This window comes from Haemaphysalis longicornis, unplaced genomic scaffold (assembly GCF_048455015.1).
Source record: "Haemaphysalis longicornis isolate Haplotype H1 unplaced genomic scaffold, Haemaphysalis longicornis Haplotype H1 scaffold_3, whole genome shotgun sequence".
NCBI lineage: Eukaryota > Metazoa > Arthropoda > Arachnida > Ixodida > Ixodidae > Haemaphysalis > Haemaphysalis longicornis.
In genome coordinates this window covers 233287151-233358862 of record NW_027526335.1, presented here as the reverse complement: position 1 = coordinate 233358862, position 71712 = coordinate 233287151, and the positions used below count along the sequence as shown (strand labels likewise).

The window sequence follows — 71712 nt, the reverse complement described above, 5'->3', positions numbered from 1 at the left end:
AGGGGAATGGGAACTCCATGCCTGTCGGCTGAGATATATTCCTAGTAGTTTCAAATTTCGTTGAGCAACCACAAGGCCACAGTGACTACCATTACCGAATGATGAGAAAAATGAATGTTTCAATCCCTAACCATGCAATGCATGTTTTATGCAGCTTCGCTGTCCATCGACCTTCATAGAGTGGACTAGCTCGTCAGTGTATTTGGGCAGTTCTTTAATTTGCTGCCGACCGTGTCAATTCCTAGGGTTCCGGTATGAAGTCGTCACTTAACAGCCATACTGCTAAAATCAGTAGTGAATAAAAATCGGCATCGGCATTTGAGAGTAGGGATATTTTCATAAAGCCTATATTTCCACCTCCGCAGGGAGCACAACCGGATAAGCTCGGTTCTCCAAGTTTGAGGTTCTTGTCACGACACGCGAGCTCTTCTCAAGTTCTAACCGTCGAAGGAAGGCGTTTAAGAGCAAGAAGCGTCCAAGGTCACCGCAGCGCCTTCCAAGGCACGCCTCCTCCGACTCCCGACAGCTGCGCCGCCGCAGGCGTTTCTCCGAGGTAACGAGGTTCCTCCCGGGCTGCCGGAAATGCAGCGCGGCGCACCCGGGCGAGAAGGAGCGCGCCCGGGTGTCACTGAGCCCCGGGCTTTCCGAGAAGGAGGCGCTGCGTGTTTTTGCACGCCGCCCCGTATTGCCACTTACAGCATGAACGAGCTGCGGGAGTAAGGAGGTGCGGGGGCTGTAGGTTATGGCAGCGGCCTTGCCCAGCTGTGATCGATTGAGAGCGGCGCGATTTTGTCGTGTGCGAGGAATGAACACCGGAAAGTAAGCGTCTGTTCGGAGAAACAGGGCTCAGGCCTCGCGTTCTTGGAAAAGTGCGGGAGATGCCTATAAAGTGTAATACAACGAGTTGATCGCGATATGCGAGTATAACGGCTTTTAAGATGCATGAAAGTGAATATTGGTCCGGTATGCACTTGCTTTGTTGCAAATGTCGAGAGACTTCTGCCGCGCCTGCCACATTTCACTCTCTACCCATGCCACGCTCATGGTTTGCTCCTTCCCTTTCGCTCTTTCCGTGATGAATGCAAAGGTGGTTCGCTCCATTCATTGTTCCCGCCTCCGCACTGCTGGCGCCTCATGTGTTCTGACAGTTTGTGTCTGTTGCGCTGGGAGGAGCTCGAGGCTTCGTCGTTGGTTTTAGTGCTTGCATTTATCTCGGCGCGTTTTTTAACGCGTTGATTAATTATTTATGTATTTAGTGCGATCGAATACACCAATACAACGTTATCCCTAATTAAAACAACGCTGGTTGGAGAGGCCTTCAAACTGCAGTGGTCACGAATGGGCTAATGACGATGATGTTGCTGCTAACTCTACTTTTATTTTGCCTGAAGTGTGCCCGAGGTTCCTTTTGCGGACACGTATGAGCCATGGCAGCACCTGGAACGGTATTGCCTACATATGCTTGGTGTGCACGCATTCAAGAGTAGTGTTTACGGTGCTACCCCATTGCCTGAGATGTTGCCTGAGATGAGGCGTACGATGCCACAATTCTCTTAGGTGTGAGACCTTCTGCCTCTGAGTTACAACCGTCTTGGATACTCTGCAAATTACGACTGGAGTTGCCGGTATTACCCGCAAACAGGATATCGCCACCCCTGCCATAAAGTTCTTGGCCTTGAAACTGATCTCTCAAGAGTACAGGGCACACACTCATCCATACACGGATGGATCTGTGTTAGCTACCTCGTCGGCTGCAGGAATCTGATTTCCGTCCTCCTGTACCGCATTCAGCGCCACGCTTAGCCACATGACAACATCCATGGTTACCGAATTTTGCGCTCCGCGCACTGCTTTCGCCTTCGTCACCGAGCAACCAGCTCGTCGGTGGGCAATTTTCACGGATTCTCGGGCGGCCCCTCAGAGCTTAAAATCGTACCCGAAAGATCAGCCTGTTTTCGACATCAATTGTTTTCCCACTTACAATCTCTAAAGCCACACCACCATGTAGAGCTTCAGTGGATGCCTGCCCGCTGCGGTATAACTGCGAACATCAAGGTGGACACTGCGGCACTGATCACGCGTGATCTGCACGGGCCAGTGATACCGGTACCGTTCTCCAGACGAGATGCTTCTCCTTTTGCGTCCAAGGCTTCCTGAAGTTTTCAGCGGTCTATGCGGGTTGTTGCGCCGCAAAATTACGCGTCGCTTCACTACATAGACCCGCACGGGATCTTTAGGATGTCTGACGGACTGCCCAAGCAGGACGAAGCGGATCTTCACCGCGTGCGGCTAAATGTCGCTTACACAAGTTACTTTCGCTTCAAGATGAAACAGGCCGCCTCCCCCTTTTGCACTTTTTGTGACGTGCGCAAGGACTTGAACCACGTATTATGGGCCCTCCGCTTTCTAGAGGACGGACTCCAAGTGACGTATTAGGCCCTTTGTCTAACTCTAAAAGAGCATATCGAGCGACAAAAGCTCTATTGTCTTTCCTGCGAAGCACAGGGCTTGATGAGACGCTTCATTGCAAGGGAGCGGCCTGCAATACAACGTATCTACGACAGCCTTATTCTACCCGGGAGTACTAATCACCGCCATAACTACAACAACCACACCTTCGTTTGTCGCTGCAACGAGGAGGCTTGTTCTTTCAACAACGTTCTGCGTGATTTCTGCCGACAATGCACGAAAGTATTCTTCGTTGATCATGGATTTGAATGGCTGCCATTCTATTGCCGTTCAATAAACCTACGGGACATGCGAACCTCTTCCATGATCGCATCGCCACCTTCGCATGGATGTTCTCCTTGCCAAAAACCCCCTTGCAAAGTGTGCGCTCATATCACCACGTCACTAACAGTAAACAGCACAGCTTCTGTCTTTTCCTCAAAAACTAAAGGCAATTTAAATTGCGATACGCCGAATGTAGTATACCTCCTAGAATGCTCATCCTGCGCACTCCAGTATATCGGCCAAAGAGCGACATCTTTCAGGCTCCGCTTTAGCAACCACCGGGCGCACCCACGTTCCTCTCCTGGGCTTCCTTTGTCTAAGCATGTAAATATTCAGGGTCGCTCTTTCGAAAAAATTAGGGCTACTATACTGGAATGAGGTTTCCGTTCGCATCACGAAAGGGAAGTACGTGAGTCTTTTTTTTAATTCACGAATTTAATACAGTTAAACGCGGCATCAATGAAAGTGTAGGAAAGTTAAAGGGGCCCTGAAAGGCATTTTGAGCACACTAAATGAAGTAGCGCAATCGTTAGATTGGGTTGTCAAGGTCATCTGGGCCAAGTATTACTCTTTTACGCGCAGCGGAAAGCTCACACTTTTGTTGCAAAGTTTGTCGCTTTTTTCTCACCCTTTCCTTCGTGTTTTTGGACGCCGCCATCTTAACATGTCTACATCATCGATTCCCAGATGTTCGTCATGAGCTAGACATCCTGCTATTGGGCGGCTTTTTCACGCACTTCCGGCAAAGAGATGAGTCGTCTGCTCAGCGTCGACTCGCCGGCTGATCTGCCAGCGGAGTGCCGGAGTGCTTGGGCATTTTACGACAAACGAAACAAGCGTAAACAAACGCTTAACCGCTTGTATTGAATGCAACACGGCCATAACACGGCATGGATATTCTCTTACTTGAGTACGTTCCATAAAGAAAGCGTTGAAGCCCCGTGGCACTTCTTTCGTGCAATCGCAGAGAACGCCCTGAGCCGAATGCCCGGGTTTGACGGATACATTTTTTTTTCCACTTCAAAACAATCCAGAGATGCGTTTCGAACGAACACAACGTCACAACATGCGTTGCAAGTCTGAACCGCGATTGACAGACGATGGGTTGCCTCCTCCTGCCCGTCGTAAATTCGGCACTCACCTCGCGCGCGGTTTGCGGGGATGAACAGCAAGTCACTCAACTCTGGCGCGCAAGCCGAGATGGCTTTTAGCCACGCACACTGCACATACCCCATGCGAGGTTGAGTCGTACGTCGCTCGAGAAAGATAATCCAGACCATGGGAAGCACTATCCACCCGCAGAAGCACAACGTCGCATTTCATCGCGAAACAAAGGCGTCCACAACACACACACCATCGCCTCCTGTAATGCCAAACGCATCTCACACTTCCTAATGAGAGTGAGTGGTACGCCTGCAGTGCCCACATATTGCGAGGTGGGGCCCCGAGCTGAACCGGGATCACGCAACCGTAACTGACTTCTGGGGCGGTTTGTGCCTTGTTGCCAAGGCAACCGATGTTTGAGATCGTCAAAGAAAGGCGCTCGCTCCAGCGCTAGAAAGCTCAGAGCCGCGCCGGAGCATGTTTTGCCAGCGTCGCCGCTCTCCACCACGCGTCGCCCCAAGCTGAACTGGTCACATGATTGAAGCGTTTTGTGCGCGGGTTCTGTATCGGTTTAAAATGTCCTTTTCACATGGCGCCGGCAGGAATTACCACCACCCGGCACCAGCGGGGCCACATCTGATACGGCGCTTTTTGGATAAACAGTGCGCGGTGCATGAAAGGGACCGAGCGCAAGATCCTCCCCAGCGGCTGCGAGTTCGCCGCCGATTAAAAGTCACGTGCTGCACTGCAGCAACGCACACCGCGAAAGGGCAAGGCCAGGCCACCGCACACATGCGGCCAGATTTTTCGTTCGCTTATCCATCCTTGAGCGGAGTGCGGAATTCATGGTGTCAACAAAACTTGCCCGTAGCAGACGGCAGTCGGAGGAGCGTAATGCGGAAGTACGTCACCGCTGACTAGCGCAGCATCATGGGAGGGAGTGCTCGCGCGCCGTCAACAGTTGAAAAGAGGAGGAAACGCGGCGCGACGATAATGCGCGGTTTTTGATTTACGATTTCTCAGCTAATACTCATCGCTTTAACAAAATTCTTGCGGGAGGAGATTGCTAATACATTGTCTCTTTTGGTTACATGTACATCCATGCGTCGGCGGAAGGTATTTCAGGACCCCTTTAACGTGCCTCTTGCCCTGATATGGCGGCGTCATTGCAGTATCCCTACTGAAACCGTAGAAGCAGCGCCACAAATCTTAATGCGGCTTTACCGATTCCTTTGATTGCGCTTACGGAAACGATATGAAGTGTTTTCAGTAACGGTAACATATTTGCTTTTAAATGCATAGCATTTTAGTAACTCACAATGTCACGCGGCGTTGGCGTGCCCTGTCGTAGTCCGCAGGCGCGCCTTGTCGTAGTCCGCAGCCAGGCCACTACACTATAAAAGAACAGTTTCCGGCGCCCCGGTTTCGAACCCATGACGCCGCGGGCGGAACGCAAGGTGCCCGGCGCACTGCCGACTGAGCCACGAACCCGACACAGATTTCGTTGCACCGAACGCGCCTTATATCCTTCAGTCATTTCTGGTTTGTTTCGAAAGCGCCACAAGTTGTCCCGCGCCTCCGAAAGATGGCGACACGGGTCCCGCGATCGAGAGATATGACTTGCCGGCGCACCCCCTCGGAAATGCTGTGCATTTGATCGTGCCCCTCGCGAGGGGGATGTCTTTTTAAGTGCAATGCACTTCTTAAGCGACCCTGAACCTGCGTCCACCGGCGATGTCCGCATCACATACCCACGTGGGGGATTGGCCAGGAATCTCCTCGTCTTCCTTGGCAACGGGGGGAGATGGGCGCGCGCTGCCTGGCCGCTGACATGGCACATACCCACGTGGGGGATTGGCCAGGAATCGGGCGTGAGAAGGGCTAATGCACCCGCTTAAAGGAGTACTGACACGAAATTTCAAAGCTGAGATCCGCTCTAGCAATCAAGTACAACGACAACACAAATACGTGTCTGTGAATAAATGCATCTTTCTTTCTTTGTAGTTGTGTGTGTGTGTGTGTGTGATCTCTCTTTCGCGAACATTACCGAACCGCGCAAATTCAACTCGTGCATTCGCACTTTCACATTCTTCCCCTCGGGGAAATGCGGGGAATTTTTCTCGAATGACTTTAAAATAAAGAATGTGAAAATCCGAAACCTTCGCAAAACTGAACTGTATAAAATTCCAAAAGTGTACACCAACTATGGCAAAAGGACTAGAGCATTTTATTTGCCATTTTACTTTAATAAATTGCCGAATGACGCTCAAGTAGTCTCTATGAAAGACGCTCGAACGTTAATCCATGCCTGGATTTCCGAGAATTTTATAATATTTTTCTTATTTGGTGTATGTTATGTCAGGTGTCGTATCTTCCACAGACGCTGTTTCCCTGAGGTGTGGGAAACAAGGGGTCGGTATGTAATGTAAGGTGTTCATTTTGTGCAGCTTCCCACAGCCGGTGTCCTTTAGGTGTGGCCCTTGGGTAACCCCAAGCGGAATGCTGCGCGTTAAAATCCCCCAGGATGGCTATGGGTTGCTTACCAGCTGTACGCAGAGCTCCATGGATTACAGAAATAAGAAGGCCAGAGTCATTTTCCCTAGGACTGCTGTATATATTTAGAACAAATAGGCTGGTTCGCCGATTTACGTCTGTGACAATTTCGATTAATGTGTGATCCACCTCGCTGTCTCTGTCGTGTTCTTGCGCTATCACATTACGGCGAGTAAGAATGAAGGTTGGGGGTGCATTTCGGGACTTAGGCATGAAAATTTTGTGGCTGGCTAATTTGGCTATTTCTATATCTCTATACCGCTCCTGATGTGTTTGCGTATAAATTGCTAAGCTGCAATCCCCGAACGTTATCATTTTGTTCAAAAGGCCAGGTGTTGATCCCCCTTGACCCGATCCCATATTCCGTACAAGTTCTGTATTTGAAAACTTCATGTTAATTCACACGTGTACAAACACCACGTGTGCTCTTCTTCTCTTTCTTGTCCTCTTTTTGTGTGTGCGTTTGTGTGTGTGTGTGTTGATTTGTATCTGCATAGTGGCAAGACTATTCGTCAGCCTTTATCATTTCGTGCCTATATATTCCGCCCGCTCAATTACCGAAGTTTACTCTGACGAAGACCGGACCCCGGTCGAAACGTTAGTTCTATCATCGTTTTCATACGTGTGTCTACTCTCTCGTCGTATATATATATATATATATATATATATATATATATATATATATAGAGAGAGAGAGAGAGAGAGAGAGAGAGAGAGAGAGAGAGCGAATCAGAAATGGGAAATGAGGGGCTCGGTGAAATGTGACAGAAAGTAAGGGTTGGTAGTCAAGAAAACCTCGGAAAGCAAAGGGGAGGTTGTGGGGGGTCATGGAAACATATGAAGAATTTTTCGAGTCAGAAAGAAAGTGGTGAAAAAATGCCCGCCAGGTGGGATCCGAACCCACGACCTCCAGATTACCGGTCTGGTGCGATAACCACTACGCTACCGGCGGGGCTGTTCCCCCACCACTTTCTTGGGTATTTATGTTAAGTATTTTTTGTTTCCTGTACTTGGTGGTGGTAGCCAGCGCCACTCGGACTACTCGGGATGAAGGAGACCTTTTTTTACCCCCGGGCCGTGACTCGAGTGTCTACGACATGTCGAGAGTGGTCGACCAGCGTTGAACCCTCTTAAGCTACCTTTGGCACCAAGACTGCCAGAACAGAGGCCCTCGCTATGCATGTAGCGAATCAGAAATGGGAAATGAATGAGGGGCTCGGTGAAATATGACAGAAAGTAAGGGTTGGCAGTCAAGAAAACCTCGGAAAGCAAAGGGGAGGTTGTGGTGGGTCATAGAAACAGATAAAGAGTTTTTTGAGTGAGAAAGATTCGTCATTTAAAAAAATTTGACTCAAAAATTTCTTCATCTGTTTCTATGCAGGCTTTATTACAGGGCATGCAGTGAGTAGTTTCCGGTCGGTGGATACGAGATTTAGTAAGAAAGTCGCCTAAATTTTTATTACGCCGGTAGACAACGCGCCGTGGTTCGGGGAATATGCGGGGAATAAGCCGACCTCCCAAGGTCGGCTTCAAACTAAACTGTATAGAAAACCGGCAGACACGCGGCAGTATTTGCACTTCCGAAGTAGCCATGTCAGACACTGCAAGACAGCAATACCTTACAGACAAGCCCACCGATTTAGGAGAATTTGCTCAAACCAAGCCGACTTTGAATTAAACTGTCGAGAACTCAAGACCGCCCTCCTGAATAAAATTGCGCGCATCTTCCCGCGAGGGAACCCTGGTGTGATGCGACGCACCGGGGGGTTCAATTGGCGTTTCCATTGGGTTGATTCTCTAAATCGGGTGAAACGTGTTGTGCACGCGTATGATGCATTCCATCACATGCGGGTGTTCTCATACGCGGGAAGATGGGCGTACTTTTACTTTTCATGAAGGGACCGTCGCTTCCATCACGTCTTCATCCGAAAAATCAAGTGAAGCACGCAGTCGTCAAGCACAGTGACGCGGAGTCGAACGAGAGCGAGCGCTGACTGAACCACCGCAGCGCGATACCCGCTTATATTCACAGCGCCTCAAGGAGATGAAACCACGGAGGAGAGTCGCACATGCGCACACTTGCGCGACGGGAGCGGAGTGAAGCGAGCGAAGCGATCGAAGCGCGCGCCCCGGCTGTTGTTTATGATAACGAGGCGGAGTGAGAGCGTTCCGCGCACAGCTGTCGGAGAGAAGGCGGGAGGAGAGTCGCGCATGCGCAGCTGGCGTGCGGACGCCGGACTACGCCGACGCAGGAGAGACATGCCTCAGAGCAAGAGATGCGTCGCATCTAAAAAATACCCGGAAAAAGTTATCGACGACGCTATTGTGCGAACCAACCAATTAGACCGTAACGAAATCTGTAAGAAAAAAGCCCCTAACGGTAACCCGCAAACTAACTTAGTTTTAACCCACTCATCCTCCGCTCCAACCGTACTGAAAAAATCATCAAATATCCTAATGCAAAGTGACCGCTTAAAAAGCATATTCCCCGAACCACCACGCGTTGTTTACCGGCGTAATAAGAATTTAGGCGACTTTCTTACTAACTCTCGTATCAACCGACCGGAAACTACTGGCTGCATGTCCTGTAATAAACCCCGATGTAAAGTATGCCCACACATGACCACTACACAACGCGCCACCAGCACGGCTTCAGACTACAACGTAAATATAATAGGTAACTTTAACTGTGACTCCGCTAATGTCGCTAAATGAAACGCCCTTCCAAATACGGTTCAATAATCACCGCTCTCATGCAAAAAGCTGCCCTTATTTGCCCCTGTCAAGACATGTGAACAATCCTGGGCATGCATTCGAACATCTTAAAGCAACGATTTTAGAATCCGCCTTCAAAACGCACCACGACCGCGAGGTTCGGGAATCTTATCTCATTTATAAGTTTGGATCAGCCACACTTGGGATTAATTAAAGTTGCGGAAAACTAACGTGCTTATCCCTCGATTAAAATTGGCGGCCTCATAATTTTATAACTATGTTCATTAATCCTACCCTTGAGTTTCCCATCGTAATTCGCAGAAACTCTCCAAATACAGCAGCTTTATTAGCCTAATAAGGCCCAACAATGCCATTTGTCCTGGGGAAGGAGGCCCCGTTCCCACCACCACCTAAGAATGTTTAACCCTTTGTGATCTATAGACCCTACCTATTTCCTGCTCATATGCTAGCTTCTGTGAAATGCTCTTTTGTGCCCCGTATCTACTCTCTTCATCCGCGGGGGGGGGGGGGGGGGGGGGGCACAGCCATCTTCGCGTCCTCCCCAACCAGTCTCCCCAGCCACTGAATACCTTACTGTATACTCTTCCCTTTCTTTTGAAACCGCGATTGTCCAGTTTCCCGCATTGTCTGAACTTGCAGCCCACGCCGCATACGTTGCCCCGTCATTGTGCAACCTTGAACGCTGCTTTGTTAACACGACCCCTTTCTCTCGCTCGCTCCCCCCCCCCCCTTTTTTTTTTGGTTGTGGTTGTTGTAACATAGGCGTAGCCCGACTGCATGCATACTCTCCGTTTCCGAAACATCTTCCGCTCCTTCTCACAGTTTTCTGCAAAGCTATATAAGAAATGTGTTCCAAATGTTTGTGACAGCAAAATCATGTAAGTGCACTCAGATGAAGGCAAGTCCCGTGTCCGCTACGTAATTAAACCTTGTTTGTTATTGTTCTTGCTGTGTATCCGACTCTTTACTTACACTATATATATATATATATATATATATATATATATATATATATATATATATATATATATATATATATATATATATATATATATATATATATATAGGGTTTGGAAATGGGGGGCTCGTTAGGAAATACAGAAAGAAATGCCGGCAGTCTACAACGCCAAAGAAGGCATAGGGGAATGGTTAAACTATTTTTTTTTACTCATAGTGACATTACATTATTTTTTTATTTTATTAATTACGTGAGAAAGAAAGAAAGAAAAAAAATTCACAGCATATCCACGGGGTGAATGATGATGAGTGGGCGAAGCTCCTGAGGGCAAATCATCGGTAAAACCGTGACTCTTCAGTGAAAGTTCGCCCACTACATCTGTGTCCGAACGTAACGTCTAGAAAGTCTCGCTTAAACCGTGCGTCGGCACCTTGGGGCTGAGCTCGCCTGATGCGTTTTGCAGACGCCTCACGAGCTCTCACTGCATCGGGGTCTGCCTGCCGATACGCGCGCTTTCTCGCCGCTTCCCGTTCTCTGACGTTTTGGAGATCCTCTTCGCGCCGCAGCCGTGCCGCTTCGCGTACGGCAGGGTCCTCGCGCCGTTGCCGTGACGCTTGGGCCTCTCGTTCTCGAACGCTGGGATCTTGGCGGCGTCGTCGCGCAGCCAGACGACACGCTTCGGCCTCCCGCTCTCGTACGGCAGGATCTGGGCGGCGGCGTCGCGCAGCTTCACGGAGCGCTTCTGCCTCGCGGGCTCGCACATCTGCAGCCTTATCCATCGGGCGACTCCGAGCGCGCGCCAACAGCGAACGGATTTTATTACAACGCTCCCCGCCATCTAGTAAACAATCCAAGCGCATCTTTTCATCATATACAAGTACCGCCATCTAGTAAACAATCCAAGAACTAAACTAGAGGTAGCCACGCCATCTAGTAAACAATCCAAGAACTAAACTAGAGGTGGCTACATACATACGTCGAGGATGGACAGACCCACGCCCTAAGGAGCTTCGCCCCTAAAACACGTGCCCATAGTGGGGACCGAACCCACGCCTTTCGGTCCCCACTCTGGGCGCGTGTTTTTCTTCCTTTCTTTCTCACGTAATTAATAAAATAAAAAAAATAATGTAACGTCCCTATGAGTAAAAAAAAATAGTCTAACCATTCCCCATGCCTTCTTTGGCGTTGTAGACTGCCGGCATTGCTTTCTGTATATATAAGACAGAAAATAAGGGTTGGCAGTCAAGAAAACCTCCGAGGTTTTCTTGACTGCCAACCCTTATTTTCTATATATATATACAGGGTGTTGCAACGATAACTGGAACACTTTAAAAAATTTTCCTGAGCGATCCGCCGCTCTGTTCACGCTCAAACTTCACACAAAGGTCGCATTTTGTGGTCTATTTTGTTTGACACCGGAACAACAACGGTACTTACCTGTTTATTCTGAAAATAAATGAAAACGATTTTCGCCTATGGGAAAATGGCGGCGATTTGGACGTGCGAGCCCGAAAACCGGGTTTTCTGATCGTCTGTTAGCTCATTTCTAGGTGCATTTTCTGATCGTCTGCTGCACCATTTGGCTCCGTACGTGAATCCCAAACGTGCGTTTCACTCTGCAGGTGGTTCCGTCGTTCCAACATCAACTTGCGCTGGCTCGCACGTCCAAATCAGCGGCCATTTTCCCATAGGCGAAAATCGTTTTAATTTATTTTCCGAATAAACAGGTAAGTACCGTTGTTGTTCCCGTGTCAAACAAAATAGACCACAAAATGCGACCTTTGTGTGAAGTTTGAGCGCGAACAGAGCGGCGGATCGCTCAGGAAAATTTTTTAAAGTGTTCCAGTTATCGTTGCAACACCCTGTATATATATATATATATATATATATATATATATATATATATATATATATATATATATATATATATATATTGCAGGAAAATATTTCTTGGACACCGGCAAGTCGTAGCAAAAAAAGAAAGACACACGTCGAAAAAAGAAAAGGTTTAACGTTTCGGCCGAGGGACCGGCCTTCGTCAGAATAACAGCAGTGGCTGTAGTCACACAGCATATTAAGGTGATCGTTGCAAGGTCACGTGAAGGGATGGCAAAGTAAACAATTCAAATGCAATATACCGAGGCCCCATGCGACAATCTTTTCGGATGAATACAACATAATAATAAGTCCGGCACGTGCAGTATAGGAAATAAGCAATGTCAAGCACACACGCGCACAAAAATTAGTGGGAGAAGTGTATAGCGATATTGATTATGGTCACTGATGCAAGCAACTAAGTTTTCCTGCGCTTTTATTTAAACCACGTGCTTTTGTATCGAATTTAAATATAAGAAAGGATTCGCGGACTTCCCTGTCATGATGCGTACGGAAGCCAGACTCAAGTATCGCTGCTTTGATATGGTCAAATGTGTGGCCCGCGACATTGGCATGGTTTGATATCGGAAGGTGAGGTAGTGTAGAGATATGAGCCTTGTGGCTGGCGATTACTATGCACTAATGCGAAATTCGTGCGCAGCGCGAACTGCAGACTCCCGGTCGCCGCGCATAGCTGCTGCGTCTCAGGAAGTGACCGCGTGACCAGCGCACGCACGGCAGCGCGCACTAGGCTGCCGTTATCTCGCAGCGTGTCGCCGCCGCCGAGCATGTTGTAAATCGGGTGTGAACCTACCGGGCAAATGTCATGTGGTTCGGATGAGCCGTGCAAAGGGGAGGAGAGAGAGAGTTGCTTTATTGAAGGAGAAATGAACAACGTGGACGACGCAGAAGGACCACTGTATGTTCAGCACGCAGTGCGTGCTGGGCGCCGGTGGCGCTGCCTTATCATACCGCCACCTCCTCACACTTTCGCCACATTTTGTAGCGTAAGCTACACTCGCCGAAATTGAGCAGTTTCGCGTGGACCTTGAAGGGGTGTAGTGCGCAAGCGCGAGGAGCGTTGGATTGGATCGAATCGGATTGTATTAAATTGACGTGGCTTGGCTTGGCTTGGATTTGTATTGAATTGAATTGGATTGGATTGGATTAAATTTGATTGTATTGGATGGAAATCCAGTACAAATGGAGTACGGTGAGGACGAAATGCGGTCACTGACCAAGTCAAGGTGAAAACACAGAGACGTTTCGGAAAGGGTTCCTTGATCACACTAAGCAGGCAAGAGCCGTAAGTGGCTTCTTATTCTAAAATGTGACGTAATGAACGGGTGTAGCTTGCCGACAGATTGCCATCTGTCCTATTGATAGTGTCCTTGGTATTTTGAATGAACACGAATTCCAAAAGTAATCTAGTGGCTGGGTTCTTTTTCTTGGCTATTAAGCGGCGTTATCCCAGTCGATGGAATGACCGTGGTCATCGGCATGCTCGGCCAGGGAATTCGACGCTTTCTTGTTGCTGCCCACGTCCCTTTGGTGTTCCTTTAATCTCCTTCTGAAGTTGCCAGTTTCGCCGATGTAACTGCAGCTACAGTCTGCGCATGGTATCTTGTAGACAACACCGGGGTATCTCTTGCTGTCCAAGCGATCTTTCACGTTCACGAGCTGATTCCTCAGCTTGTTGGACGGCTTAAAGATACGGCTTAAAGCTTCGCTCACCCCAGGAACGTATGGGATGCCGGCGCGTCTTCGATATGACTTGCCCTGGGATGACCTGGGATTGAGAACACGGTCTTCGGCATTCTTAATAAATTTCTCCGGGTAGCCGTTCGTCAGTAATTCTTGATGTATGGTTTCAAGTTCTTTCCTCCTTTCGTCGTCACTTGAGCAAATACGTGTTGCCCGCGTCACAAGAGAAGAAACGACGGATTGCTTGTGACAGGCTGGGTGGCACAAATTAAAATTCAGGTAATGCCCGGTATGCGTCGCCTTCCTGTGCACAGCAAACGAAAGACTAGTTCCGGTACGCCTCAGCTGGACATCGAGGAAAGGAAGGCTGCTGTCCCACTCATATTCTGCAGTGAACTGTATGGAGGCTTCTATTGAGTTAAGAAGAAGCAGGAGCCGTGGGGCATCGTTCCTACTGGTGATGCAGAATCAGTCGTCCACGTAGCGGACGAATATCTTGGGCTTGGGATCAAAACCAGCGAGGGCCTTCTGTTCAATGACTTCCATGACCAAATTTGCCGTAGTAACGGATATGGAAGCTCCCATGGCAGTTCCGTGGATCTGCTGGTAAAACTGCTCGCGGTAGGTGAAGTATGTGTTGCTTAAACAAACTTCCAGCAACTCACACACGGGTTCAACCTCCAAAGGTGTGCATTCCGCGAGCGTTTCGTCCCGCCAGCAGGACATCCTTGCATGTTGCTACGGCCAAGTCGACAGGAACCGCAGTGAAGAGCGACTTCACGTCGAAGGACACCAATACGTCGTTTTCATCCAGGGAACTGTCGCGAACTTTCTCCACGAAAGCTGAAGAATTGGCAATGTGAGTTTCTGTGTTTCCGGCGAGCGGGGCCAACACTTGGTGTAGGTAACCCGAAAGTCGGTGCAGCGGCGACCTTGTGAAGTCGACGATGGGCCGTAGCGGAACGCCTGGTTTATGTACCTTCGGTAAACCGGAAATTGCAGGTGCAGACCCATTGGTACACAGGAGGCGATAGTAAAGGTGCTTCTGCTGCGGCGGTACGAACTGAAAAAACTGACTTACGGCTCTTGCCTGCTTAGTGGATCAAGGAACCCGTACGGGTCCCGAAACGTCTCTGTTTTCACCTTGACTTTGTCAGTGACCGCATTTTGTCCTCATCATGATACCTGACCAGACGAACTTTCGTCAAACTCTTGACTATAAATGGAGTACGGGTGTGTACAGAATTGGGTTTGCACATTCGCCGGTTTGCGCATTCCAGAGGAGTGACGTCATAGCCGCGGCAGACGCACTGGTGCCAGCGCGTGCCCAGCTGTGCGCCTCCGTTGCGGAGAAGCCAAGTGGGACGCTGCGTTGGAGCCGTTGGAGCCCTTTCGCGTGGTTCCTGGAGAGCCGAAGTGCGCATGCGCGAGGAGCAGTGACTGGACTGGACTGGACTGGACCGGGCTGGACTGTATTGGACTGGACTGGACTGGACTGGATTGCAGTGGATTTGATTGAATTAGATTGGAAATCGTTTTAGCAGCAGTAAGCATGATAATCAGCTAATCCTAGAAAACCAGGAAAGCTAAGAATAAGCAGCTGAACCTTAGGTCACGCTACGTATATCCCGGCATAGCCGGGATATACGTAGCGTGAGCTGTGTTGTCTTTCCTGTGTTGTATTTCTGTCTTAGGAGTTTCTTTCGTTCGCTTGGTTACGAGGCCGACCAAGCCGCCAAACCACAGTACCGGACGCTCAAGTGCTGTGCACTAAAACACTCTCCCGCAGTGGGTACCGAACTTGCAACCTCCGGATAACCGTCGGATGCCTCGTCAACTAGGCTACCGGGGTGTTCTGCGCCCTTCCAGCTTCTGTGAGATTTATGCGTACTAAGCCTAACCTGGGCTACACAGCACTCCTCGGACGAGACGGGCTAATGGGGATCTTCTTTTCTAACTCCCGCGCAGCACCTCTGGCGATTCTTAAAAATTGCACTCCTATTGGAGGAAAAGGATGAAATAGTATTATCGGAAATTCGTGATTATCTCGGTCACCCTTTCACACATCCACGTACGTTTTGCTGATATGTGTGTAGCCCTTAAGAATCTATAAAGCAGTTTTGGTATTTCGCCCTAAACAACACTACCGGAATAATTCAGCATCTGGGAGCAAAAAGGGTGTTCCTAAAGATTCTCCAATAAATGTTTCACTCATTCATTTATCCGGTTGGTTTTTTCTGACAAGTGTTACTCATGCAAATGCAGAAACCCTGACCCGTACCTCACACCACGAATAACACGTCAGCCCCGGAATTCAAACGCACTTTCTTTAACACCATATTTTGCTCGTACTAATTAACTTGTTGAAATTTTCTTTTTTTCCTCGTACCATTGAAGAGAGGAACGGTTTGCCTGCAAGCGGTTTACACGATCCTGAGCTTATTTACGCGGAAATTTAAAATTGTTTTTCTAACTTATTGCAACTGTTCCGCGTTTCCCTCCCCACTCTTACCTTTCATTGATTTTGTATAAAAAAGTTATGCTTTCCGCTCTCTATTTTCTTCATTCTTTCGTTGATGTATTGAAATGTTGTGTATAATAACTGTATTATAATAACTGTATTAACTGTATTATAATAACTGTAATAACTGTAATATAATAACTATAATAATCATAATAACTGTACAAATTATCTCGACCCTCCTGCTTTGGCCAGAGGCCAAAGCAGGAGGGTCGAGATAATTTGTAAATTAATTAATTTGTAAATTAATTAAAAGGAATAAACCCAATTTTGAAGATTTCGCCTTGCGACGCCTGTAAAAGGGCAAAAAGAATTTTTTTGAAATGAGACGCATGACGAGACGAAAAGGCCTAACAGGTGTCATCAACGCCTAGCCGAACTGCTCGTTCAAACGGCTTCATATTTCGTGAGCACATTGTGATTACGGTGCTGGAGCTCAATATTGCTGAAACTTTTAAAAATTACACCGCGGAAAGAGTGAAAAGCGGTGAAATATTTTTTCAGATAATTTTTATCGCGGGCCATTTCCGATAGTGCACTGATTTTTAACAGCGAAGCTCTTTAGCACATTGTAATTTTTTGTGTCCGCTGTTAAAAATTCCCCCACATTTTCCCGAAGGGGAGCATGAGGAAGTGCGAATGCACGGGTGATGCTATGAGGGGGAGTTTGTTGAAATTTGGTGGCATTTGCCCGTTATAGTTACATTAACACCCCCGCGTGATCACGTTCGGGCCGCGACAGCCTCGCCTTTAAAGGTGTTGTGCCACCAAATTTGTTGCTTGTGCATTCTTTGTTGCAAACGTTTTATAATTCGTTAGAAAGCATGATACATGCTCTCACACGCACATATTCTGAGTGAAAAATTTATTATCGCACGATTCATGTGAACAGGATTCGGTTTCGGTTTCTGGGCGCCGATTCAAGCAGTGACGTCACAGTGTTGCGCCATAGCCTCCTTTAGTAGGTTATATAGGAGGCTATGGTTGCGCGGACGCTCTGCCACGCGTGTCTACCATGCGGCGCTGCGGTACGTTGCGACTTTACTGCGGCGTCTGCTCCTCCACATACGTGCTTCACCACGGAAGTAAACACGCCGACTCGTCACGTCAAGCCGCGACAGCTCCGACCTGGATTCTTTGTCTGCATCCTCGGATGCAGACAAATGAAAACCATGGATTTGCAAACCATAAAAATGCTAAAAAAAACGCTAAAAAAAAAAAAAGCTGCCCCCGCCGCGAATCGAACCGGCAACGTTGACCGGTTGGGCGGAACGCGCGAGACCACTGAGCCAGCGAACAAACGATTTCCGCTTCGCGATATAGCCGGTGTACTAGATGGAGGCCCATCCTTGGAGTCGTACGTCGGTGTTTACTAGCTAGTTTACAGAATTCCTGGCTTGTAAACTCACATTTTTTAAATAGCGCTTGCGCAGCAAGGTTCCGCGAAGCCCCCGCGACAGCTTATCGCCATCAACTCTGCTCTTCTGCGAAAGCGCTCGCAAAAATAAGTGTGCCCGGCTGCGACTGCGATTTTGCACTGAAGGGATAGTGCTTGCCGTACTTTGGTTTTACGTTTTACGTTAAAAACCTTTGCCGATACTGATCCCTTATTACCCAAATTACCCTACGTAACTGTTCTTCTGCACGAAACTGACCTTATATTTTCTACAGGCGAGCCGATCGCACACGCATTCCGGGGTAGCGGCGTCGCCGAAGAGCACGGCCGAAGCGTTGAACGCCAAAATACGGATCGCATTAGCGCTAGTGTTGAGTTGTATGGGCTTCATGGAACTTACTGAGTTTATTACCCTCCAGAAACTAACAAAATAGAGCCGCGTTCATTGCGGCACGAATGTTGTCGGGGCGCAGTTCTCGCTTCTCGGTCGATTGACGACGCGTCGTGCGACCAGTCAGGCGACCGGTTTTGTTGGCGTCTTCGGTCGGCGAGTCAGTCACACTATGGCGACTTTCCATCGGCCGACGTGTTTGTGTCGCCGTCGGCGTGGTGTGACAACGCGGTCTGGCAATTCGGCAGTTGGCCGATGTTTTAACGACTCGTCGGCGTCGCGTCGTCGTCGCCGTCGTATCGGTATAGTGTGTCGATACGACCAAGCGACCAAACAAACTGTGGTAACTGGAGTTCACGTTCACGTCGCTCGAGTCGCTAGCGTTGTATGACGTCACAAACTTTGCTGCGCTGGCAATTCACTGACGTCATGGTTAGTGGCGCTAGCGATGGGTCCCGATTTCCAGAAGAGCATTTAGGTAATTTTTAGAAGCGAATTAAAATATATATTAAGCGCTTGCTGTACCCAGCACTTCGTGTTGAGGGTCGTTGCATGCAGAGGAAGCCTACAGCAGGCTTTTTACAGACTTAAAATTTGGTGGCACAACACCTTTAAACCCTCGCGCAGCGCGACGGCAGGCGAACCAAGCGGGAGAGAAGGCGAGAGCGCGCAATGGCAGGCGAGTGAAAGGGGAGAGGAGGCGAGAACGCGCAACGGCAGGCGAGCGAAGGGGGAGAGGGAGGCGAGAACGCGCAAACGGCAGGCGAGCGAAGGGGAGAGGGAGGCGAGAGCGCGCAAACGGCAGGCGAGCGAAGGGGAGAGGAGGCGAGAGCGCGTGACGTCAAGGCGAGCGGAAGGAGAGGAGGCGAGAGCGCGCGACGTCACGTGGCGTATTACGTCATGGCGCCGTTGCTACGCACGCTCTCCCCTCCGCTCCGCGCCGTTGCTAAGGGCGAGGAGGCGCGCGCGCGCGATAACACCTGCGGCTGAAGACGGATGGCGGCAGAAGCGTGACTCAGGGTAGCGTAAGAAGTGCATTCGCACTTAAAAAATACCAAGAATTTGGCGAGCGGGCGCACGTGAGCGCGGGCGCCGCGGCGACCGCCCCGCAGTGTAGAGACCAAGAAAATGGCCAGCGCTCGTGCGTGCGTGCCTCGCGACGATTTGCGAGTGTCCCCTGCGCACGTTTGTCAAGCCAAGCATACTATACTTCCAAAGATTGGCCAAGATTGCAGCGACGCCCGGCACTTGACAAAATTGGCTCCAATCCTCGCTGCGAAGGTGGTTGGAAAGCGAAGCTTCAAACTACATCCACAACAGTTGCCCATGCGACGTCACTTGAATTCACACTCGTGGCTCTACAAAGAGTGAAACGAGAGATTCTGCAAGCCGTTACTTGGAAGTTGTGGGGGTGGTGTCCCGAACGCAGCAGCTTCGGCTACGGACGGGCTAGAGCGGCAGAAAGAAAACGGAGAGGAGCGTCTTTCGAATGGTGAGACAGCGGAACCTAGCCATCCTGATCTTGGGGCTACACTGCCGCGCGACACAAGCGTAGACACCGAAACAATTCGGCGTGTGATCTCAGAGATTCCCATTAATACCGGTTTAAAGTAGTTAGTTTAGTAAGCTTGAGAATTGCGAGAAACCTGAGGGAACTTTTATAATGGCATTTTATCAGGACCGGTCACTCCTTCCGCCTTTTGTAATACCCCTTAAAACACAACCGAATTGGTATTCATCAATTTAGAAACTGGAGTCCCATTCGTGGCAAGAGCGCGCAAAAAGTAGCATTTATCTAGCGGCGAGATGTCTGTATGGGGCCTCTACCTTTTTTTTTTCCCGCCCTGAAAACCAATCCTTCACGTATCTTTGCCGTGCGACCACTTAATTGCGTTGGGTCCTGGTGAACCAGGAGTCCTGTCGAACGATTTAATCACGCCGTGAGAAGGAAGCCTACCCGCCGCGGTGGCTAAGTGGCTAAGGCGTTGCGCTGCTGAGCACGAGGTCGCGGGTTCAATTCCCGGCCGCGGCGGCCGCTTTTCTGATGGAGGCGAAAAGCAAAAACGCCCGTGTGTACGAGATTTCGGCGCACGATAAAGATCCCCAGGTGGTCAAAATTAATCCGGAGCCCTCCACTACGGCGCGCCTCATCGCCTGCGTTGCGTCGGCGCGTTAAAACCCTACAATCAAGAAGGAAGCCTGAAATGAACACGAAGCTGTGCCAAAACAGGACCAAAACAACCGTCGCTAAACCAGACGACAAAGCCTTAGCGCCGACGCCCCCGCCATCGAGCAGGCACCTTCGCGCGCGGACGGGGAACGCTGGGTGTATTCGCCGGGACATCTACGGTGTGCTCCGTGAGTGAAACGCTTCCTCTACCCCCCCCCCCCCCCCGCCCCCCGCCGCCTTCGCCGCGTTGGGAGTTTATTGCCACGCACGCCACGAAAGAACCGTCGGCTGACAAAGGTAGAAAATTTTGCTTTAAAAAAACAAGAACAAAATGCCGAGCGCTCTTGTCTCCGTGCCTTGCGGCTACCGCCAGCGTGCCCGGAGCACTTTTGCCGATATTGGCAAAAAAAGAGAGAAAACTCCAGCGTTCGCCGTAATTGTGGCAACACTTGCTCGGAACGAGAAAGGCGCGCCATATCGTATGCCCCTCCAAGGTGATGTCCAATGATTATCACTTCTAAAAAATGAAATACGCTCACATTTATAGCGACAATGATGAAAGTCGTTGCGGCAGCGAAGAAATGAATCGGCTAGAATTGTGCACATAAACCGTCGGGATGCTCGTGAAGATTGCGTACAGTTTCGCTGCTTTCAAGTCTTACGCGTAAGAGTGAGCTTCTCCCGTTTTTTTTTTTTTTTTTTTTTTTTTTTGCTGATATAGGCAACCCACTCAGGTATCTAAACACTCTTCGAAAACATTTTTGTCCAACACCCACTCAATAGGTAGAATCCGTACTTCGTGAAAACTGGACTACCTACACATGAGACAACAACTCTACAGCCCGTTGATGTATCAAATTCACTTTTGCTTGCAAATGCCGCCCATACATTTGCGCAAAAAACAATTTTTAGGATTTTGTCCTACCCCGCGTACAAAGAGCCCAGCGGGATGTTACGCATCTAACCGTCGAATTCAGTTCAATTTTCCCGCGTTCGCATACCGCTCGCCATCTGTTCGACTTTCTGCAACCATACGCCTCCCGTAGGAGCCCGTGTTATTTATCATAAAACTGTGACTGAGGAGTGACGTTCATACCTACTGAGAAAATTCACTCCAATGCAATCTAGTCCAGTCCAGTCCTATACAGTCTAGCCCGGTCGAGTCTAGTCTAGTCACTACTCCTCGCGCATGCGCAGCGCGGCTCTCCAGGAGCCACGCGAAAGGGGTATCAAGCGACTCCGACGCAGTGTCAGACTAGGCTACTCCGCAACGCAGGCGCACAGCTGGGCACGCGCCGGCGCCAGTAAGTCTGCCGCGGCTATGACGTCACTGCTCTGGAATGCGCAGAACAGCGAATGTGCAGACCCAATTGTGTACACACATTTTTTTATTACGCAAGTACGCCCTTTGGCATAAACTAAATGTAATCCAGCAGTCCCGTCTCCAGAATGAAGTCTAGGAGGGGCTGGTATTGGGGACCGGGCGTCCAGCGGCGAAGGTCAGGTGGTCGTCCTGGGTTTTACCCAAGGGCCCTCATGTGACGACCTCGTGCTGCCTGGAGGTCCGAGCATGTCCCCAGGAGGTGGTCCAGGGTCGCTTTAGTGGCAGGGGCTTTACAGAAGGGGCATATTTCCGGGGGAACTTGCGTCCTCCACGAGGCCCTTATCGCCGGGGTCAAAGCTGCGCCCACGCAGATTCTCCGAAGCGCCACCACCTCGCGGCGGGTTAAAGCGCCACGAAGGTCCGACCCACGCGGAGGAAGAAGGGCACGCATAGAGCGCCAGAGAGGCTCCTTGTGAATGATGAGGGTGTCACTCTGCGACAACTGGAGCAGGGGTCACCCTCTCCAGGGGCCTAGTCACCCTCTGGGGATGGCAGGCCGCGTCAGCGTCAGCGTGGGCAGGTGTCGAACGTCTATTCCGCAGAACTCGCACGGGGCACGGAAATGAGTCCACAATGCGATGCACATCGCAGGTCATGTCGAGCGACTTGGCGACGCGTCGGAGTTCCCGGACTACCTGTGTGGAGACTACGTACAGGTGAAGGCACGACGGCAGGTTTATGCGTAGGGGAGGCTCTAATGAGGATAACCGAACCCGGATGGCCAGAAGTTCTGCCATGATTGAAGAAAGAGGTCCTCGGTGAGGTATGAGCAGGTCCGCTGCACTTCTGGATGAGTGAGGCACACAAGGATGGTGTGTAGAAGATTTTGGGCCATTGCTGCGTCGACGTACACTTGCATTGCATCGGCTGTGCCATTCGACTCCGAGGGGAAAGGTTTGGGCTGCCGTGACTGATTATGAAAACGGCGTATCCGGGTCTGTGGCCGGTTGTCTGTGGATTGGCTTCGGCTCCTAGGGGGAAGGTCAGGCGATATAATAGGTGACTTGGAATCGAAGTAGTGAGCCAATGCCGTAGCAACGGGAACTGTTTGAATTTTAAATGCAGAGCATTTCTTTAACTCACGATGTCACCCGTTCTTGGCGTCCGTAGTTGTCCGCATCGCTCGCCTCGACATGCCCGGCTCAGACGTTTCGCTATCGGCGCGATCAACATTCGATAGCGCGCCCAGGCACGTTTCCAGGACATTCTCTCCCCTCTCTCAGACTCAACGTGCGCCGAGGCTGCCAATTTTACTGCTGACGAGCGCTCTCTCGTCAGTAGTTGCCACAAGTGCAACAACATTAACGTAACGCAAACTACTTAACGTCGTGCGCCCCCGGAAATGCTCTGCATTTGATCGTGCCCCTCGCGAGAGGGATGTTTCACTGCGTCGCCATGCGAACAGTTTGCCACGCTTTAGTTTCAGTTCCGTATCTCCCCGCCGCGGCCGTGGAGAGAAGGCGGCCGGCCGCGACTCTCGCCACCGCGGCGCTGCGGTTGGTTGCGAGTTGCGCTAGGAAAGCGAGCGTCGTCTGCTAGCGGGGAGCGGAACGCGTTCCGCTCGCCATCTCCGGTTTTTTAGGCGACGTGCCCTCCTCCGCTGTTCAACAAGCTCGTCCAGGGTGTTCAGCTGGGCCCCCGCTTGTAGCGTCGGAATAGAGGTCAGGGGAGGCAGGCCTGTGATAACTTGCCTAGCCTCTCGGTTTACCCTTTCCAGTAGGTCCCAGTGCCTTCGTGTAAGATGCTGAAACTGAGCCGGCGTTGCAAGACAGATCGAATAAGGATGCGTGCCATGCGACTACAGGCACCGCCGGTCTTTTGGGAGATACGTCGGAAGAGATGAAGCATCTTGGAGGCTTTACCACGCACGCAGTGGATTCATGGAGCCGTGGACCCAGAGGCGTCTAGTTCAACACCAAGCACTCGCATTGACAATGCGGGATTGAGGGCATTGCCATTTAAGGCCAAGGTGAGGGGCGTCTGGGAAAGACGGCGTCGGCCCCACCAATTTGTGATCGACATGAAAGTAGTCTTTACAGCCGAAAGTGCCAAGCCGATCTTGGCACACCAATGCTCCGTTAGGCCAAGGGCCGCCTAGAGGCCTGCTGCTGTCTGGTCAAATCTGCATGTAGTGACCAGACTGTAATGTCATCGGCGTAGATGAGAAAGAAAATGTCCGCAACGGTAGCTAATTGCCACGCGAGAGGAAGAAGTGCCACATTAAACAAAACTGGCGCCAACATAGAGCCCTGAGGTACTCCCCGCTCTGAGGTGAAATGCCCTAACCTTCCCTTGCCGATTCGTATAGAAAAGGTACGACTGTCGAAAAGACCGCACCAAGTTGCAGACCATGACTGAGACTTTCAGCTGTCGTAAGATGGTAAGGATCTCTGAGAGGGAGAGAGAATCAACTTTTACTGAACCCTTTAAAGAAGGTGTGTGCGCGCAGGCACCAGATGGGGTGGTTCCCTAGTCACGGGACCCATATCGGCTACAATGCTCTAAAAGCAGCTCCTCTAAAAGCAGTGTCCAGCAGCTCCTGGCCCCTGGCCACCAGTCCGTACTGAGTGGCGAGGTCGGGGCTGGACAGCAAGGTCTCCAATCGCTCGAGGGGGTTATGGATAGGGGTGGGTGAAAGGGAGGATGGGGGGGGGGGTCTTGAGTATTGTGCACTCCCCTATGATGTGCATGAGAGTGCCTCTCTTCTCCTTGCAGAACGGGCACGAGCTGTTGTTCTCGGCCAGGTACATCCTGTTTTGGAGCACAGGATGCGGTAGCAACCCCGCTTGCATGCGACGAACGATCGTCTTCTGTCGTCTGTGGAGCTGCGGATGCGGACCGGGAAGCCTACATCGCTCGTTTCGGTACATTTCGACAATGTCTTTGTAGCTCGTGGCGGGGTATGGTAGCTCGTCCTCGGCCCGGATTGACATTTCTCGGGCGTGGTGGTCGGCCAGGAGGTTGCCTTCCACCTGCCAGTGAGCAGGGACCCACACGAGCTTGATCGCTCGTCCCGGTGGTCTTCGATTTTTCAGAATGGCTAGTGCCGCGGGAGAGACTCGCCTCCTCCGGTAGCGCGCGTATGCCGTCTTGGAGTCGGTTACCACGGTCTTCGCCTCCGGCGTAGCCAGGGCGAGGGCCACGGCCACCTCTTCTGCTTCGGCTGGGTCCTTTTTGCGCACCCACGCACTGGTGACCAGCATGTCGATGGCGGTGATGACCGCCGTTGCCTTCATGCCGTGTTTCGGGAGCGAAGCGTCGACGTAGAGTACCCGAGGATCCTCTCCCAGCTTTCTCGGGCCAGAGCTTTGGCCCGCGCCGATCGCCTCTCGTCGTGGCTTCCCGCTTGCATGTTACGGGGGAGGGGTTCAGTCTCGATTGATTTTTGCCGCTCCTTGGGTAGCGCCACCATCTCTGGTATCTGCCATCCGATCTTTCTCAGGACGGCCCGGCCGTGCTCGGTCTTGCTCAGCCGTATCCGTTGGTTCGACAGGTGAGCCTCGATCAGCTCTTCCGCGGTGTTGAGCATGCCCATGTCCATCAGACATTGCGTCGAAGAGTACATCGGCATGCCCATGGCGGTCTTTGTTGCTTTTATTATGGTCCTGTGGAGCGCTTCCCTGTCCGCCTTCGTCAGCCGGAGGTACAGGGTGGAGTAGGTGACGCGCGACACGACGAAAGCCTGCACCAGGCGCAAGGCGTCTTCTTCCTTGAGTCCTCTGTTACGGTTGGCAACTCTTCTGATCATGCTGGTAATCTGTTCTGAGTGACTGACATGGTCATAAGCCTTCAGTACATCCATGGTTAGGAGCGTTCGTATGCTGCGAGCTCTGCCACCCAAAAGTACCATGTTCGAAAGATGTGCCAGGCCATCTTCTCTATCGAGGTGTTGGCGGAAGCCTATCTGAGCTGGATGATACCACAGGTAGCGCTCAAGCCACCAGGATAGGCGAGTAGCGAGCATACGCTCCAGCAGCTTGCAGATAGTGCACGTCAATGCGATCGGCCTTAGGTTACTCATGCGGTCCACTGGCTTCCCTGGTTTTGGTATCGGCACCACCTCCGCATGTTTCCAGGATGCTGGAAGCTCCCCTAAGGCCCAGATGGCGGTGAGTGAGTCAAGTATCCCCTGAAGAACTGGGCCGTTCTTGAACACTTCATAGGTGATGCCGTCTGGTCCAGGAGCTGTGCGCAACTTTGCCTGGTCGATGGCGGCCACAAATTCCGCCATCGCAAAGGGCCCTTGTATGCCATCAATGTCCACCTGAGCTGCGCACGCACCTGCTTCAGGAGGGAGGTGAAGTTTGCCTATGAATTGTGGTGGAGCCTGGTCGAACGCCGGGAAGAATGCTTTGGCGTTTTCCCGGAGGCAAGGCACGCACTAATAGCAGGGTCTGGTGGCCGTGCACCAGCTTCCATGCTGCGGAATGCCCGTCAGATGGAAGATGTCGTTGAGGATGGTGCAATGGATGCACACCAATCTAACCACCTTTGTCTAGAAAGGTGCTTCTCGTGGCGGCGGGCAGCGACTGTGGCACTATTTAAAGAAGCTCGCAGTTCTGGAGATCCTGGATCCCGGTTCACAGCCCGTTCAGCTCGACGACGAGCTGCCCATAATCGAAGGAGATGCAGATCAGGAACTGGCCGAGACTCGTTCACCCAAGTTTCCCGCATTGCATCCTTAAGGGTACCGCATAAAACAGGCACTGCGTCACATAGGGTTCCAGGTACAGAGCTCTCTAACACTTTCCTAAACAAGTCCCAGTCAGTACGACGACAGCGGCGCCGTAGGCATCGTGGGGACACTGGAGCCAAACCAAAACGTAGGGGATAGTGGTCACTGCCCCAAATTCCAGTTCACGGTTCCGTGAGGTCGGAGTCACGCCCGTCCACCAGGAAAGGTCCGGGGCATAAGGGGGCACGCCGGGATGATCCCAGCGATGTGTCGATATGTGCGGAGCATTGAGTAGCACAAAGTGCTGACTTGTAAATGTGTCTAACACTTCACCACGTGTCTAACACTTCACCACCACGCGCACTGGACGAAGGGTACCCCCATGCCTCACGAGGCGCATTAAAGTCCCCACCGACAAACACTGGGCATCCGGGGTACGTATGGCGAAGATGACCAAGCCAGCCCATTCGCAGTCAGGGTGCACTGCCACTATACGGACGCACGTAGCACGACACCAGGATCAGGTCTGTGCGGGGTACGCGAACCAACACGGCAACCACTTCCTGCCACGCACTGCGCCAAGACACCAACGGCACTTGCGTCTGGGGGTAACAGGTGGCTACGTACACCGCCAATTTACCAGGTGGACCAGATGCATTTATGCAACGGCGGTCCGGAATGGTAGGCGAAGGGTACGCAGTGAATCCCTTAATGCATGGCATTGAGTTGGTCTCCTGCAAGAGCAGAGCCCACGCTTGAAGTGTGCCCAAGCGGAGACAAGACTTCTACCTTAGTAGCAAGACCTCTGCAGTTCCACTGAAGCACACACTTGTGTCGTAGCGGGCTTGTGGAAGGATTCGCACCTTGAGTGGCCACTGAAGCCACCATGGACGTAGGTGCGCCACGAGAACCGTCGCCGGATGTTGCAGTTGTTCCGCCACGAAAGTGAGAAGTTCTGTGGCCGTAAGGTGAGAAGAATCAGGATATGATTGCCCAAGTGCGCTGAAGTGGCAGATGGAGGAGTTGGTGAATTATGGTGTTGTGCCCGTTGCGCAAAGGTCGCGCGACGTTGCACTGATGTGGGAGGTGTTGAAACAGGTGTTTTCTGGTGCTTCACCGGTTGCGCTAAGGTTGCATGACGTTGCCAAGTACGCTTGATTTCTGCTTCTAGATCTGACAAACGTTGGTCCAAAGTAGCCGCGCTACCCGCGCAATCCGTCGTTGAAGGTGGTGGTTCCTTGCGGGTATTGCCTGGCGGTTGACGTGGCCTCTTCACCGCAGTAGCGTAGGTGTGTTCGCCGAGTGGTTGACTCCCATTCCGCTCCGTCGATTCGTCACATTCCTGTTCCTCCGCTAACACTTCATACCTGTTCGACAGTGCTAACATAGTGCCAGTGTCTGCAGTACACACCCCTCTTCCAATTGGATTAGATTTCCAATCCAATCCAATCCAATTCAATCATAATCTAATGCTCTTTGCGCTTGCGTACAACAGCCCTTCAAGGTTCACGCAAAACTGCTCAACCTCGGCCAGTGCAGCTTACGCTACAAAAAATTACACCATCTTCCCGTGGGGAACCCTGATGAGGATGCGAAGTATCGTGGCGGTTCCGTGTGGTTCCATTGTGTTGCCGTTATGTTGAGTGATCTGGTTTTTACTAGCGCCAGAGGGAATTCCGCGTCCGGGTCCACACCGGTGGCAAAGGCACGCAAGTGCTGTTGTGTTACGGTGAGTAGGCGGTGGTTCTCGAGGCGCCGAAACTCGTCCATCATGTTCTTGTCCATGTTGTCTCTGTGGTAGAATCGGTAGTCTCCGTCAGCTTTGGTGAGGTAAAGGTTGTTGACATTGGTGTTCCGGCTGAGAGCAATGTACACGCCCTCCTCTTCGCAGCTTTGTCTTCTCGTTCTTCTTCTTCTTCGGCGGTTCCCCTACGGGAAGATGACGGCGGTGATTGAACGCGAACCTATCTCGTGATGGATTCTTTCGTTGGCCAATCCCTAGGGGCATCCTGCCACAATCAGCATCAGAGGCGCTGCGGACGGGGCTGGTTGAGCTGCAAGGCGCGTGGCGCTTCCCGCCACAGCTTTCCCACGGGAAATTCAGCATCCCCCTCTAAAGTTTTCAGTTCGTCGTTTCCGTTGACGTTCAGCTTCGCGTGCCTTCGTTGTATCAGTAGCTTCTTGACGTAGTTTGAATGAGTCAAGGACATAAGGCGCGTTCGTAGCACTTGTTCCTGTCCCGGATTTGTAGCCTAGTGGGAAGAGCACCGCGTACCTCCCGTTGCGGCCAGAGAGTCGTGGGATCGAAACCGGGCGCCACTAATTGTTTCTATTTTTTTATAGTGTAGTAACGCGGATCTGTGGGTGTAAGGAGGAGAGTTGCGCATGCGCAGTGAGCGTGTGGACGGCGCCGCCATCAACGACGCAGGACCAGGCGAGCCTAAGACATTTAAAACGCTTCCCGTGGCGGGAATCGAACCTGGGTTCCTCGAATTATGGAGGCGGCGTCTATCCGATTGCTGATGTGATAGAGGGTGCACAGACGGGGTAACTCTTTGTACATTCAGAAGTTGCAAAAAATTCCCCGCATTTCCCCGAGGGGAAGAATGTGAAAGTGCGAATGCAGGAGTTGAATTTGCGCGGTTCGGTAATGTTCGCGAAAGAAAGATCACACACACACACACACAACTACAAAGAAAGAAAGATGCATTTATTTACAGACACCTATTTGTGTTGTCGTTGTACTTGATTGCTAGAGCGGATCTCAGCTTTGAAATTTCGTGTCAGTACTCCTTTAAGCGGGTGCATTAGCCCTTCTCACGCCCGATTCCTGGCCAATTCCCCACGTGGGTATGTACCATGTCAGCGGCCAGGCAGCGCGCGCCCATCTCCCCCCGTTGCCAAGGAAGACGAGGAGATTCCTGGCCAATCCCCCACGTGGGTATGTGCCATGTCAGCGGCCAGGCAGCGCGCGCCCATCTCCCCCCGTTGCCAAGGAAGACGAGGAGCGCGCGCACCCGCTGCTGTTGCTATGCGGACGGCGGCGGAATGCGGACGGCGGCGGACGCTTCAGGCTCGCTTAAGAAGTGCATTCGCACTTAAAAAATTCACAGCATATCCACGGGGTGAATGATGATGAGTGGGCGAAGTTCCTGAGTGGAAATCATCGGTAAAACCGTGACTCTTCAGTGAAAGTTCGCCCACTACATCTGTGTCCGAACGTAACGTCTAGAAAGTCTCGCTTAAACCGCGCGTCGGCACCTTGGGGCTGAGCTCGCCTGATGCGTTTTGCAGACGCCTCACGAGCTCTCACTGCATCGGGGTCTGCCTGCCGATACGCGCGCTTTCTCGCCGCTTCCCGTTCTCTGACGTTTTGGAGATCCTCTTCGCGCCGCAGCCGTGCCGCTTCGCGTACGGCAGGGTCCTCGCGCCGTTGCCGTGACGCTTGGGCCTCTCGTTCTCGAACGCTGGGATCTTGGCGGCGTCGTCGCGCAGCCAGACGACACGCTTCGGCCTCCCGCTCTCGTACGGCAGGATCTTGGCGGCGGCGTCGCGCAGCTTCACGGAGCGCTTCTGCCTCGCCGGCTCGCACATCTGCAGCCTTATCCATCGGGCGACTCCGAGCGCGCGCCAACAGCGAACGGATTTTATTACAACGCTCCCCGCCATCTAGTAAACAATCCAAGAACTAAACTAGAGGTAGCCACGCCATCTAGTAAACAATCCAAGCGCATCTTTTCATCATATACAAGTACCGCCATCTAGTAAACAATCCAAGAACTAAACTTGAGGTAGCCACGCCATCTAGTAAACAATCCAAGAACTAAACTAGAGGTGGCTACATACATACGTTGAGGATGGACAGACCCACGCCCTAAGGAGCTTCGCCCCTAAAATATTCCTTTGAACTCATTAAAACTCTGTAAAGCGGTATCCGAAAAATAAACGCCCAAGAATTGACATATAGCTATGGCACGAAAGCAGCGCACATTTCTTGCAAGCGTTGGTCAATCGCCCCTCTAGGTATGTGCTTTGGTAGACTTCAGACTATACGCCCACAGGATTATGCGCACAGAGGATTAATACTGGGCATATAGGATACTTCGTGGCTCGCGTCCTAGTGCCTGCGGTGTGAGTGACTGATGCTTTAGTTTCTTGATCCATGCCCGGTTCTGTCCCGCAGGATCACGTCTGTAGCAGCTTGCAGTAGACAGTCCTGCTGCAGCCTAGATTCCCGCCATTAAGGTATTGTCTAATGCACCACCACGGGTAAGTGCTACTGTAAAATTATGCGCCAAATTGCTTGCATAACAGCAGCAACTCTCGTCCACTAGGCTTAATAGCTATTCTGAGACTTAGTCGACCTAGTACGAGCAATATAGCAGTGGTCTACATAATTTGTAAATCATGCCTCTTCAGGACGACCTCTCTCAAACTGAACCCCCTTTCTTTCCTTCCGCTTCATTCCCCTCTAAAAACAGGCTTTCCTTTTCATTGAAGCTTGCAACTACTACTCACAAAACCCTCCGACTACGTATGACTACGACGTTCTAGGCTGTGTCATACTTAATGTACGTTGAGCTGCGGTACTCGGTTGACGACGTTAGACATCGAAGCGTGGCAGACCGAACGTACCCGTGTGACGCCCTCTCGGTTCGGCATCAGTGTTTCGCTCAAGCGCGTTGTATATTCGGAGGAAACGGGATAGGTCGCCAGTGGGGCTTCACGAAGGGGGCGTCACCGAGTGAATTGCGAAATCGGTGGAGGTAAGCCAATAGGTCTTCAGAACTTATGCAGGACAAGCTTGGTCACATCAGTGCCTAACCCTGTGCGCTGCGCCTACTTACCGTCGTTTCCCAATTGCTCTCGGTGTCAACGAATGACCGGAAAGGAGACAGAGGCAGTGACAGCAGGAAAAGAAAAGAGGCCATTTATCCTGCCCGGCCCCTTCAAGGCGCCCCAAAACAGCAACAAAACGGGTGTGAACAAGCTACGCGGCCCCCGACGCGGGCGAGCCTAGCCTCCCGCCCAGGCGTCGCACTTCCGGGAGGGGTTCATGTACGAGCCCTTGGCGCAGCTGAAGGCCCTGGCGAACTCGGGGTCGTTCCTGAGGGGCCCGTTGACGCGGTAGGCGGCGGGCGGCGCCCGGCCGTAGCGCAGCCGCTGCCAGGAGTAGCGCGAGTCCACGGCCTCGCAGCGGCCCAGCGCGTAGTTGATGTAGAACAGCTGGTCGGGGCTATAGTCGGCCAGCCCTTCGAGCCGCACGCCGCTCGAGGGACTCACGTACGAGCGGAACAGCGCCAGGGCCAGCGGCAGCGCCATGTTCTCCAGCACCACGTCCCGCAGCGCCCTTCGCGCAGGCGGGAAGGAGAGAGACAAAAAGATTATGAGCCATTCCACGCTGACCCGCGAATCATTCCAACGCGCGCAGTTCTGTTTCGTCATTGCCATTAGCGAAGGGATTAGGAGGAGACACTTGGGTGGAGCCCTCTTTCCAGGGCCTCAGAAGCTTTTGCCTCGGCCCAGGTCCTGTCAATCAGCTGACGCTGGTCTTCCAAGATTACTAAACAGCGCAACAAAAACACGGACTTTAGCGCTGTACACAGGTACACAGGACAGCGCTCGTCCTGTGTACCTCAGCTAAAGTCCGTGTTTTTGTTGCGCTGTTTAGTAATGATGGATAACCAACTCGCCCAATACTGCACTTTGGTCTTCCAAGGCCTCGCTGGCCACAGTCGCCTCCCACGTTTCTACTGAGTGAGGTGTATTGTTCTCGGTTTGCCATATAACTGGGCAGTTCCATATTGTGTGGAAAAGGGTGGCTTTTTCGCTACATTGAAAACAGTCCTCACTGAATCTGTCTAGGAACATAAGAGTCAGCCTTGATTTGTGTGGGAATGTGTTGGTTTGTATTCTTATCAGTGTTTGTGCATCGTGTGTATTTAGTGCCTTGTGAAGAGCGGGTAGCGTTCCCCTTTCAAGTCTTTTTTTTCAAGACGTTCTCCGCACGATTCGTATGGTGGAAGGGCGTAGGAGTGGTCTTCGTCGCTGCAGTTGGTAAGACTTCTCGCAAGCGAGTCAGCGCTCTCGTTTCCTTCCAAGCCTTCGTGCGCAGGTAATGTTGTGTACACGGTTCAGCTCCCTTAGGGTGATGTGTTTGCAGCCAATGGGCATTACCCTGGCAGTGATGTTTTTGATGGCTTTTGTCGAGTCCGTGATTAAGCTCCTGTTGTTTGATTCACCCCATCTGATAGTCATGAGAATAGCCCTGGTATCGGCTTCGTCAGTGTGTTGTCTTCTTAGCGCAAGAGGTATAGGTGACACAGTTTAAGTGAAAGGTATGGTCTATTTTTATTTATTTTGAGCGTTGACGACGACCACCCCTATAAGACAGACGCATGCATACGCGCACGCCCCATTAATTTGACTCCGCTATCTCTGAAATGGTGCGCATTTATAACTAATCTATTCAAAATGCATATTCAGGTTATGAGACGGCTAAACGTGAGGTCCGACGTTCGTTTGGATCTTGAACATGGTGGCTATTATTTACTAATGCGGAGGCCGAAATTTTCTTCTCAACGCCGATCGACTTTGGTGGCGATCGCGTGCTAACACAAACACCAGGAAATTCGTTTTACAACGCCTCGCGCTTGAAAGACACGTCGTGCCTCCGCAGTTTTCGTTCGCGGCCATGAAAGATGCATGGATTTGTAAACATATCGCTTAAAGAGGAGAGGATGAGACCGCTAGGTATCGCGCGTACAAAAGGTCCACAGCGTGGCGACTCCGTTCCAAATATCCACCTCGAGTGCTGCTGTTAAACGAGGAATTTGGCAAAAATATCCCAAAACGTGAAGACGCGAAGTCTCTCGACTGCTGCTTCCTCGCCACTTCCACGCCATGAAAGCAAATTTTGTTTTCATCACTGTGCAAATTCAATCTTAGAATCCATAACGCGTTTGTTTAAAATTGTAAGACTGGTTTGCGCGGGGCACTAAATACGTAAGCACGCGCGCTTCATGTATTCCTTCAACCTTAGCCTCCCCGCTCATGAATTTTAGTGAGGCAGCGTAGCCGTAGCGTGTACGTGCGATACTTTATGCGCTTCTGGGATGCTAAATGAAGTCTGAATCTGCCGCAGATCTTTTCGCTTCACTGCAACTTGCAATAGTTTACTGCGTAAGTGCCCAAAAATTGTTTAACCGATCCAGTTTTTATCTAATATGAGCGTACCAAGCATAATGAATGTTTACTAAAGCTACACCGAAAAATGGTTACGAATCGGGAGGAAATAAAACAAACGATGACGTGCTGCTGGTACGTGCACTATGCCCGCGCAAAATATTTGTTGTTAAAGCGGTGATCCTGCAATTACAGACTTAAAGCAATCTGAAATTTTCCGTATCTCAGGTAGTTAGAAGACCTCGATTCGAAACGTGGTGCCACTGGGATGTTTTGAACGCGTAGCAGCTAAGACATAGGCGGCATACAGCGCCGCACCGGGATCCGTGCAGGGCTGCGACGAATAGGGCAGATGAAAGCTGAGTCCCACGGGTGTCGAAATACCGGGGATTGTTGAAATTGAGCTGTCTAAAACCTCTAGATTGTCCAAGTATCTAGGCATGGCAACACCTGTTACAAAAGGCGAACGACCGTCTGAGGAAAACTGCGCAAGACTTGTGCTGCAATTCTCAACTCTTCGTTTACGCCAACAGTCATTATTACGCTTTTCAAGCGGGGCTATTATTCTCTGGTGTGCTCGATTGAGAAGCTGCAGGGGGAGTCAAGGGGGTGATAGCTGAATGAAAGGGCAGGTGCCACCGGTCGTCCAAACTTGTCCGAGTAAATGCTATTGACATTCAAAAATTCAACCCGTTCAGAAAAATGGAACACCTTGCGAAGCACGCGCCGACACAACCGAGAGCACGTGATCCATTCTTCTCGACAGGTCTTATGTAAACTACATTTAAGATGTCAACAAAGAAGCGCGGCTTTGATAAATAAAGAAGAATAACTGAACAGCCCTCGGAAAGTAGGTCAAGAACAGGATGAAGGGTGGTTCCAATCACAGGGAGTCATAGGAGCCCATTCATTTTGCAAATTTGGCTTTAAAAGATTTTTCTCAAGAGGGCCGGTCGAGTAAACCTGTTTTGTACATAGTTCGAAAGCCAAAAGCTGAGAAGCACCTGCGGTTGGGCTTCACAAGCAGCCGAAAATAAGCCCGATTAGGGCACGTTCGCACCAGAGGTGTGCGGGTCGCTGAAAAGTTTTGAAGGGTGCCTCAACAGGGGCTGATAGGAAGTGGTCTCAAAACGTTCTTCTTTATTAGAGCGAAAAAGAGGAACGACTCTGTGCACAACCAAGAATAAGAACGCCAACGCACCAATTTTATCACCTTGCGAAAGGTCAAACATTTTCCCTTTTCATCAAGTTACGTCAAAATAAAGCACAGTGAAAGCGATGTAATCTACAGCAGGAGTGAAACGCAGTCGAATCTCCATTTCACGAACTCACGAGAACGCGAAAATTATTCCTTTAAATAGGAATCTTCGTAAAATAGAAAAAGCATTGATGCCGTGGGCATTTGCCTGGGCACTGTTAATTTCTTCGTTAATTCCGGATACACAATGTTTTGTAAAATGGGGTGCAACTCTGTACTCCGACTGAGCAGATACCGAACAGATACATTGACCGAGCAGATATATCGTCCGTATAATGTACTTTAGTTTCGGGCTGTTTTTTTTTTTTACATGTTTGTTATACGTTTTTACTGTTGCAACCGGCAGAAAACTTGTCGAACCTGTCAGAGGAACAACATTTTAGAGACCCTCTTACGCCCCATCAATCTTTTCCGCAGCGACCGAGTCGCCACTAATCTTTCCCAGCTCCAACGTTCTCGCTAGCGTGTTTCGTTGTACACCCAGCGTACACGCTATATATCGCAGGTTGGCAGTTGTCTCCGGGAGGCCCTTAGGCCAGGGTGCTTCACATGCCCTGCCACTTCTGTTCGCCAATCTCAAAGGGAGCTCCTCTCTCATCTCGGGACTGCTCGTCTATCGGGGAGGCGGTGTTGTGTTCCACCGGGCTATCTCGGTTCACCTCTCCTTGTCTTGGCGTTCCTGTTCTCGAAAAACGAGCAAATCTGGCAACAACGCAAACTTTGTCAGGGTACTCTTGCTTTTCAAGCGCCATGACAGTCAGGAGGCTGCGTCTCTTCGCAGATAAGAGTTGTTGAATATTGAACGGTGGTTGAATATTGCCAGGACAATTTTCTTTTGCTTTATGTATAGCTTTTTATGCTTCCTCCCATTTTACATTTATATTGGCTTCAAGCCTGTCACAAGTGAGCTGGTGTGGTTTGTGCTCTGAATATTATTTCTTTTTAGGAACGAGAATTTGTGGGTATGCGTAACAAATTAATAAACAAACGCAGCTCCTGGCAAAATTGCAGCATAAATGGGTGATTGCCCGCGAAAAATCAGGTACCCCTCCGTCTAACGACGACGGTGGTTGAACGCGAAGCTTTGTCGTGGCGGATAATCGTCGTCTTTACACAGTGGGGTGCAGGATTTTTCTCCTAATTTCGCACGTACATGTACCCCATTCCAAATCCAAACCATGTCGAAATAGAGCAACCGGATACCCGTCGGCTTCATAGCTCGAGGGACCCACGCTAGATTCCCGCTGCGGGAAGCGTTTTTTGCTTTCGCTTCGCCCGTTTAAGCGCTACAGACGCCATCGGCGAGAACACTGAAGCTTCGCTTTAAAAGGCGTCCGGTCTAGGCAGCGAAAATACTAACTTAGGAGGAGACCTGGCGTGTGTTAACTACCGCACTGTTTTTCCACACAATTTGTTCATCGGTGCGTCCATCGGGTATTCTCAGATAAAGAAATCGCTAATGAGTACGGTACTCCTTAATGCGAAATTTTTGCGAAAGGCGTACTGCAGTCTTCTGGGTAACTGCGCATAGTAGATGCGTCTCACGAAGTGATCGCAACACCGGCTAATGCACGAAGGCGCGCGATACGCTCTGGCGTTGTCTCCTAGCGCGTCGCCGCGGGGGACTTCGCCATACTTTCATCCTGCGCTTTCGTGCTCGCTCTGTCTTCGGTGGCCTCTCCGTTCTCTCGGTCATCTCGTCGCGCGTCGCCCGTGGAGAGAATGTCTCGCCCAGTCTCGGCATGCCGCCCTCCCCTTCACACTTTCGCCATTCTTTCCTCCTCCGCTTTCCTGCTCGCTCTATCTCTTCTGTCTTCGGCGTCCCCCTCGTTTGCTCGGTTAAAACGAGGGACGACAGCACCGTGACACCACAGGAGCGGGGACTTAAGTACTGCGCACTAAAATCCACGAACTTACATGGAAGTAATCCGGTTATTCTTTGTCAGGGTTCCTTTGCAGCTCCTGTCTCATTCCCGTACATTGCCATGCATTGTTATGTCAGCTGTCACAGATTAACGCTAGCATGGCTACAAACCTTGAGTATCATGTAATATTTTCATTATCGCCTCTCCTTAATCGCTTGCCTGAATAACAGTCAACCATGTAAAAACACCATAGCATTGCCCTTTGTTGCAGCTGAGACCCTTCGATGCATGCAGCATTCTGTGGGAAAAATGGCTGGCACAAATGATATTGTGCCGCTTAATTATCGCCTTACAGGAGGCGTTTTGTCCAGGCCTTTAAACACACTTATCTTAAAAGAGGCATTCAGGACACCGGCCCCTCCATGCTGGTATACTCAAGTTTGCTGGTATGCGTATCTAAAACAAATAGTGTTGGGTTTTGTGGCTCAGTTCACTGTGTAACAATCAGTAGCTGCCATTTTGTTTTCAAGTGAACTTCTAGTAAGCTTGTGATTTTATCATGCGCTTGAAATTTGAGATAGGCCAGGAACACTAATGTAGGAAAATTAGCTGCTCATACAGAAGATGAAATACATACAGAAGATGAAATACACAGCTTGATGAAATACATCAAGCTGTGTTACTTATGTGACTTCATACTTGCTCCGAGCTTCATGTACATATGACCTATTGTTCATTCGCAGTGTTGTAAAAACAATTGGGAATTGTAAAACTCCGAGCCCGCACTTAGAAATACATGTACTTCTGAAGGATGCATAAATTTGCAAAAAAAGGCTTTAACACGTAATTTAAACAAAATATGCTGCAGTTGGTCGCGAATATTCCTGTATGCCATTAAACATATTCATGTCCAGTCCGGCCTTGGCGAATGTTTGATGACAGCAGACGAAAAACAAAAACGTCGGGCAGTCATTTCAAATGCCGTCATGGGATCTGCGCTAGCAGCGTGGTCCCGGCTTTGTGACAGATCTGTATGGAACTTGCTTCTCTTCACAGGCATGCTCCGTTTATGTGAACGGGTTATTGGAATCACCTGCCAAGGGGGCTGAGTGGCGAAGCGATGTGCTAATGGTCACAATGACGTGGGTTCCATCCCGGCCCCGGCGGCCGTTATAGCGACCGCGAAGGAAAACGAAAGCGCCGATGTTTCAAGATTTCGGCGATTGTTACTGACACCATGGTGGTCCAATAAGCGGCCCACATGGAGCGTATTTCGTCGGCGAACTCCTTCCAGCGACAGCAGCCAGCAGGACACGCCGCGGGCCCTGCACCCCGCCTGAAGCCAACATTTTACATTTTCTAGTTCACTTATAGGGCGACACAGGAAAGAATAGTTTCTTCTCGGTATCTAGCAGTGCTAGAACGCCGACAAACTGACGGTTTGTCGTCGCCGCCAGCGCCCGTCGGCGTTCGCCGTGTTTTCGCTGCAGCTTCCGTCCATGTGGGTCGCACATGAACCGCAGCCGTTGCTTACGGCGCACCTCGTGACAAGTGTAGCTTCAGCGCGTAAAACCCCCTTCAGAACTGGATTATGACAACCAAGCAGTTTCGCGGAAATACACGAAAGAAGGCTAGTTACGGCAGCGCTCTTGAAAACGAATCCACCGTGTACGGTATGTATGGTAGAGGGGATAAGGGCGTCGGGAGCGATGGGAAATTGTCACGCCCTTGCGAGATGCGTGCCGTTTAATTTACCCAAACTGATCATTGAGATCGCAGATTTCAAATGACTGATGTGATGCTGCCCCACACAACTTGGAGGTTTCCGCTACGGGCCAGTGTTTGTGAAAAGCGCTCACAAGCGGGTTTTCTTTCGAGCCCTTTAAGCTCGAATTGGCCACCACGTTTGACTAAGCGTATTTACAACTGAGCAAAACTAAAATCCTAGAATGCGTAATGATTTTATGCTTGCACCCCTTGAAAACTACGGCGACTGGAAAGACGCTTGCCTTATCGTGGCGACGGCCAGCAATGCTCAGTTATATGATCCCTCTCTTTGGCTATAAACTGTCTGCGTTTAACGAGATTCAATCGAGAACCACAGATTTATATGTATTTCACGGCTAAGGAATTTGATACATTCTGTGCGGATCCTGGCGCCCGAGACATTTCACAATCACTAGGTTTGTGCGGTTGCGCGGCGCTTTGCTCCTCTCTCTTTGAAATGCCGGCTCGTCTCGGCGCCACAGCCGAGCCGTCTACTCAAACTCCTGCCTGAGGTGAAGGCTGCAGCGACCATTGCGGCGACAAAACACTGTTGCGCAGCAGGTGCTCCGCCTTCGTAGTGGAGCTAACCTCACCTCATTGGCCCGTTTGAACAATTCCCGAACTCCCCATCTCGCCGGCTGGTGTGTGACGCTTTCTTTACCATCCGGCTAGAACTCTGTTGCAGCGGCGAAAGCCCGCCAGCCCCTCTGGCTGTTGCCTCATGCCTGAGGTTGCTCCTGTTGCTCCGACCCGACGCTTACATGTAGGCCGTACCTAACACTTGACGATCACGCCGTGCGGTACGCGCCTGTGAGCGAACGGACCGCGTCTCCCTCGCTGCTGCGAGCCGATCTGGCCAGCACGGCGATGCGCGCGCACAACGGTTGCGCCGCGCCCCGGATTTTGCTCTGACTGAAGATCCCAGTGGCTCTGCGCCGACGACGCGCGCAAACTTGCGCGTGGCGCCCCATCGCCCCTATCAGCTACAGGGAAGTGCGTACCTGTACTGTAAATTATGTAATTGGGATGTTGGTGTAAAATAAATGTCTTCCCTCCGTACCCTGGGCATATTCCTTTGTCGCCACTACTCCACCTGCACAACAGGGGCGCTGTTGAGTTGGTGCGATGGCGTTTCCGTATCGTGAGCGTGCTCAGCTAGCTCGACCCCACGGTGGTTCCTCGCAGTGTGCATGAGTGTCTGCCTTGTGCAATGCTAGGGTTATGCATATTGTTGTGAGGTAGAGAGACCACAATTCTCACGAGCGATAACGCGTCATTGAAGGGTGCAAAAATGAGTTCCAAAGATGGTTCAGTCATTGTAAACTTCAGAGCATGTCCGACGTTTAATGCATTCCAGCACAGGCATAATATTTTCTTTTTATTACCCAATTATGCCAAGATTTCTTCTACCATATCTAGATACTTATAGGGCGACGGATCTAGGCTTTTTTAAAATGCCGACGTCCTCTAGAAGCGTACGTCGAATACCATAAACATAAGGTGACATGCATAATGCGGCAGCCATTGCGACGGTAATTGCGCATACCCATAATCAACAACAAAAACAACCAACGCAACGCTAGATGTCGACTGCAGGACAAAGCCCTTTCTCAGGGACATCCAGCCACTCCAGTCCTGCGCTACTTAAAGGGACCCAGAAGAGCATTGTGAAGGTGTCACTCAAATGCATTCAGGTGGTAGAACACATAACGGGGGATTTTTTAGCCAAGTGTGAGCCCCATACGTTGTACGGATAATTGGTAAACAATTTTTGAAGATCGCCTTTCTCAGCCGACGAGCGCGACGCCGCAGCGAGCCGACCGCGGAAGATGCAACGCCGGTCGCGGCTGACGCAACGGCGAAGTGCCCCCCTGATTCGGCCGATTGTCAGCCGCCGGCAACGTCACTGCCATCGGCTTCCGGCTGCTCTTCCTCCTTCCTGCGCGATCCCGAGGCAAAGGCGGGCCTGCAGCGATTGACGCGTGCCTAGGCGCAGGAATGTAGCTAGTGGAGAACAGAAGTCGAGCGTCCCGATGTCACATGGCTATTGCCAGTGTTTCCAGCTGCTTTGAAAGAAGCAGAGAGGGAGAAGGAAACGATCGGCAAGGGGGGAGAGGTGCACTTAATTGCTTCTCGCGCAGCTAATACTGCATGTAGATCAATAATTCCAACGGCATTGCATCGCTATATTGGTACTACGCGACAATACAGGCCTTTTGTAACTTTTACAAAAGGCTTTTCTGGGTCCCTTTAAATGCATTTTTTCGCAATTTTTTTGGTCCCTTTATTTAGTTCTCTTCCCGTATTTCTAGTCCACGTAGCTACTCTGTTATTTGGATGACCCATTTGTTGTCATTCCTGCGCACTACACGCCCGGCTTAACGTCAATTTTTCTTAACTCGAACTGCAAGGTCATCTCTCCTATCGCGGCGCCTAATTACTATCCCTGAGCGTACGTTACTGTTACCTTCCTATTTTCCTCCTATGGCTCGTTGGCTGACACACGTTCCAAGGCGTTTAGTTCGCCCTTAATGTCTCCCCATCACCGCAAGAACGCAAAGAATGCATGCCATTTTTCTCGAGGACGTGGTAGCCTACTGTTCATTATTTGAAACGGCTTGCCAAGTGGGCGCAAGTACGCTTCGTTTATTTTTACTAGGCTTGGATCAGCGCTATCCAACCTCACTAAAAACTTTCAGTTCAAGTTCCTCTTCGGGAACCCAAAATGACGTAACAAATCAACTTTCCCGTTTAGTTTATGATTCATGGCGAACATGCTCTTTGCAAGGCGTTGGTGCCGTTAACGTTCACCATGCGCCACCGGCGACAAAACTCGCAAAATATTCCAGTCGGGTTCTAAGAGGTCACGTGGTGACAATGGCGCGCTCCTTACCTGGCAGTAAGCAGCTGCTCGGGGGTCTGGCTCTCAGGCATGCGCATGTAGTGCTGCTCGAGGCAATCCTTGGTGCTCAGTAGCCTCGCGAACACCGCCCGGTCGGACACCTTGGCAGTGTCCACGAGTGCAGCGAGCAGCGCCGAGACCACCTTGACTCCGGCGCGCGGCAGGTGGTAGATCCAGAAGGCGTCGCCCTCGTACGCGCGGCTGAACAGCCCCATGGGGAACTCGAGGGTGTCCTCGGTCGCCCACACGGGCTCGGTCTCCGTGAGCCGGCTCTCCCAGGAGACGTCGAAGCCCGACTCGGTGATGGCCCTCAGGCGGTTCCTCTCCACGCCCTGGACGACCGGGTGGAAGGTGTTGATGCCCGAGTAGTGCACGTGGTCGACGACCGCTCGCGTGTACTGCAGCCGCTTGTCTTCGCTGGTGAGCCAGAAGGGCACCAGGTACTTGCACGTCGTGTTCTGCAGCCTGTCCTCGTAGGCGCTCTTGAAGGATGGCTGCAGCCACCCGAGACCCTCGATGAAGTTCAGGATAGTGTTCTTGGCATTCTGCACGATGTTCTCGACAACGGACGGCTCGAGCGACGCCTTGAACATGTCCCAGTGCAGAAAGGTCAGGACGTACGGCTCGACATCCGCAATCATGCGCAGGCACACCAGGTCTCTCGTCAGCGACTCGTTCCAGCCCGGATGCGAGGCCGCTGAGATGAAAGCCAAGAGACGCATCTTTTCCAGAAGTGGCGCGTACTTGAGGTGCACCTTAAAGCCCAGAAAGTTGGCAATGTCCCGTGTCCGAAACGCTCTTAGGAGCGACGCCAGGCCCTTGGCGAATGCATCACTTTCAATGCGGACGTACGTGTTGCGTGTGATATTGGCCACGTCCTGGAACAAGGCCATCAGGAACTCTTTCCAGTTCCACTTGTTAAAGCTGTTGAGATCTGACAGCTTGAGCAAGACGGGACCACCCTGCGAATTGGCAGCGAGCTCCGTCAGCTTCTTCTCGACGTTGAACAATGTCGGCAAGGGCACTCCCGAGGATGCCTTGGCAGCAGCGGCGCCGTACCATTTCTCGTGGCTGCTGCTGACTGTCCAGAAGTCCTTGAACATCAGCTGCTCGGAAGGAGACAGTCTCACGACGTGTCTGCCATCTCTCTTGTCCGGGTCGAGCGAAACCTTCACGAAGGGTGACACGCCCGACAGCCTCGCCACGCTGCCGGCCAGCTCGGCTACTCTGTACGGATCACGACGGAACGGATACCCCTGCAGTCCCTGATGTTCCAGTATATTCCGGAAGGCCTTTCGCGTCGTCCTCACGCCGGAACGGCAGTTGGCGAACGCTTTGAGGGTCCACCGTAGCGACTCGTCATCGAGGTCTTCGAGAAGTGGGTCGCCCCCTCCGCCGCCTTCCGCCCGAACGCGAGTGCTTCGCTCCTTGAGCTTGGCAATGAGCAGCTCCTCGATCGCCTTAGCGCGCAGGCTGTCCTCGGTGACGATGGCCTCACCGGGCCGCAGCGAGCCCCGCTGCGACCACTGGCCGCACACAAACTCGTAGAAGTTGCCGCACGGGTCGGCTGACGGCTTCAGGGACTCCAGGATGTAGTGGGAAAGCGCCTTGCAGCTGCGGTCGTTGCAGGCAGCCCGCTCGACGCTACGCTCGAAGCGCGGTATTTGGCCTCTAGAGGCCACCTGCCGCAACACGTTGGGCTTGCCGCTGTCGTCAGTGGCCCCAGTGGTGGCGTTTTCGCTGCCATTTACGGGGGCGGCGGCGGTGGCCGTCTCGTTGCCCGCGGTCGCGTTGGCGGCTTCCTCGCCGAGCGCGTGCCAGAAGAGTCCGCCGAGCGGGAAGCGGATCTCGAAGTAGTAGAAGCCGACGAAGACAAGCAGCACGGAGATGACGAATGCGAGCAGGATGACCAGGTCGACCGGGTGGTACCGGTACACGTGCCCCGGCGGATCCTTGGCCCGCTTCTCGATGGAGCGGAATAGCGACTCCTCCGAGGCAGACAGCATCGCGGCATCCCCTTTCGCTTTTCTTCTTCTTCGACTTCGTGACGCTGCCTTAGCTGGTTAGTTGGGGCCAAGAACTCGCCGCTTTGCTTCTCCTTCCTATGTTAGCTGTTCATGCATTTTACGTTAAAATCGACAGATTCGGTGGTTTTACATTCTGAACAACTGCATATGCGCAAATGCCTGGAGCAGAAGTGTAGTTTGACTTTCGGCATAACAAACGTCAAGCGGTTCATAAGTGACCCTGGCAAAGTGTGTGAAATGATGATTCCGAAACAATTATCATCACATTGTTTGAAAAGGAACTAACTGCAACCAAATACACTGGAGGGAAGTATGTGTGTCAGGTCCGCCGCGAAATTTGCAACGACATGAGGATGGGGAGCGAGATAAAAACAAGGCGATAGACAAAGGAAGCGTGGGTGCCAAAGCCAAATCGTTCTGTTTACTTCGTTAGCCAATTTATGAGGCCGCCGCCGTATTTCGTAGCTACGTTCTTGTGCTGCTGAGCCCAAGGACGCAGGAACAAAAAATGCTAGTGTGCTTAGCTTTCGGCACAGGTTGAAGGGACACTGCAACACGTTTTTCAACCTTTTTTTTAAATCATCAATGCTTGCAGAACATAGTCACCCAACACACTCAGTACTTCTATTGGGGGGTCGCAAAGTACCTTAGGCAAAACTTACTGCTGTATGCCCATCAGATAACTTGAAAACTCGTTCAAAAAATTGTTCTCTCTTTCCCAATTTTGACGTTCTTCGACGGCTCGAATTACGTCCACTAAAGCCATGTAGCGGCTGTTTGCCGTTTTTTGTTCAGTTGCAGCAATGAGCGCTTTTCGATAGCAACTTAAAAATGCCAGAAAAACAACGCAGAAATGAAAGGCGTATCTGGTGCGACGAGCAAATCCCGCAGTGTCGCTCCCGTGCTGGCGACAACTGTAGCTTTCGCAGTGGCTCCAGACGCGAAGGAAAGAGTATGTATGTATGTATGTTTGTGGTTTATTGGCGCAAGGGTTTCTAAGACCAAAGAGCGCCAGAACTATGTTACGTGGTCTTTCAATAGTCATGTTTGTGCTTAAAATATGTATGAAATGAGTATGATACATCTTAAAATACTGTATATATGGGTGTAGAGGGCCCGTCCACTAAAGCATGAAGATGTTCATAATGGTGGCTGAAATGAATTATGGGTGCAACGTGATGCACCTCGAGCCAAAGAGCATGCGACGTGAGTGGGCCTCCCGTGCGGACAAAGGGAGCATGAGGGCCTCACTCACTGCTCGTAGGCTCTGAGGTCACGCACTGTACGAGATGAGTTTTAAAAACTTGATGTCTGCAAGATAACTTAAAAGACTTTTGTTTGTAAACATAGGTTCATCTCCTAAAAACAGTGAAGGATGTAGTGGAATGTTGTAGGTATATATTTTCGGGAAATGCCGTTTTCTGGCTTCATTGCAGAATGTGCACTCAATTAATACATGGAGGACGGTGAGCCGTTCCCCACACTTGTTACAAACAGGTGGGAGTGTTCCATTCAAAAGATACGCGTGTGTAGCGTAAGTGTGGCCTATTCGCAGTCTGCAAATGGATACCTCAATGAATCTGTTTTGTTTTTCTGTTGTGTATCTTCCTAGGTTTGGTTTTACTGAGTGGAGCTTGTTGTCTGTGTGTGTGTCCCACATGTGCTGCCAGCATTTACGGATTCCCCTCCGGATTACTGGTTTCAGATCGAGGTGAGGGACCTGCGCTACATCAACACCACTACGTAGGGCCGCCAAAGTGGCGTTCTGGTCAGCAATTTCATTGCCCAGAATGCCACTGTGTCCAGGGATCCAGCAAACAAGTATTTTTAGCTTTGACTTATAGGCAGTTATAAGAGCTTTAAAAAGGCGGTTTAGAATAACGTTTTTTGTGGGCTTAAAGGAATCCAATGCAGTTACTACGCTTAGGGAGTCTGTGTAGATGACTGATTGTTGTATTTTGTTCTGTGTAATGTGTTCCACTGTGATTAGAATACCATAGGCTTCTGCTGTAAAGATGCTACAATTTCTGTTCAATGTCCTTGTGCTGGCAAAGTCCGGGCCATGTGCAGCACAGGACACAGAAGAAGAAGACTTGGAAGCATCTGTGTAAAAAGAGGCGCATGGATATCTGTGTTGTAAACTTAAGAAATGCTGTAAAATCAATTCGCGGGGTGCACGACGCTTGTCAATTTGTTTAAAGGATGTGTCACAATGAATAGTTGACATGTCCCAAGGTGGGACTTTATCGGCGATACAGGTTTTTATGCCATCATCTAAAGACACCCCTATCTCCTCTGCAAGGCCTTTGACACGCAAGGCTACAGGGGCAGGGATCGACGGGCGCGCTAAATACAAATGGGCGGATGAGATGTCATTCACAATAGAATTGCATGGGTGATTCGTCATAGACATTGTCCTAATAGCATAGAGGAGTGCTGTATAAGCACGCTGGTGCTCTAGGCACCAGTGGTCGCATTCTACATAAAGACTCTGGATTGGACTTGTCCTGAAGGCTCCAGAGGCAAGGCGAAGGCCCAAATGTAGTACTGGGTCTAACATTTTTAAGGCAGTTTTAGACGCGGACCCGTATGTTACACTTCCATAGTCTATACGTGACCTAACTAAACTCACAAAGAGACGTAGAAGGCAGTCTTTATCAGCACCATAAGACTGATGTGACAACACTTTTAAAATGTTAATGGTTTTTAGGCATTTTTGTTTGAGTTTCTTTAAGTGCTGTACGTACGTTAGTTTTCCGTCAAGTACAACACCTAAAAACTTGTGTTCTTTCTTGACAGCAATCCGTTCTCCGTTCAGTGTGACATCGGGTTCTCGACGAATTCCACGCTGTCTTGTGAATAACACACATGTACTTTTGTGAGGATTCAATTTAAAATCATTTTCTTCCGTCCATTTTGCAAGCCTGTTCACACCTAACTGTATCTGCCTTTCACATATGGACTGATTGCATGACCTAAAGCTTATTTGGACGTCGTCAACATACATTGAGTAGGAGATTGAGGGTGGCAACGATTTCCCAAGTGAATTCATTTTAATTATAAACAGAGTACAGCTTAATACTCCACCCTGGGGAACCCCATTTTCTTGTATGTATGTTCTTGATACCACTGTCCCTACTCTTACCCTAAATGTCCGCTCCGACAAATAACTTTCAATAGTGTTTAGCATATGTCCAGACACACCGAATGCCTTGAGATCAAGCAGTATGCCGTAACGCCAAGTTGTATCGTATGCTTTTTCTAAGTCAAAGAAAACAGAAAGACAGTGCTGTTTGTGGATAAAAGCATCTTTGACATACGACTCAAAGGCAACTAGCTGGTCAGTTGTGCTTCGACCTGATCGGAAACCAGCCTGACAACTGTCCAGGATGCCGTTATATTCAAGAAAATGGATTAGCCTCTTATTTACCATTTTTTCAAAAACCTTTCCTAAGCAACTTGTCAGAGCTATCGGTCGGTAACTGGCAGGTAGTGAGGCATCTTTCCCCTGTTTTAATACGGCAACTACAACTGCTTCTCTCCAAGCTCTCGGAAAGTATCCCGCCGCCCATATTTTGTTGAACAAGTGCAAGAGTGTTCGGAGAGTTTCTGGGTGCAGATGTTGTATCATTGTGTATGATATACTATCTGCCCCAGGCGCTGAAGCCTTACATGTTCCCAAGGCGACCAAAAGCTCTGTTATGGAAAATTCCGTGTTGTATGGTTCGTCAGATCTTTTGTTATCACGAATCGGTTTCTTCTCCATAGATGTTTTGTGTCGTAAGAAAGCATTCGTGTAATGAGCAGAACTCGATACATATGAAAAGTATTTCGCAAGTGTGTTTGCCTGGTCCTCTAGGGTATCGCCTGTACTGTTGACCAAAGGTAGGGTGTGTGTTTTCCGTCCATTAAACTTTTTAATTCTGTTCCATACTTTGCCTGCATCTGTGTACGAGTTGATAGAAGTCACGAAAGAGCGCCAGCTATCTCTTTTTGCTTGCTGGCGAATGCGTCTTCCTTGTGCTTTTGCACGTTTGAAGGAAATCAAGTTTTGCGTAGTGGGGTACCTGCGAAGGACACCCCACGCCTTATTTTGAGCCTGCCGTGCAAGCCTACACTCTTCATTCCACCACGGCCTCCTAGTGTTAGGTGTGGCACCAGATGTTTGCGGAATTGAGCCCTCGGCAGCATGAAGAATGTGTGCAGTCACCAGTTCACAGGCATCGTCAATGCCCAAATAGCTTAAGGACGTGTATGAAAGCTGAGATAATTGTTTAAATTTTAACCAATCAGCACCAGATTCCTTAAACTTTTTATGGCAGATGGAACTGTTACGGGCTTTATCAATGCCTTTCAAGATGACAGGGAAGTGGTCGCTCCCATAGGGGTTGTCGTCCACTTCCCATTCAACAGCCGGAAAGATGACAGAAGAGCCGATCGCCAAGTCTATGTGTGAGTATGTATTGTGTGTAGTGTTGTAGTATGTCGGCTCTTTTTTGTTAAAGAGACAAGCTCCGGATGAGAAGAGGAATTTTTCTATCAAGCGGCCCCGGGAATCTGTGCGTTCAGATCCCCATAGTGGGCTGTGTGCATTCAGGTCACCTACGAGTAGGAACGGTTCCGGCAGCTCATCTATGAGAGACTCAAATTCAGAGCTAGATAAACGATATTCAGGGGGAATGTATAGTGAGCAAATTGTTGTTAATCTGTTGAAAATAATTGCCCGGATTGCAACCGCTTCTAGGGCGGTACGCAGTTGAAGAGATTGGCAAGGGATAGATTTTTGCGTAACTATAGCTACGCCACCAGAGCAGTGCGTGCAGCTATCTCTGTCTCTCCTAAATACTGAGTATTGGTTCAGGAAATTGGTGTGCTTAGGTTTCAAGTGTGTCTCCTGTAAACATAGGATGGCTGATTGCGTTTTGTGTAGGATTTCATATATATCATCTAGGTTTTTAATAAGGCCCCGGCAGTTCCACTGTGTAATTATTTGTGCTACCATAAATGTTTAGGGAGGAGATTTTACCTGGTGTAGATGAGGACTCGGGCTGGATGTATACTATCTATCGGTTCTGACTTGGGCCTGTGACACGGGTGGCTGGTGGCTTTTTGCCTCGCCCCGCCATGGTGCGCTGTTCTCTTTCCGCCTTTGGCACTGGCAGAGACGGTGTTACCTCCATGTCATCATCTGAGTGGTGTGACAGTGACGAGATGGAGTCCTTGCGGGCTCCGCCTCGAGATATGTTCGAAATGGAGGCAGGAGCCCCTGCCGTCCCCGACTGTTTGTTGGACACAGAAGTGGTCGTGGGACCGACCACATCTACGCCCATGGCCGCCTGCAGTCTGGCAGCCTGAAGAGGAGGATTTACGGCAGAGCCATCACTCCTCACACTTGCAGCTAACACAACACTTGCGGGCGCCACAGGTGTCGTGTCAGATGGTTGGGCTGCCTTGGGCAGCACCTGGGGGGGCTGGGACGGCACCAAGTCTGCTTCGCAGTACTGGGTGGCCGCCGTGACTAGACGCCGCTCCGCCCCCCGGCGAGCTGCATCGGCATACCTTTGCGAAAACATTGAGTGTTTCTGTCGTGCTTCTTGATAGGTAATGTTCTGGGTGACCTTCATGTTTATGATTTCTTTCTCGGCTTTGAATTTAGCACATGACCGAGAGTATGCAGCGTGGGGTTGTTCACAGTTCGCACATTTCAATACGTTAGAAGCACAGTTCTCTGAAGGGTCATGATGTCCTGCGCACTTGGCACATGTCAGTTTTCCGCGGCAGGTGGTAGTACTGTGCCCATACCGCTGGCACTTGAAGCAGCGGCGTGGGTTGGGTATGTAAGGTCGTACGTTGCAATGAAGGAAGCCTGCAGTGACAGACTCCGGTAGGACACTTCGGTGAAAAGTTAGGATCACATGTTTCGTTTTTACTTCTTTGCCATCGCGTCTGATCATTATTCTTCTTACCGCAGTAACGCCCTGGTCACGCATGCCCTCGAGGAGGTCAGACTCACTTTCATTGAGCAGGTCCATCTCAGATATGACGCCCTGCGAGCTGTTAAGGCTCCGGTGTGGCGTTACAGCTACTTCAAGGCCAAGTAGGTCGGTCTGGTTCAAGAGACTATCAGATTGTTTTTTAGTAGATAGTTCTACAAGCACGTCCCCCGATGTCAGCTTCTTTGCCTTGTAGTTCGCGCCAACTACACTCTCAATGAACTTGGCAATTAAGAAGACCGACTTGCAGGTAACTGGAGATTCCTTGTTCTTACATTGTATCACTAAGAAGCGAGGAAAGTTGTCCGGGGTGTTAAATTTCATGTTGGGCAGAGGTTTGAAAATTACATCGGTGCGGGCCCTTTTTGGGGCCCGATCATTTGGAAGAGATGATTTCGAAAGTACCATGCGGCATAGTATAAAGCAGGGAACTGGGGTACTTTCTTCTTTGACGTTACCCTGATGGTCAAAGAGGTCCCGGAGCTCCCAGCCTGATAGACAGACAGGGAGCCCATCGGCCGGAGCTTGACCAGGGCTCCGACGGCCACCGTTCACGGCTTCTAACCCTTCACCTTTCAACTTCTCGCCACGGTAGGTAACAGCTTAAGTATGGGGGGCTCGGGGTACGCGGTGTCGCCACTCACCGTCACCAAGATTACTCAAGGAGCCCTGTGCGGGGCGAAGGAAAGAGTCAAAGCGCTTATCGAAAGTGTTGCCTGGTCCCTTTAAGGATGGCCAGGTAATCCAAAATAATCCGGAATCCTCCCCTACGGCGCGCCTCATATCCCAGGTGCAGGTCGGGAGCTTTAAACACCCCAAATTCTAATTTAGAAAAGGATCCGAGCAGCAGCCACTTTTCAGCCCCGCAATAATAGAGAAGGAAAAGTTGGTCGCGTATCTGCTTGCTTCGCTATAAACACCGTTGAAAGACTGCTTTATCCAGCCGCCCCGGCCTCCTTTATCGCCCTCCCACCTGTCACGCTCTTCCTTTCTCAATATAAGGCCGCACGGTTTATTTTGCGCCCATACTTTCTAGGCCAAAGTATATCGGCCCTTAAATGTTTCTTAATGTTGTAAATCTGAGCCTGCGTCACAATTTTTTTGTCTTGTCCAACCACTGTGTTGCAATGGTTCCCTATTTGCTTGAGAGCATATGTCCCTGCGCATCACATCTCCTTACAAAGTGATCATGCGAGCAATGCATCACCAGTTTTTGCACGTACAGAAAATCCAAGTCGTCTCCCTGCGTCCCATCAATGAAAGAGTGAACCCAACTGCCGCCCAGTGCAGCGCACGCAGCATACCCATCTCTATGTGAGGCGGCTTCGCTCATGCAACTTAATGCGGCAAAGGGCTCTGCATCAAAGCGAAGTTTTGTTTATTTTGTGGCGGCATAAAAAATGGCAGCGACTTAGCTCAGCTAACCTTGGATATGCAAATCAGAAGCTTGGCTTGGTCTGGTTGGGTCTTGGTTTCGCTCGGTTAAGCCTCGATGTAGCTGTGTTGCCGACCACGGCTCAAAGCCGTTCGGTCCCGTGCAGCGCTCACAAGAGGAGGCCCGGCTTCGCTTTCATTCACGGACGACGCGGCGCAGCGTTCCTATTCGCCGGGCGCAAGACGAGTCACGTAGCCCGAGACGACCCAGCGGCGCGTGCGTGGGGGGCTGCGGGGTTGGTCGGCTGGCGCCGATAGTTGAGCAGAACGACGAAAGCCGAAAGCGGGTCCGGTGAATCACGTGACGCGCTTCGAGGGGTGCGTCGCAGGGCCTGTGTCTCCGGTAATGAGGAGAACTTGAGCATCCGCGGCGAAACCGCTTAACAAAAGTAGCAAAGCTTCGCCGTAAAAAACGCACTGCTGGAAAAGCAACTTTACACAGTGGGTTTCCACAAAGCGCACACGTGATGGCGACGACGACGACGACGACGACGAAACTTTCCCCGATACGAATTCCAAGTTCATGATCCAATCAGCCAAATTCCAAATTAACAACAACGCCGAGCAAACTTAATCAGCACACTCAGATGACCGAATCACAAACTCATCATGACATCAGAGTCGGTAAGCTCAGCGTTGTCGTCGATTTGGACTTTGGGTGATTTGATTGTGGCCTTTGCATTTCTGCCGGAGAAAGCTTCGCGTTTTAACCATCTTTCCTGGAAACAGGGGCGTTATAATTTTCTCCTCTCTCCGGTTCATATTCCCAAGCCAAAATTCCTCATGCTGTTTTTCTTTATCAGTTCGTGTTTCTTGCTTTTGTAACTTTATTTTATAATACTTACTTTGTTTTTATGTGGTGGCCAGGAAATCCCAACATGTTTTTTTAAGAGCAAAGCTCTTTAGCAAATCGTAATTTTTTGTGTCGGCAGTTAAAAATAGGCAGTGGCTATTTTGCCGGCAGCCGGCAGATTAGCCTGGGAGAAAAGTTGCCGGCAGTTCCTTCCCATTGGCTGGCCCAGACCACGTGATTATTCTGCCGGCACATTTCCTCGGGAGCTATTTTGCCGGCTGCCGGCACATTTTCGCGGGTGCTATTTTGCCGACTGCCGGCACATTTTCACAGTTACTATTTTGCCGGCAGCCGGCACATTAGCCCGGGAGAAAAGTTGTCGGCAATTCCCCGGCAATGCTGCCCCTGGGAGCCAATGCTGCGGCAGCCGGAGGTGTCAAATTTAACCTGCTTTAACGTTGGGGACAAGTTTTCGAGCTTTGCCGAGCTTGAGGAGAAAGATTGGTGCTGTTCAGTGAATTAAAACGAGTGGCAAGATTGCGGCGGGCATGTCGAACTTGGACTCAGCCCGACGCGAACTTTGACACTTTGATCACAGACAGTGAATGTTCCTTGGTGTTTCCTTTGTAGAATTTCAAGCAAAGTCGCACAATAAAGAAATGATCAGCCGAAAAATCAAGATTGCATGGCTAGAATAAACCACGGTTTATTTCAATGCTATGAAGTTTGAAACACGAACTTCAGTAAAGACAATATTTCTGCATGAAATTATGCAAAGCAGGCAGACGTCGAAAAAACATCTAATTTTGCGTTCATATGCCAAACACAATCAGACAGATTAAAAACAGCGACTTATGCACAATCACTACACTGCCAAACTTTAGCTCTCGGCTGCTTGCTGATACGCACATACGGCAAGTGGAAACAAGCACAAATCAAAGTCAAAGTTCGCGTCGGGCTGGGTCAAAGTTCGACATACCCGCCGCAATCTTGCCGACTCGTATCTATAACTTGACGTAATTCACTGAACAGTACCAATCACTCTTCTCCTCAAGCTCGGCAAAGCTCGAAAACTTGCCCCCAACGTCAAAGTTGACATCTCCGCCTGCCGCAGCATTGGCGCACAGAGGCAGCATTGCCGAGGAATTGCCGGCAACTTTTCTCCCGGGCTAATGTGCCGGCTGCCGGCAAAATAGCAACTGTGAAAATGTGCCGGCAGCCGGCAAAATAGCACCCGCGAAAATATGCCGGCAGCCGGCAAAATAGCCCCCGAGGAAATGTGCCGGCAGAATAATCACGTGGTCTGGGCCAGACAATGGGAAGGAACTGCCGGCAACTTTTCTCCCAGGCTAATCTGCTGGCTGCCGGCCAAATTGCCGAGCGCGAGCCCGTGAGCACGGGCCTCGCGGCTACCACCCGGCAGTTAACAAAACCAAGAAAATGCCTACAACACATTCCCACACAAATCAAGGCTGGCGCTTATGTTCCCAGGCAGATTTAGTGAGGACTGTTTCAATGTGACGAAAAAGGTCCACGCCATATGGAATTGCCCAATTATATGGCAGTCCGAGAACAACACACCTCATTCACTAGAAACCTGGACGGCGACTGTGGCAAGCGAGGCCTTGGAAGACCAGCGCCAGCTGATCGGCAGGGCCTGGGCCGGGGCACAAGCTTCTGGGGCCCTGGAAAGAGGACTCCACCCTGGTTTGTCCCTGTAATCCCTTCCCTAACCTCAATAAAGGTTTACTGAACTGACCTGCTCGTGTGTATGTGCCTAGCGGCGATCGCCCAGCTCCATCGGCGCGCGTTTGCAAGGCAAGCATACCCACTTCAGAGATCGGCCAAGATTGGCCAAAACAAAAACTACAGCGTTCGCCGCAATCGTGGCAACACTTGCTCGGAACGAGAAAGGCAGGTCATAGCGTACGCCTCTCCAAGGGGATGTCCAATGATTACCACTTCCAAAAAAATGAACTTATAGCAACAATTATGGAGTAAAGGTCATTGCGGCAGCGAAGAAGAAACAAATGGGTAGCAATCGTGTTCTCAAACTTTCGTGATGGTCGTGAATGTTGCGTGCAGTTTCGCTACTCTCAATTCTTACGCGTTGGTGTGAGCTTCATTCATTTTTATTTTTTTGTTTTGGTTTTGGTCTTATCTGACTTCTGCGCAACCGTATTTAATCTTCGTTTCTTTTTCTATTTTCTATCGTAAAAACCAACCCTACGTCTTTTCATAAGGAAGTATCACTAGTATGCTTCGTTAATTCATTTTGCCTCAAGTACGCCTGCGATATGCTTTGCTGTGAATGACGTGGGAATGTACGAGCTGTGCCAGCAGTTTTATTTTTTCGGAACGGCCGTGCCTTTATACACGGTGGAAGCCCTCCTTACTTTGGAGATATGTAGAATGCGATGACACGTGGCATGCTTGATAATGTGGAAAAGGAACAAAAAAAAAACTGGGTTTCTTGGACGTTCTTCTAAGGGTCGGCCGCAACTGTAAATTGCGACCCTTTCCAGCACACGTTCGGACGACCAACCATCCCACCAGTACGCGTGACCCCTTGGGGAGGGAATATTAACCCCAACTTATTAGTGATTCATAAGCAGCTGTTGACATGTTTTCGTTTTAACTCATTCGTGGCAGCAACAAGCTCCCTCTCGAACCACGTTCCCACTTCCAGCGCATTACGACCACCGACCTGGCTAACATCAAGACGATCACACACGCCTGCCGTTTTTAATATTGCTCCATTTCACTGCACAGTTTGTGAAAGATGTTCTCACCCCTTCTCTGTGCGACGCGTTTCCGTTAAAATAAATAAATAAATAAATAAATAAATAAATAAATAAATAAATAAATAAATAAATAAATAAATAAATAAATAAATAAATAAATAAATAAATAAATAAATAAATAAATAAATAAATAAATAAACGACGTACCTATCGGTGTCTAGCCAGGGATGGCTCACATGCCCATCGTGACCGGGAATTTACTAGTGTCGCACTAGATACGTCCACATATGTCCACGCGGATCGCTTTTAGGTAAGCTCACCCACAAATTGTGATTTGTGGGTGACTCGACTTCGCTAGACCTGATCTTACGGACTTCCCAATTATTAATTGAATTGAATTGAATTGAGGTTTATTTTCTGAATACAGAAAATAACTAGCAAATTCGGATTTCTCCGCAGGTGCCTATACGGCTTAATGCTTTTATGTTCACGAATTAATGAAATATATTCAGCACCATTGCCGACGTAACGAAGTATTTCGAGAGACATACACATTACCCGCCGCGGTGGCTCAGTGGCTAAGGCGTTGCGCTGCTGAGCACGAGGTCGCGGGTTCGATTCCCGGCCGCGGCGGTCGCTTTTCTGATGGAGGCGAAAAGCAGAAACGCCCGTGTGTACGAGATTTCGGCGCACGATAAAGATCCCCAGGTGGTCAAAATTAATCCGGAGCCCTCCACTACGGCGCGCCTCATCGCCTGCGTTGCGTCGGCGCGTTAAACCCTACAATCAATCAATCGAGACATACACATTATAAAAGGTACTCATTTAAAAAAGTACGGTAATTTCGAATGTTTCTCGTTCTAATTCTATGGACATTATTGCGCCACGTCAGAAAAACGAAAAGAAAACGAGGCATCCAGTACAGTTGGTTTCCGGCACACAAGAGGTGTCACACGATGCTGTCGGCTCGAAAACTGCTGAAGCTCCAGTTCCCGCTGCAGGGACTTGCTCAGGCGCTTTGATGGGACTCACGAAACAACAGAAGACGCATTGAACGCGTTTGCGTGCGACGAGAAATATGTCCGCCCAATGCTGACTAAGCTCGCGCAGGCGATAATCACAGGCTTTTTTTGCCCGGAAATAAATGTGTTTCCCCTAGTAACCCTAGCGTTATATTGTTATTATTTTCACCGCGGACTTTTAGCGCATTTCTAAATTACCGGCAGGAAAGCGGCGCGGCCAGCGCATTAACGATGCCATGTGTACGGAGCGCTTCCGCTGGATGACGCCGCCGAACTCCTCCAGGTGCGATCGTGTAACGCGGGCAGGCGAGCGGAAGCCGCGCCCGCGCACCGCCGCGTCAGAGATCTCTACAAGAGCGCTCTCCGATGGGCCACGTGAGCCACCATTGTAACGAAAATCAGTTAATTAAAACGAATTGTTTCAGCTCAGCCAACGGCTCTCAATATAGATAACACAAGGTATCTGCTGGGAGGGCCCCTTTTAGTCATCAAACTTTATGGAATCAGCTGCTTGTAATTTGGCAGTCGTGATTTTACGAAGTTCTCAATTTAACAAAATAATTCGCGGTTCCCCGTAGCTTCGTTAGATCGGGTTTTAACTGTACTCATCATCATCCCCAGCTAATGCCTGTTGCTGCATTGGCGAAGGCGCCCCCGTAGCGACCTCCGTCGTCTCCGTCCTGTAGTGGTAGCGTGTCAACCCGAGTTGCTTCGGTGTTGACGACAAACAGTCGAGGGCAAAACTGAACAGATTTCACTGCATCGCGAGAGATGAACAGCGACGATACAGAAACAGCACCCTTGCGGGGGAGCTAGAGCATCACTGCTTGCGGAAGCCCGATGCGGTCTCCCATCGAGGCGCTGAAAGGGAGGAATTTGTACACACAAGCGTCAACAATTACGCCGCCGTCCTAGCGCTTTGCACATGGCCTGAACATTCTGCAGACACACACGAATACCCTTTCCGAATCTCGTGATAGCCGGTGCACGTTAAGTCTGACTGGGTGTGGAACTAGATCTCGGCGAGCGGAATCTGTTCGTAGAGTCAAGTCTCAACACGAACCCATTTATAACTTAGAAATGGCGGGCTTTCCGGCGGCACATGACAGCTTTACCGCACTACACCGAACTTGCAGCACGCACGCGCAGGGTAGCGGCGCGCTGAATCGTAACATTGTGCACTGCTCGACGTAAGCCTGTCCGGAGATTTCAACCACTTCTGTCGCTTGCTTTTCGAATCCATTCTATGCCCCATTCTATGCCATCCCTTGGGAGCCATTCTGTAAAACGGGTGGTGCGCCGGGTGTTGGTCATTTCACCCCGTCACACTTCCCACGCTTGATTTGAGTTCGAATGCCTTCGAGCCGAGTTTTCTTCCTAATCCATGACAGAGTTCTTGAACGCGACGGTGTTGCCGCTAGCATACCTCTTCCCATGTCTTGCGGGGTAGACCTACGCTTTCTTTGAGGGTGCTCAGCAAGGCCCCAATGGCCGATCCTTTCACACTTTATACCCCCCTCCCTCTGAGGTCCTCACTTCTTTTTTGTTATAGTTTACGAGATTCATTGCTCGGCTAGATTTGTTGCTACGACCAGTGCAGATTGAATGATTATGTTAACTAAATGTTCATTCAGGGCACTTTTGCCGCCGTCATCGTCGCTCAGGAATGCGCATTTGTTCTGAAGCAGTTCTCTGAATTCCTCCACCTCGTTTCTTGCAGACTGGAAATTGCGTAATTTTGATACGTTAGCTTCTTTTAACAGCGCAGCTGCTTAGCAAATCGTAATTTTTTGTGTCCGCGGTTAAAAATACCAAGAAATTGCCGAGCGCGCGGACGAGAGCTCGGGCCTCGCGGCGACCGCCCGGGAGTTAAAAAAAAAGAACAAGAAAATGCCTAGCGCTCGTGTGTGCGGGCCTAGCTGCGACCGCCCAGCGTCCCTGCGTGCTGTTCTGGTCGTCCCCTTGTTTTTGGAGGCATCCGTGAAGACGACACCGTCTTCGCTCTGCAGTAGCCTGTTGAGGGCACGAGCCCTAGCCTCACGCCTGCCGCCATGGGGAGCCGGATACATGTTCTTGGGGAGAGGCTCGGTCTTGATTGCGCCTAGCCATTTGTCCGCAAGCTGTTCTCGATCGGTCAGCTCTACCACGCTCCAGCCGATTCTTCCCAAGACGGGGCGGCCCGGCTTAGTGTGACTCAGCCTCTGTTTTTGGCTGGATAGGTGGCCCTCAACCAGCTCGCCCACTGTGTTGAGGCTCTGAAGTCTTACGCGCTAGTGTGAGCTTCCTTCATTTTTCCTTCTCAGATTCAGAATAAGTCGGCATTTCAACCCCCCGCGAAGAGAGCGGGAAAACAGCGAGAGAGAGAGAAACGTTTTATTCCTGGCCGCGGGAAACTAGTGACCCACTAGTGGCGTAGCCATGGGTCACCCTTGGATTAGCGCTAGGTGACTTGGCCCACTGTGACCCAGAGTAGGGGTGGGTTAGCTCATGTTTAAAGCACAAATACAAGAACGGAGGCTGAGCGGTCTTGGTTGTTCACCCCTTAACCTCTGTCCGTGTGTTTTTGGAGCCGTTGTAGACCTGAACATGAACCAACTCGCCCGGCTTTCTGCTTAAAGTGGACTACTGTATACGAGAGGGGGAAATGTGGTATAACGGGCGAATGGAAGCGAGCGAGTATAATAAGGAATGGGGGGGGGAGAGAAGGGGGAATGACAACATGAGGAGGGGAATGAGAGGGAGGCGTGGAAAGAAGTAAAATAGCAAGAAGGATATAAGGGGAAGGAGCACAGGGCATGCAGGAGCGGTAGAAGTGTTATCGCCTTTCGGCATCATTTGGCGCTAGAGAAGCAGCAGGCGGCAATTTTTGGGTTCTTTTTTAACTGTAACGAACGGCGTTAACAAGCTAGGCCATGCGCGTCTCCAATCTTTGAAAGGAGTAGTGACGCGAGATTTGAAAGCTGAGATAACTATGTAAAATCCTTCCTTTTTATCAGAAGATATCTTCCAGCAAGTTTCAACAGTTACCGTTCACTACAAGACATTTTAAATCTATTGTAATCTTTGCCCGCACGAAGCCCAGAACGGGCCGACATGACATCATCGGCTCCTTGCCCCAAACTGCCGACGTCGGGGCTCCCGTGACGTAGCCGACGCGCTGGCTGCGGTTGGCGCGCACTGCTACGCTGTGTGTACACGTCATGGTTTTGGGACTGACGTCATGCTGCCCGGGCGCGTGGGGGTGGCCAAGACCGCGGTGAAGACCTCAGCCGGTCTGGGCGCGCGCGTCCAGACCGGCAGCGTGCAACAAGAATGGTGACGTCACGGGCGCCCTCCCACCATGGCGGCCGCTGGGCGCTCGTTTTGTCGAAACCGAAACGGACACGAGTAAACGACGCCGTAAATGATTGTTTACGCCGCGATCGACCATCTAATGTGCCGTTCCAGTGGGCTGGTAGGCACGCATAGCAGCGAAAAAAGAAAACGTGACCCGAACATTTTGTGTCAGTACTCCTTATAGGCTTTCTGCGTTACTCGCCACTGTTCCCATCAATTCATGCCCTTTCTCGGGCTGCCCTAGTTCAGGCCCTCTGAATAAATTGCGGACGCCCGCGGTTCGTGCTGCCCAGTTTCCTCCGTAACGTAGAGGAACAGCTTGTACCAGTTCAGTCCATTGCATTTCCTGCCTGCTACCTGACGACACCACCGCAACGGCCAAAACGACACACTTCTATACCGCCATTCGCAAAAGAATTGCATGGTCGGCTTTCGCGAGGGGTGACAATATAAATACGCGTTGCCGCTGCTCAACGCCAACACAAGGAAGACGTAAACTGTAATGAGAGATAACGCGGGCCAGTTGGTGCACGTTGGTTGCACGCCAAACACGGTGCAGGAGGAAAAACCGCACAAGGACTTGTCCTGTTTTGTGTGATGTTTTTCTGTATGACAAAACCAAAAGCTCGCAGGCCTTCGGTGGCATGCTAGAACTGTTGTATGGCGCTGCTGCAGTTTTCCACCGGCTTTGTTTCGGACTTACTGGGGCATATTGTCCGTATCAGGTACCTAGTGTCAGTGGCTCACTCTGCCCTCTCGAGATGGTAGATGATACTGGCTTTGGTTTGACGAAGCGCTTCCTGCTCGGGTGGCAAGGATCGAAGTGCTCGAGAGTGGCGCCTGTTTACGCAGCCGTTCTGACGGTATCTGGGCGAGCGATATCGAGGACAGAGGCCCTTGCGAGCTTGTGAGCCCTCCAGCGTCGGGCTGCTCCGCGCGAGAGATGGATGAGGCCTAGAGGGTCCCTCGAGAGCCCACCTCCCGTCTTGTTCGCCTCCCGGCTCTCCACTGCGGGTTTGCGCAGGCTAATGTAAGCCAGTCGCCCAATGGGACCCCCGCCAATATGCGCCGCAATGCAGATTTATGGCCGTCGTATCCGAAACAGGCCGATGTGGCAGTGGCGGTTTGTTGTGTTATCGGCTGGGTCGGCTCGGATGCATTTTGTTTGTGGCTGAACATAGCTGTTCGAACCCCTCGGGCATGGATGCAGACCCGTGCTCGCAGATGAAGGCTGGCTCTTGGGAACACGAACAGCCCGGCCTGGAGCGACAGAATGCATGCATGTATACTATACAAGTAACAAAGTGCCGTCCTTTGTTTTTTTTTTTTTTTTTTACCTGAATGCATTTGGCGCCTGTGTACTTCCGTCTCTAAACTGCAACGCCTGCTGCAAAACAATAGTTTGGAACTAACGAACGAACGAGCGAGCGGGTCACCGAATGAGTGAACGGACGGACGGACGGACGGATCGATGGAAGGAATGAATGCCTAAACGATTTTTGCTTATAACTGTAACCCATACAAATGCGCACAGGCGATTTAGGGATTTCGCCCTGCGACGCCGCTAAAGGGCGAAAAGAATTTTTTTTGAGCTTACACCCCTCAGGTGATGTCAACGACCAGGTGATGTCAACGAACAGCTAGTTTGGTCGTTCTAGATGCTTCAAATTTCAGGAGTGCATCATTGTAATGGCGTATAAGCTCAGTATGGCTGCATTTAAAAACGTTACACCCCCCTGAGAGAGAAAAAGCACCAAGACAATTTTCCTCACATTTTACTTATCTCAGACCGGTGAGATATCGTGCATGTTTTCGTTGATACAGGATACCAATTGAAATGTTCAGAAACTATTTCCCAATATTTTTCCATTCCAGCCACCTGATGGGGATCGAGATTTGGGGAAATCACGCGTTTTTACAGATTCCTCACCAACTATTCAGCCTGTTGATATATATCCAATTCATTTTTGCTTACACATGCTGTCCATCTAAATCTCCAAAAACTGATTCAACTATTTTCTCCTAACGAATGCAGAAAAACGTGATCGGGATTTTTAAAATCACACCCCTCTGGACGCAGAAGTCAGTTCACTTTGTCCCCGTTCGCATCGCGCGTGCAATCTGTCCGGACTTTCTGTAACCACACGCCTCCCATAAAAGCCGATGTTATTTATTATAAAACTGTGAATGATGGTAATCTAAAACACCTACGGAGACAACGCTTCGCATGGATAAGCGGTGGTTTGAGATCACTATTTGGGCGCAATTTGTTTCGCGAATGTTCCACTAAAAAGCGAGATCCAGCCGTTTCCGATAATAACCGCTGTCCCGGTCCATATATTGACTGTACGGGGCGGTTCCGGCGGGCCCGCAGCGGTGGCTCAGTGGCTAAGGCGTTCTGCTTCTGAGCCCAATGTCCCGGCCACGGCGGCCGCTTTTCTGATGGAGCTGAAAAGCGAAAACGCCCACGTGTTCGGTATTTCAGCACACGTTAAAGATCCCCAGGTGATCAAAATTAATCCGGAGCCCTCCACTACGGCGCGTCTCATCACCTGTGTAGCGTCGGTGCATTCAACCTCATAATCAATCAATCGGTTCCTAATTGTTTACAACACCACGGGGTACAAATACCTCAACCCGCCTCAGACCTACTAGTGTCCGTACAGTGGCCCACCCGGGCATCGCAGGGCACTGCTGCTAGTAATTTATAAGAAGCTTTCGCGCGTGACATCTTAAGGTACTCCCGCATACGTTAGAAATGAACTGAACCGATGGACCATAACCATTGCTTCAAGGTATTATCGCCGTCACCACAATATCCGCCATGCCCCAAACTAGGAACACTTCTCACACCAGAAGCCGTGAACGCGAAGTGTGTGTGAATGCTGTACTCACAAATAACGATAATAAAATTCTATTGTAGGAGTATCTGCCGCAGGGCTGACAACGTTTTGAGGAGAAAGAAAATTTATCAAATATGTTTGCAACATCGCCAGGACCTTCGATGCAAAGAGGCAATTCTATGTTTCTTTAGTGGGCCCACCAACATACGAGGCTGGAAAGAGCTCAAAATACTCGGGAAAATAGGACTTGAAGAGAGCACCGATCAAAGGCACCTGCAACAATTGTATTGGGCGCTTTCTTTTACATCTGAAACACGTTTATAACATGCTCAATAAGCACGTGCAGCACTTACACTGGTTGCCCCTCAAATTCCCGGGCCAAATAATAATGGTCCTGGTTATCCGAGCGAGGACAGCCAGTCTAAGCCAAGAAATCCCAGAACAGGGATGCCTTTCACGGGGCGAGGCCCATAAAATCAGCCTCTGCTCGACAAATACATATTTATTCTCTCTCTCTGCCTTTTACTCTCCATCTCTACGCACATCAGCTAATTTGTAAACTCGCTTGCGATTTTCCCCCCTTTCTGTGCGTTGTTGAAAGCCCAGGACGTCGCAGGAGCAACATCAGTCCCATTGGCAGGCTTCCTTTCACTTCCAGGGGTAGAAACATTCTATAGCAACTTTAAAGATAATTGCAACCAAAGCAAACAACATAGGAAAGGGTAACTGCCGCGGCAAAAAACAAACAAAAAGAAAACAAGCAAGTCGTGTCGATAAATGTAGCTTTCCAATGTTTGCGGATACGAATTGAAAAATGGAATTATTCATTGAGCCCTACGGCAGGGATCCTTGAACATGAATTATGCCAAGACGCTAATCGCTTTGAGCATTACAAAAGCGTTCATCCAACGACCAGCGAAGGCGTAACGCGACAGGAAAGGACATGGCACGGTGTTCCCGTCGTTAGCGAAGACTGGAAAGTCCACGTCGAACACCACCCTTTCCTAGCCAGAGTGGTGCCGACATGAGCAACGTAGCGTGCCTGAATGAGAGGCTTCGGGAGCCCTGGCTTTGTGGCACTGTTGGACGAAGCGTGTTCCGTAGAGGGTCAACAGAAGCACCGCTATGGGATGCCGCCCAGCTTCATTCACTGGGCGTCATGGAGGCACGCGTCCACTGTGTACGCGATCGTACCAGGGGCGTTGCAGCCGTGCAACATTCATCGGTCACGTTTGTTATTCCTCTCATCGTGTCACGTGGCGCGCCTCGCCACACTCCTGCTCCATTACGGCCCCGCCGTTGATGAAGGCAAACGTCGTCGCCCAGCAAACGCTCCGTCATACCGACGTTCTCTTTTGCTCCGCTTATGCGCTGCAAGTACGAGCTGCCACAAAATGCTCGGTTGTACGGCTGTTTAGACGACTATCTTTTTACCGTTTTAGTGCGCAGTACTTAAGCGTCCGATACTGTGGTTTGGCGGCGACGACCAGAGCTCTTTGATGTAGGCAGTTGCGGAACCCCGCCTTAAAAAAACGGCCCGCCCCTGGACCACTCCCCCCTCCCCCCCCCACCCCCCCATGCTGTGGATCATGCGTACGGTGGCGCCACCGCGGCCACAGCACGCACTATCCAAAAAAACACAGTAATTAATAAAATTGACAATTTAACGTTAAATTTTATTTTAAAGGTACATAATCTTTTAAACTGTAGGCGCCGATGTGGTCGTGCGGCTGTCCCTACATTTATTTACAGAGGTAGATTCGAAGGCAGCAGGAGTCCGCAAGTCGAGGAGCGCCCGTGGAACGTGGCCGAGCAGCGCCGTAGCCTGGGTTGTTGTTGTTGTTGTTGTTCCTTTATTTGTGGCGCATACCCACTTGGGGGATTGGCCAGGATCGGGAGATATATTTGGGCTAATGTGCCCGATTTAGGAGACTAAATTTTGGAAAAAAAAAGAAAAAAAATTGTTGATCAGAATAATTGCACAACAAATACAGGAATGAAAGTGTGCACTATGCAGGAATTTGCAAGAAAAGGCTATGCGGGATTCTGCAATAGGCTCTTATTTCGTCTGTGTACAAGAAGAGCGGCTAACAGGGTAGGCGCCTAGTCTCTGAGACGTAGGTGTGGACGGCCGTAACCAAATTCCTGTGGGGAAACCCAAGCGAAATAGCACCGAACGACAGTAAGACCGGCATTGAAAGGGTAAGTCCAAGTTGGTGAATTGGCTCCACGAGGTATTTGTTCTCTGGCGCGTGGCTCGTCGTGCGTGTCGTGGCCACGCGCCACGCGAGAGGAGGACAGATCGAACACGACCGAGCGCTTGGGCGGCCGCATGTATTGGCCGGGCCTACGCTCTCTAAATAAAATGTAGGAGGCCAACGCACCCTATCCGGTCTCGAAGCGGCCCCCAACAACACTCATGCGCGCCGTCGTGCGTAAAAGTCGCCGCCGACGCTGCAAGCGCCAACCCCGAAGGCGGTCTACTGCGCTGGTAAAACCGCAGGAATCTCACGTCTACCGCCTGCTTCGGCTCTGCCAACGCCAGAGGCGCGTGCGCTGGATCCGTCGTGGTTTTCTGTCTCATCGCAACATCTTGCTCCGTGTCGCAACCTGCTTTCGACTTCCGCAAGACGGAAAAGCCGCAGTCACTGTCGGCGTCACGTACCAGTTCCGCGTCAAGCATGCGAACCGACGTTGCGTCTGAGGCCAATCCCTCCACTCCAACTTCAACGCTGCTGCTTTCTTCAACGCCGTTGTGCTGTTTTTACACCGGCACACTCACGATGGGCAACGCTGCACTTCCAGCGCCCACCATTCCAGATCCGTCCCATCATCAGCATAAATTTGCACACTCTCGGCAGCCTGACATCGATTCAGCCGATTCGTGCTCAAGATCGTCCGCTGCTATTCGCCGCGAGCTCGACATGTAGGTGGCGACACCGTCGCGCTGCTAGTGTGGATGCTCCGCAGAGCGGCCCGTAGGAATGCACACTGTGGGCGCACTTAGTGCTTTTTTCTCGCAGTATGAGCGCACGAAAGGTGCAAACAAGAGTGGTATGCTGTAGTTCGGTTCCTCAACGTTCAATGTATAGCATGGAAGCGGCAGTCAGTTTTTATTACTACGCCAAAAAAAGCGACGGCTCATCGGGAATCTCAGAATGGCCGTAATTGTGACAATGAACTTGTACGCTGTGGCTCGTAGCAAGCTCGATCTTTCCCGACTATGGCTTTGAGCCTTCAATAACGGCATAAATAGAAACAAATCAGGAAGCCTCGATCTTTGAAATTCAGTTTACAACGGCAATCTCAATCGCTTTCACTGGTAGCATGACGCATTCTTTCATTTGTGGGATGCCCTGAAATGGTAACACTACTTAACTGCCCCGAAATTCTTTCTAAGAGCTTACGATATTTTTTGTGTGTTCAAAAGGCAACATAAAATTACTGAATTTTGATCAGCGCAGAGATATAAATGTAACCGCTCTAACGGGTCTTTTAAATGAAATTTTAGCGACTCTGAAGGAAGGTTTGATGAATAACGGTTTCGGATCACTTATTTACGGCTTTCGCCGCAAGTGAACTTGCGAATTGAATTGTCAACGCACGCAGTACAATCAACATCTCATGTTTAGCTAGGTTTTAGCAAAGTGACAAGCAGGTTTACAGTGTGCAAACCAAGCTTCTGGGACCTCACAGTGAGCACAAATTTTCTGTTACGGCTGCTCTGTTGACCAATTGCGTTCCTTTTAAAATCTAACAGGTGCCTGCAACACTGAGATGTGTTTGCATTCTTGCGTATAAGGTCGCTTACGAACCCTAAAGATGGCAATAAATGAAGTTGCGCTGTTGCAGATGTAGTAAAACATTTCCTTTTTATTTCTCGTTGCGAATCAGCGCAACGGGTTCCCGGTAACTACTTTGTTTTGTAAACTGAATATCGCCTTTGTCTTTTATTTCTTGAGGATTGGTTAAAAAATGAAATTCTGTGCATTTCCTTTTTTATTTCGTGAAGAGGGGGGATGTCCTGCCAACGGTGCAAGAGCAGAGAGAACAGAACGCACGTAACGCGAAAAGCCAAACAATGGTTATCAGTATTACTTACAATCGAAACTACACTAGGCGTTGTGTTCTGTAGCGGTGAAAAAGCAGTACTTTAACACGTATTTTCAAAATTAATTAACCCCCCTTTGATCCGAGATTGTCCAGGAATTGTGGCTCGCCTTTTTCAAAAATGTATGGAAAGCAAGCATTGTGGGAAAAAATTTAAAAAAAAAATCAGCGAGTGAAGGCACACACGCCCCTCACACATGTGCGCAACAACGTGCATTATATTACGCGTTTTCTCCTCTTTCTTTAAACTTAGGTCCACCTTAAGAGGTTAAGACGTCACCATATTAGGCATTTGGTTATGCTGAGTGAGACACGTTTCTGGACAAGGTGATTCATGTCGGATTTGAAATATATGAAAATGACACACGAAATGCCACATGACAGACGCAAACTCACAACTGCTTAATTTTACCGAAAAATCCCCCCTAAATACTCTTGCGCATCCATAGAAACGTATTTCAAATAATACGTAAAATTAGCAACTCAACACAGCTGAATAAATGTTTATTCTTCCTCCTGAGTATAAACAACGACTGTCCAAAAATGGTATTTATTTTAGAAATATACGGGAAGGACACGATCACACAGGCGCTTGCTGGTGTAAAATACGTCTCCGGCAATGTATGGGCGATAGCTCAGGGGTCGTGTGCAGTGTAAATGTTTTTGTTTGTTTCTTCTCTCTATAAGGACACAGCGCAGTTTTACAAGGGTGTGGAATTTGCACGCGTACGCAGGTCTTGTCGCTTCTTACCCGTCACCGCGTACTAAACTTTTATGCTTTAAATAATCCCCACGCCACCTTCAAAAAGCACCCTTCGACGTTCCCGAAACGGCAGACGACTGCACTCAACAATAGGAAAAGTGCAATGTGTGGAAGCAATGTTCACACTCAAGCGGTGACCACGGCGAAGATGTTTCGTGGAATTAAACCAGCGCATTAACCCACAACGGCCGCTGATTATTGCGTTTCTAGAGGAAATGCGCAAGCAGAGGTAACTATGTCATTGCTTACTGCCAAACGAGCACACATATTGGTTGTTTTGTCGTGTGCAGCACGCGTCTTGCGCCGCACGCAACGTGAAAAAGCAGACGACGCGAGAGCGCCATCCACACTAGGAGCGGTTCGTCCCGCCGCCGCCAGGGGCCGACTCTGTTCGCGCTCGGGGCGAATACTCCCAGCCCAGACCACCGGAGGCTACAATGCCCTCCGAAAGCCGTTAAGCTGAAGACGTGGACTGTTCAAGGACCTTGACCGTAGACACACCTTCTACATTTACTTATGCAGCCTTGCCTTCTTCATGCTCGTGCTACCCTGTGTCTAGTTTGTTGCTCATGTTCTTTTTCCCTTTTGTCGCGCTCCGCGCTAGGGGGGGGAGCCCTGTAGCGGCTCATAGCGTAGGTCGGCCGGAAGCAGGGCGGTGGTGATGCGGTAGCGCTCAGTCTGTGAGTCGATGCGGCGGATGAAGAAGTGCGCTTCCATTTTTAAGAGCTAGGCTCTGGGGTAGGGTCGCTCGATGACCGGGTAGGGCGGCAGAGGGCAAGCGAAGTGGGGCCCCATACGGCCAAAGTCCGGGTCACCAATTAATGTAGGCGACGATGTGGTCGTGCGGCTGTCCCTACATTTATTTACAGAGGCGGATTCGAAGGCAGCAGGAGTCCGCAAGTCGGGGTGCGCCCGTGGAACGTGGCCGAGCAGCGCCGTAGTTTGGGTGTTCTCTGGCGCGTGGCTCGTCGTGCGTGTCGTGGCCACGCGCTGCTGACACTTGCAAAGCGGCCCATGGTGATGATAGTGGGTGCATGCTTTGACGACGAAGAGGCCGCTACCAAACCAACGCTTTCTAGCTTTACCAGCCAACGGTTCTTTCGTGGCGTGCGGGACAAAAACTTCCAACACGTCGGAGGCGGTGGCGGGGGGAGGGACGGGGGGCGGAAGGTTTCACTCACGGATAACGCTAGAGATGGCGCGGCGAATTTACCCAGCGTTCCCCACGTGAAAGTGCCATGCTCCCCGGCGGTGGCATCAGTGGTACGGCTTCGTCGTCTGCTTTAGCGACGGTTGTTTTGGGCCTGTTTTGGTGCAGTTTCGCGTCCATTGCGTGGTGCCTTCGCACAGCTTGATTAAATTGGTTTACAGCACTTCCAGGGTAACCCGTACCCGACCGAATTATGTGGTCGTATGGCAAGCATACGTCAAGGATTGGTTTGCAGGCTGGGAAAACAAAATGTACAAACCACATACAGACATGACATGTCCGCTAGAGAAACGCTGCCTTTTGCATACTGCTTGCCACGAATGGGACTCCGTTTTCTAAATGGGTGATTACCAATTCGCTTGTGTTTTAAGAGGTATTACAAAAGGTGAAAGTAGCAACTGGTTCGCATAAATAGCGATTTTCCTCGAAATTGTCAAACTTACTAACTAGTTTAAATGGGTATAAATGGGAATCGCTAAGCTCACATGCCGAATTGTTTCGGTGTCTGCGCTTGTGTCGCGCGGTGGTGTAGCCCCAAGCTAGCACACTAGGTTCCGCCATCTGACCCTTAGAAAGACGCTCCTCCCAGTTTTCTTTCTCCCGACTCACGGCCGGGCTACAGCGGCGGCGTCCGTCGCTCTAGCCCGGCCGTGGCCGACGCTGTTGTTGCGTTCGGGACGCCACCCCCGCGAATTCCATGTAACGGCTTGCAGAATCTCTGGTTTCACTCTTGTAGAGCCATGTGTGAATTCAAGTGACGTCACATGGGCAATCGTTGTGGGTGTCATTTATAGCTTTGTTTTCCAACCACCTTTACAGCGTGGATTGGAGCCAATGGTTTTTATTTTTGTACTTGGCTAAGTTATTCATTGCTTTGTTAGGTGCGCTTTTTGTTGCGATAGTTTCTGCGCCTCCGCAATTGCCTGGACCGATTGGCGCTTGGGCGGGCACAGCGGCAAAACATTGGCCCGACCGGATGTAATAAATTTACAGTTCTCGCTCGGCTTACCTCACACTGTATGCGAAAACTAATTCAGTAGCTGGTCAGGTGCCTCTAAATAATCCTTTCAAGCTTGCGTAAAGCCGTCGAAAAGAATTTTTAAAGGGGCCCTGAAAGGCATTTTGAGCACACTAAATGAACTAGCGCAACCGTTAGATTGGGTCGTCAACGTCCTCTGTGCCAAGTATTACTCTTTTACGCGCAGCGGAAAGCTCACACTTTTGTTTCAAAGTTTGTCGTTTTTTTCTCACCCTCTCCTTCGTGTTTTTGGACGCCGCCATCTTCACATGTCTACATCATCGATTCCCAGATGTTCGTCATGAGCTAGACATCCTGCTATTGGGCGGCTTTTTCACGCACTTCCGGCAAAGAGATGAGTCGTCTGCTCAGCGTCGGCTCGCCGGATGATCTGCCAGCGGAGTGCCGGAGTGCTTGGGCATTTTACGACAAACGAAACAAGTGTAAAACAAACGCTTAACCGTTTGTATTGAATGCAACACGGCCATAACACGACATGGATATTCTCTTACCTGAGTACGTTCCATAAAGAAAGCGTTGAAGCCCCGTGGCACTTCTTTCGTGCAATCGCAGAGAACGCCCTGAGCCGAATGCCCGGGTTTGACGCATACATTTTATTCAACTTCAAAACAATCCAGAGATGCGTTTCTAACGAACACAACGTCACAACATGCGTTGAAAGTCTGAACCACGATTGACAGAGGATGGGTTGCCTCCTGCCCGTCGTAAATTCGGTACTCACCTAGCGCGCGGTTTGCTGGGACGAACAGCAAGTCACTTAACTCTGGCGCACAAGCCGATGGCTTTTAGCCACGCACACTGCACATACCCCATGCGAGGTTGAGTCGTACATCGCTCGAGAAAGATAACCCAGGCCATGGGAAGCACTATCCACCCGCAGAAGCACAACGTCGCATTTCATCGCGAAACAAAGGCGTCCACAACACACACACCATCGCCTCCTGTAATGCCAAACGCATCTCGCACTTCCCAATGGGAGTGAGTGGTACGCCTGCAGTGCCCACATGTCGCGAAGTGGAGCCCCAAGCTGAACCGGGATCACGCAACCGTAACTGACTTCTGGAGTGGTTTGTGCCTTGTTGCCAAGGCAACCGATGTTTCAAATTGTCAAAGAAATGGCGCTCGCTCTAGCGCTAGAAAGCTCAGAGCCGCGACGGAGCATGTTTTGCCAACGTTGCCGCTCTCCACCACGCGTCGCGCCAAGCTGAACTGGTCACATGATTGAAGCGTTTTGTGCACGGGTTCTGTATCGGTTTATATGACTTTTTCACATGCCGCCGGCAGGAATTACCACCGCCGCCCGGCACCAGCGGGGCCACATCTGATACGGCGCTTTTTGGATAAACAGTGCGCGGTGCATCAAGGGAACGAGCGCACGACCCTCCCCGTGAGGCTGCGAGTTCGCCGCCGATAAAAAGTCATGTGCCGCCAGCAACGTACACCGCGAAAGGGCAAGGCCAGGCCGCCGCATACATGCGGCCAGATTTTTCGTTCGCTTTTCCAGCCTTGAGCGGCGTGCGGGATTCATGGTGTCAACAAAGCTTGCCCGTAGCAGGCGACAGTCTGAGCCACTGATCTCCACCAGAGTTGCTGGATGGCGCTTCGAGCTCTCCGGCGCCCGGCCGCCGGAAGTTCGAGCGCTCGTCCCGGAAGTCGGGCCGTTCCAGCATAGCGCATGCTACGCATGGGCTGGTTTCGCACGCATTCCGCCAAAAATGCCTGCTTGTTGCGCCGTAAACTGCACAAGCAGACCAGAGAAGTCGTCTGGGAAGACGTTCTACTTGGAAGTATTACAATATTCTGAACGACGTGCGTGATACGCAGCGAAACGCAAATGTCATATCAGTGTCGTTTTTAAGCTGGGGCTCTTGTTACGCAGATTCCCTCGCTCTAAGCCGGATTTATTCCGGCGTTGGGTGGCAAACTTATACCCTAGTTACACGGCGAAAGTAACCGCAGTTAAGTTTAACCGTGGTTACTAAACTTTAACCGCGGTTATCGCCAACTGCGGTTTTGGATGTTGCACGCGAAATGCAAGTTTGGTAACCGCAGTCACTTGATTATGAGCGGAACAAAAATAAATTACCAAACTTTTAACTTCACGATAAAAAAAAAGAGAAGCAGTGTAGACAAAAATAAATATCGTTAAAGCATTCGCTTCTGACACAAACGCAACGCGCTCGTGCGCGGTGAGAAGAGGGGCTTCCCCAACAGCTCGCAACCGGCTTGGTTTGCTTAGGTCTGTTCGGTGTTGGGAACTTTTATCTTAGCATCGCGGTAGATATTTGACCACCGCTGTCTCTACAACTGCGAATTACGATCCATAGCACAATTTTTCACCGCACTAACATCCATTTTCTCGAATGCGGAAGTTCTTTTCCGCGATCAGATTGATTTCGAAGAGCAGCGATGCGATAACTGCAAGCAGTGCCGTCGCAGAATTTACAAATTTAGCACGGCGTTTGTCGTAGTTGATCGGGCGGATCGGGAAACGAGCCGCTGCTGACGGGCAGTCGCGCTGATTGCGAGAGCGATGCAAAGAACGTAAGCGCGTCTTGGGGACAGCTTTTGGGCGCCCGCTATTTGAGAACTTTTGTCTCTTCCGAACGCCAGGTGATTTTTTTTTTTCGCCTCCGCTGATGCGCCGTCACTTGCGCCCGAACTGAATTGTGCGATTTTGAGCACTGCGGCTGCAGAAAGTGCGGTTATAGCGTGACCGAACTGAGGTGCCAAGCTCAGTTTGCGCTAACCATGGTTAGCGACGTAACCGCAGTTTCGTCTGTCGTGTAACGCAGCAAACTGCGGGTTTTGTCTAACCGCGGTTTGCTTAACCGTGGTTAACTGTGCCCGTGTAACTAGCTCTCCATCCCCAGGCAGCAGGCTCTGCAGTGACCATTTTACTGACAACTGTTTTGACAGAACGGGCGCATGAACTCGGCTACAGCCTGTCGCCGTGCCCACGTTGTTTTCTTTCTAGCATAAATCCCTAGCGTAAATTTCTAGCATAAATCCCGTTACAGCTGCGTCGTCTCTCAAACCAAGACCCAAGTGACATTTTCGTTCTCTTTTGCAATTAAATTCTGCTTCATATTAACGTCGCATATTTTAGTATAGCATATGTTCCGATCTGAACGCAATGTGTATAGCCAAAATGCAATAAAGTGAAAACAAAATGCCAAAATCCGCCAATCGGGACGCTTATCAGCGGTTGAAAAGCATAG

At 50.4% G+C, this 71712-nt stretch overlaps 1 protein-coding gene and 1 non-coding gene across 2 annotated transcripts; both read right to left on the bottom strand.

Annotated features, from left to right (window-relative positions):
- Window positions 1-7269: 7269 nt before the first annotated feature.
- On the bottom strand, window positions 7270-7342 carry Trnat-ggu (transfer RNA threonine (anticodon GGU)). The gene has a single exon. It is a non-coding gene; the product is annotated as a tRNA-Thr (tRNA).
- Window positions 7343-31216: 23874 nt separating this feature from the next.
- On the bottom strand, window positions 31217-43265 carry LOC144175767 (neprilysin-2-like). Its single transcript, XM_077704782.1, has 2 exons — window positions 41169-43265; window positions 31217-31550 (listed from the first exon to the last, which is right to left on the bottom strand). The coding sequence occupies exons 1-2, from the start codon at window positions 43181-43183 to the stop codon at window positions 31217-31219; spliced, it is 2349 nt and encodes a 782-aa protein (XP_077560908.1). The 5' UTR covers window positions 43184-43265.
- Window positions 43266-71712: the final 28447 nt, after the last annotated feature.

Coding starts and splice junctions, on each gene's coding strand:
- LOC144175767 (XM_077704782.1), bottom strand. CDS start 43,183: ATGCTGTCTGCCTCGGAGGAGTCGCTATTCCGCTCCATCGAGAAGCGG. Junction 31,551..41,168: donor GAGCAGCTGCTTACTGCCAG/GTAAGGAGCGCG, acceptor GCCTGCGCGAAG/GGCGCTGCGGGACGTGGTGC.